This window comes from Choloepus didactylus, chromosome X, assembly GCF_015220235.1.
Source record: "Choloepus didactylus isolate mChoDid1 chromosome X, mChoDid1.pri, whole genome shotgun sequence".
NCBI classification, from domain to species: Eukaryota; Metazoa; Chordata; class Mammalia; order Pilosa; family Megalonychidae; genus Choloepus; species Choloepus didactylus.
In genome coordinates this window covers 18,979,061-19,051,149 of record NC_051334.1, presented here as the reverse complement: position 1 = coordinate 19,051,149, position 72,089 = coordinate 18,979,061, and the positions used below count along the sequence as shown (strand labels likewise).

The window sequence follows — 72,089 nt, the reverse complement described above, 5'->3', positions numbered from 1 at the left end:
CTTAAAAAATGCAACACAACCAGGTTAGGTGTAACTCAGGAATGAAAGTGTAACTAGTAAATAGAATAAGTAGGACTCATGTGGTGCATTCAGAAAACAACTTTGATTCTCCTATTGTCAGTTTAAATCCACTCTGTGGGATTAGATCTTCCCTTTCCCTTGGATCAAAATTTAGACAGTTTCCATGCTCTTGTGGATTTTCATCATGTTTTGTCACAGAAGAGTCACATTTTAATTAAAGTATCAGTAATAATTAAGATGGAATATTTCTTTCCAAGTTAAATCTTCTCCCTTCTCTCATCTTGGGCCTACTGTAGGCTAGCTAATGGAAGTGAGAAAGGAGATATAGTCAGTATCTTTGGGCTTTCTTCACGTAGCACCTCTAATCCTTTTCTGCCACATTGGTTATGAGGGTTTCTAATCTCTCCAGGATTGCACCAGAGGAGGGGATGTGTGAGAGGAGGACAGAGAGTAGCTTCTTTCAAGATTAATACTGCCATGAACCAGCATCAACGTTGTCTGGGTCTAGCAGATGTTTAAAGCCAATTTGTTTTCTTATGGGGTACTGTTGTGGGTTTTTTCAAGATCATCCTGTTCTGCATATATCTCAAGCTGAGTCAACAACCAGTCCATAGTGTCTTCTTAAACTCTTTGTGACACCTATCAAGCTTTCAAATTGTTCCACTAAAGCTCCTTTCCCTAGGCTTAAGGTGAATGTGAGCCCCATCCCCAATTCCTTTCACCAGGAAAGTTTCAGACTCACAGAACACCTACAGCTTTCTTCCAAACCCTTTTCCTAAATTCCAAACCTTTTCTAGGCCTCTCCAACTTCTTTTATGGGTGGGGATTGGTGGTCAGCTAAGGGTCACATAACTAGTTTGCAAGTATTTCCTTCACAAGACCAGCACGGTGGTCTCACACCTAACTTTGGAATGTGTTGTTTATTGTCTTGGGGCCTCAGCCAAAACCAAGACTGAAATAGTTCCATTTTAAAATCCTGTTTGACAAGATTGGCTTACCATTAGAAAAATCCATTAATGTAATTCAACAGTTAAAAAAAAAAAAGAAGAAAAAATATTACTCTCTTAATAGAAGCAGAGCAATCATTTGACAGAATTCAATATTTATTTATGACAAAAAAGTCACAACTTAGCAATAGAAAGGAACTTTCTTATTTTGATTAAGAGCATCTATCAACAACTTTCATAGTAGACATCATACTTATCGGTGAAAAGCTAACAGCCTTACTTTTAAAATAAAGAACAAGGCAAAGATACTAATATCTCTATCATTTCAAAATTTTACTGGAGGTTCTATTCAGCATAAGAGAAGAATAAAAAAAATTTTTTTAATATTAAAATATATTAGAATAGGAAAAGAAAGAATAATGCTTCTATTTGTTATAGAAATGCAATTGTCTAGACAGAAGACCCAAGGGAATAATATATAGAGAATAATACAGAAAAATTATTAGAATTGATTAAAAAGTTTGGCAAATTCACAAAGATAAGATCAATATGTGAAAATCTACTGTATTTCTATACATCAGTAATAATGTTAGAAAATGCAATTTTTAAAAGGTGCTATTGTCAATAAAAATTTAAAACCAGATACCTTGTAATTTATCTAACAAAAGATGTACACAACCTTTATGCAAAAAATTATAAAATGTTATTTCAAGCCTTAAAAGAAAACCTAAAGAAATGGTGAGACATACCATATTGATGGAGAGGAAGACTCAGTTGAACATTCATATGTTAATTGCCCCCAAATCAATCTAAGAATTCAAAAGGCATTCATGGGAATAATAAACCCAAATTCAAAATAGATATTACTTCTGGGATGGAGGAAATGTAAGAAGAGATGCATAAGACATTCATGGGAATAAGTAAACCTAAATTCAGAATAGGTGCTACTTCTAGGGTAGAGGAAATGTGAGAAGAGACACATAAGGATTTCCACTGTTTTGTAATATTTTGTTTTTTAATCTAGGTAGTTGATACATGGGTGTTCATTATATTCTTTTCTCATTTTGTATTTCTGAAATATTTTTAGAAAAAGAGTACTGAGTACGTGACTTTAACATTGTACTGGTGTCTGCACATGCCAGACTCAAGAAGTAACAGCTAATTTGATATAGATTCATATCTATAAGCATCTGTATCCTGGGTTCTCTATCTCTTATTCCTCTATAACTTGAAGTAGGCAACTTATTCTCCTAAAGCCTCATTTTCCACATCTATGAAATGTGGTTGTTGTAAGGAATATTTTTAAAAATTTATAAAAAGATTAATAGAACAAAGTATACTTTCAGCAAATTTAAGTTTATTTCTCTGTGAGGGGAAATTGTTAATGTAGTTCAGATGGTGAAGCAGCTGGGAATCATGGTGCTCTTTGAGAAACACCATGAAATTGACATACTTAACTCAATCTTGTGAACTAGGAACAGTTTTATTCACAGTAAATATGGCATATGTATGCAATATACAGCCACAACATCAACCACACATGTGCATAAAAGAGTTTCTAAATTACTCCACTAGTCTGCATTTGCTACCTCTTCAATCATTTTGTCATCTGCTTGTACTCCCAGCAGCCAGTATGAGAAAAATTTATGGATGAAATTATAAGATTGAAAACTTCCCATCTATTAGCCTTACTTTTACCTCTGTGAGTTGAGAAAAGAGTGCTGATATTTGAGTTTAGTTGGAAAATCCCTCAATGAGTCTAGTAGGGTAAAAAAAAAAAAAATCCCTGGGTGGCAAAGCAAACAGAACACTGAGGAGGAAGTCCTAAGGGCTCCTCCCAGCAGAATGAAAATGTCTTCAAACACTCCTATCAGACAGTGGATATAAGACTGGAATTTGTGGAAGGTTGATGCTGAAGACATTTGAGAGATGTTAGCATGTAGACCGAATTTAAAGCAAAGAAATCATGTAGGGAGAGAATGTAGATAGAGAAGAGGTGTCTGAGAATTGACCCTGGGGCCTTAAAACATGTAGAAATCTGGAACAAGAAAATAGTAAAGGAGACTCAGAAAGGGTAGCCAGCAAGGGAAGGAAAAGCAGTCCTTGAAGGCAAACGAAAGAAGTGTTTCATGAAGGAGAGAACGATCAGCTTTGACAAATGACATTCAGAACTCAATCAATATGAAAACTGATGATTGACATTGGATTTGGCAATATGGAGGGGTCTTAAAGAGGCAGAATTTCATGAAATTTTGATGATAAAAGCCATATTTTACTGGATTCAAGGTACAGTTGAAAGAAAAGAAACAAAAGCTGTATGGGCAATATTTTCAGACTTTATAAAGTGGAGTAATAAAATGGTTTGGAAATGTTGGGACAAGGGAAATTTTTATGACTAGCTATTACCTCATATTTGTAGGCTGAGAATGCTAGCAAAGAAATGTAGAATATGCAGGAGAAAAAGGGGACAATTACAGAAGCATTGCTCTTGAGGTGGAGAGAAAGGTATGGGTGACAATGCACAACTGGGGGGAGGTTGGCCTTAAGATAGGAGACAGACCAGGTGGTTTATCTATTGTAACTGGGGAGAAGGCAGAGTATATGGGTGCAGATGCAAGTAGATTAAAAAGTGTGGTGGTGAAGGATGTGTAAGCTACAACTCTTTCTGATTCCTTTCTCAATGAAACAAGTTCATCAACTAAAGTGAAGTGTAGGAAAAAGATGTTGGGGTTTTGAGGCAGGAGGCAATGAAGTGATATAGTCATCTTATATAATGGGCAAATGATTTAACACCTGGGAAGTGTAGGAGGACTGCCAGGCAGCACTGAAAGTTCACATGTAGCTTATGATCATAAATCTAAAGTAAGCCTACCTGCATACCTGTTTTTCAGTCATGTTCAGAAACTGAAGTGCAGGCATGCAATAGATGGCAAGTTGGAATTAATCAAGGTTGTGATTTTGCCTTTGACTACAGCTGTTCTTGGTTGATTCACGACATTTCTCTTGAGGTCATATAAGAAGTAATAAAGTGCAATGCAGTCAGTGTACTAGAAATTCAGTGAAGCTGAAGCAGGGATTTGGGGGAGAAGGAGTGGCTAGAGACATAGCTGGGGAGGTAAACAAGGGTACCTCCACAGAAGACAAAACACTTCATTTATTCCTCAATTTTTCATATGAATCAGTCTTTTGATAACCTCTGAGTTTTGCAATGGCTCTTGATTACTGAACAAAAAGAGAAGCAAATTTGAGAGATTCACATAATGATATTTATTTCCATCTCCCCTATCATTCAAGAAGCCACCCCCCACCCATAGCTCCAAGAGCAACAAGTGGTATAGAGTAATTATACATCTGAATATGGACTTACCTTTGTGAAAAGAGAAACAAATGGTGGAAGAAGGCAGTATCACTCAACAATCCATGAGGTCTTTGGTTGTTCTCCAGGGCCTCTCTATTCCTTTTTCAGGTGGGACATAATTTTAAACAATAAGAAAAGGAAAATCCAGCAAGGGAAAAGTAATCATCCAAATTGATGCTAAAAATGTTTTATAGGAGTGGAGAGTGGCAGTTGTAGAACTTTTATCTTGTGATCTATTTCTCAAGAAGTTAGTTTGGCAACATTTCTAAGGAAATCTTTAAATAAAACCAGTTCAATAGAAAGCCTCTCTCTATGGAACCATAAAGAAAGTTTTTTTTTTCTCTCTCTATCTCTCTCTGTTTCTCTCTCTGTTTTATGGCAGGCATGGGTTCTTGCTAAGACAGCTGTTGGCAGTAGCTTATGGCATGTAATTCTGCAAATAGCCCTACTTACCCAAGCAGAGTTCTCTGTGAATTCTCCACTCAAAAAAGCTCTGTGTGCAATAGGTCTTTTTCAGAATCTGCACATTGGCAGCTGTTTTGCACACTGGCAGCTGTTTTGCACACTGGCAGCTGTTTTATTGAGTTTTGTAAGTAAACAAATGATGACGTCAGCCTAAACGGCTTCCCATGTTTTCCAATTCTTCCTTACGGAAAATGGGCAAGCATTTGCAATGGTCATACATAGAATACAGGATCTAAGTGATTTTCAGGGTCCATATTATAAGGAACCATGTTATGATGGGCCTTGGAAACCATATGAATGAGCCTGGACCTTATGTTTAAAGCAACAGCAAGATGGCAAATAGTGGAAATCTTTTTTGTATTTTATTTTTAGCTTTAAACAACATTGATCTATTATTTCTCATGATTCTGTGGGTTGATTACATGACTCTTCTGTTGGTTTAACTTGGACTCACTCCAGGAATGGCATTCAACAAGAAGGTAGGCTATGCAGGAGTTGCCTACATGACTTCAATCATATGTCTGGCAGTTAGTGGTGTCCTCTCACCCTTCATGTGAGCTCCCATCTTCCAGTAAGTTAAACTGACTTCCTTATGTGGTGGCCTCAGGGCAGTCTTCTAAGAGGGGGAAGGCATAGGCTGCAGGGTCCCTTGAGACTTAGACTTTGGAACTAATGCAATATCACTTCTGCCCCTTGATATTGGTCAGAGCAACACCCAAGCCCAGCCCAGATTCAAGGGGGTAGAGAAATAGACTTTCTGGATAGAAGTAATGTCAAAGTCGCATAGCCAAGAGTCAGACATACTACAATGGGAGGAATTTGGGGCTATTAAAAAATCTACCACACCAGGAACAATTGTGGCATAAGATGCTACAAGGTGTCATTCTTTCACAGAATCTTTGAACAATTAGCAAAAACTGGCAGAGCCATCTTCCTCAAAACTCCAGAAAACAATTAAAGGGTTAAAGGGTGGTAGTAACTGGATGAGTGCCAAATCCAGAAAATGCAGCTTTAAAAATAATAGGAGAGAGAAACTAAGATGGCGGCTAGGTGAGACAGGGCTAAGGGACACCTCCGTGGAAAACACTAGATAAGGACCAGAGAGTGACCCAGAATACCGATTACAGCGATGTGCCAGCTGGATGAGATCTGCTAGTTCCCAGGGGCTATATACTTGGTGAAACTGGGAGTCTGCATTCTGAAACAAGTGAATAAGCTGGCTGGAAGTCCTGCAGTCGTGCAGCGATGTGGGGAAGCCAGGGTTTGGCGCCTGGAGACCAACGGGCTCTTTTAATAAAAAAAAAGGGGGGGGGGAACCCAGGAGTGGCTGCAGGTGCAATTGTGGGAACCACGCAGTAAAACACAGCAAGAGGGAGCTGGGCCGGCCTCTTGGTGTCTGGCCTGGAAGATAGCCTGCTGCAGATATCCCTGGGGCTGAGGGAATGGAGGGAAGAGCCAGAAGCCGAATGAAACCATGCGGCTAGCAGCTCGCTCCTGGGAGGGCTGGATAAACTCCTGCCCAGGGCCGTGCCCACAGCCCAGAGCCCCGCCAGTTGTCCCGGAGCCGGGAAGGAGGAACTGTGCAAGGAGTGGGGTGTGGAGACGCCCTGTTTGCCCATTTTTGCATCAGGCTGAAAGCGAGCTGGCTCGGCCCGACGGCCCGGGGCTTCCCTTGAGGGACGGCGCGCACTGGTGATGTAGCACGGCACTCCCTCGGCAGAGGTCCTAGAGGATCATGGCTGGGAGGGGAGACCCGCTTGGAGATCCCAGGGACACTGCGCCAAGTCCGGTGGTTTGTGGGACAGTGAGAGAGAGGGGCTGGGGCTGAAATGAAATGAAGGCTTTGACTCTTGTGGTGGCCTTGAATCTCCAGGGGGATTTGAATATTGAGGCTGTCCTTCCTCCCTGGCCACCTGTACAAGTGCCCCGCATTCAGGGCAGAAGGCTCCAGCAAAACACCCAGGCTGAGTTCCCCAGCTGGACCTCACAAAAATCATTTCCCCACACACCGCGAGGACAAGGTGGAGAACTGACTTGAGAGGTATAGGTGACTCACAGACGCCATCTGCTGGTTAGTTAGAGAAAGTGTATGTCACCAAACAGTGTTTCTAAAAAATTAGATAGGTTTTTTTTTTACAAATTGAAAGAACCCTGTCGAGCAGAGCAAATGCCAAGAGGCCAAAAACAACAGAAAATCTCAATGCATATGATAAAACCAGATGATATGGAGAATCCAACTCCAAACACACAAACCAAGTTATCAGAAGAAACAAAGTTCCTTGCAGAATTAATCAAAGAAATACAATCGAGGAACAAAAACATGGCAAAGGATTTAAAGGACATCAAGAAGACCATGGCCCAGGATATAAGCGACATAAAGAAGACCCTAGAAGAGCATAAAGAAGACATTGCAAGAGTAAATAAAAAAATAGAAGATCTTATGGAAATAAAAGAAACTGTTGGCCAAATTAAAAAGACTCTGGATATTCACAATACAAGACTAAAGGAAGCTGAACAACGTCTCAGTGTCCTAGAAGTCCACAGAACAGAAAATGAAAGAATGGAGAAAAAAATTGAAAAAATCGAAATGGATCTCAGGGAAACGATAGGTAAAATAAAACATCCAAACTTAAGACTCATTGGTGTCCCAGAAGGGGAAGAGAAGGGTAAAGGTCTAGAAAGAGTATTCAAAGAAATTGTTGGGGAAAACTTCCCCAACCTTCTACACAATATAAATACACAAAGCATAAGTGCCCAGCGAACTCCAAATAGAATAAATCCAAATAAACCCACTCCGAGACATATTCTGATCAGACTCTCAAATACTGAAGAGAAGGAGCAAGTTCTGAAAGCAGCAAGAGAAAAGCAATTCACCACATACAAAGGAAACAACATAAGACTAAGTTGTGACTACTCAGCGGCCACCATGGAGGCAAGAAAGCAGTGGCATGACATATTTAAAATTCTGAGAGAGAAAAATTTCCAACCAAGAATACTTTATCCAGCAAAACTCTCCTTCAAATTTGAGGGAGAGCTTAAATTTTTCACAGACAAACAAATCCTGAGAGACTTTTCCAATAAAAGACCTGCCCTACTTCAGATTCTAAAGGGAACCCTACCAACAGAGAAACAACAGAAAGGAGAAAGAGATATAGAGAATTTTAACAGAAATATATAGTACCTTACATCCCAAAGCACCAGGACACTCATTTTTCTCTAGTGATCACGGATCTTTCTCCAGAAGGGACCATAAGCTGGGACATAAAACAAGCCTCAAGAAATTAAAAAAAAGAATTGAATATACTCAAAGCACATTCTCCAACCACAATGGAATACAAATAGAAGTCAATAATTTTTGAACTGTAACTCCACTATTTACTTCCTACATGATATAAATTACACAAACTCTAATGACAAATCAGTGGTTTTGAACTCAATGTAAAATATGTAATTTTAGACAACTGTATAAAGGTAGGGGAATGGAAGAGTATAGGAACATAGTTTATGTGTCCTATTGAAGTGAAGGTGGTATCAAAGAAAAACAAGATTGATATGGATTTAAGTGGTTAATTTTAACCCCCACAGCAAACACAAAGAAATTATCAGAGAATATAACCATAGAGATGAAATGCAGAGTTTGGGTTAAGAGAAATGGGGGAAGGGACAATGGGGAGTTAAGAAATGAGGGTGGAGTTGCTGTTTGAGGTGAAGGGAAATTTCTAGTAATGGATGGTGGGAAAGAGCATTACAACATTCTAAAGGTGATTAATCCCACTAATGGAAGGCTAGGGAGGGGGTGGAATGGGAAGATTTAGGCTGTATATATGTTTCCACAACTGAAAAAAAAAAAGTCTAAATAGATGATGATTGAATGCCAAGGATGAACTTGGATGGAATTGGAGGATAGAGGACAGGTGGCTCAAAGGGACACAGTTGAGACATAAGGTGAAGGAAATATAGAATGTAAGCTTTGTATCATTGTTGAATCTCTTGTACTTCTTAGCTGCGCTTAATGGGATTGCATAAAAGAATGTTCTTGTTCATGGGAAGTGTATACATGAATTATAGTGTTCAAGGATGTGTTCAGCTAGCTCTCATATGTTCAGAAGACAGAGCAATAGATGATGGATGATAGATAGGGAGGGAGGGAAAGAAATAGTGATGTGACAGCATGTTAAAGTTGGTGGATTGAGCTATCGGGGGAGGGGGGTCAGGGTATGATGGAATTCTTTGTATGGGGTTAGTGTTGTTTTTGCAACTGTTCCTATAACTTTGAATTTATTTCAAAATAAAAAATATATATATATAGTGTAAGAAGACCAGAAGAAATCGGAAGCAAATATGGCAGAGTATTAATATTTGTTAAATTTGGGTATTGGGAGCATAGATGGACATTGCATTAATCTGTGTATTTGATTATATATTTGAATGACCCAGAATTGTAAAATAAATCAATATATATTTGTTTTTATAAAAAAAAATGATAGGAGAGAGGCAGGGCAAGACGGCAGCATAGGGAGGTGTGGAATTTAGTTAGTGCCCTAGAACAACTAGCAAAGAGCCAGGAACAACTAGTAAATAATCTGAAACAAATGTTAGGGGTACTTCTGTGACTGGACAACATCATACACCAGTCTTGAGTGGGTGAAATGGCTGAGATCACAGCATAGAACTGTAAGTAAATTTTCCCAAACTATGGAGCTGGCACCCCTTACCCGCTGGCAAGGCAGGCTGAGCTGCAACAATTCCCTGTGGGAAAAAGAAGCAGTCCATGCTGGGAACAAGGGAAAGTAGCTCAACCAAGCTCCAATTGTGGTTTTAATTAACAGATGACACAGATAAACCTGGAACAAGTAGGAAAGGAACCTGCAGGTTTCTCCTGGCAGAGAGGACATGGGGCTGATGGAAAAAAAATACATAAATAAATAAAAACAGAAGCTTTTGGAGTCCACTGAGCTCAGAATACTGGAAAAGGGCTGTGTCCCAAGAAAAGGGATCCAATTCCAGTTCTTGACTGGGGAACTGGTAGACTGGGGACTGGCTCTGAAAAGGGGACTTCTATCTTTTTTCCTTTTTTTTCCTCTCATTCTAAGTAGCTCATTAGAGAAAGCCTCAGACATTTTCAGTTGTCAGCACTGAACCTGGCAAGGGTGGAGTTAAGATAGAGAGTCAAAGGAAAAACTGAAGTGTAGGAGCTATTTCCCTAAAGGCTTATCTTCCCTAAGAGAAGGAGGGGGCAGGGCCCAGCTCAAGTGGCTGCCCTCTCTCAGAGAACTCAGACCCCAGGGCCTACAGAAAAAAAAACACACACAACAAAACAGCTTAAGCTTGGCTTCTCATACCCTCAGCCCCTGGCCTGAACAGGCTTCACTGAGATTTAAAGGCACTGCACCTCTTTATGATGGTGGAGAGCTGTGAGCTGACAAGTGACACCTGCTGGGCAGGATAGGAAAAACAAAAATATGCTGGGTCTCACCCTCAGGGAAATCTGATATGGATTACAACCTCCTCCTGAGACCTGGGCCTGTCTGGTCTGGGAAAATTTGATTGGGGTAATCAAGGAAACCAGATGCCTAGACAACAAAAAACTATGAAGCACCCTAGGAAAAACAAAGATATGGCCCAAAGGAACAAAGTTACACTTCAAATGAGATGCAAGAGTTGAAACAACTAATTAAAGGTCTTCAAACAAGTATTCTAAATTAATTCAAAAATCAAATCAAAGAGTTGAGGGAAGATATGGCAAAAGAGATGAAGGATATAAAGAAGACATTGGGTGAACATAGGGAAGAATTCAAAAGTTTGAAAAAATAAATGGCAGAACTTAGGGGAATGAAAGGCACAATAGAACTGATGAAAAACACATGGAGACATACAATAGTAGATTTGAAGAGGCAGAAGAAAGGATTCAGGAACTAGAGAACAGGATATCTGAAATTCTACATACAAAAGAACAGATAGGGAAAAGAAAGGAAATATATGAGCAAGGTCTCAGGGAATTGAATGACAACATGAAGCACACAAATATGTGTGTCATGGGTGTCCCAGAAGGAGAAGAGAAGGGAAAGGTGGCAGAAAGAATAAGTGTGCTGGTTTGAGTGTATTGTGTCCCCCAAATGCCATTATCTTTGTGGTCTTGTGTGGGGCAGAAGTTTTGGTGCTGGTTGGATTTGCTTGGAGTGTGCCCCACCCAGCTGTCGGTGATAATTTTGATGAGATGTTCCCAAGGAGGCGTGGCCCCACCCATTCGGGGTGGGCCTTGATCGGTGGAGCTATATAAATGAGCTGACTCAAAGAGGAAACAGAGTGTAGCTGGGAGTGATGTTTTGAAGAGAAGCAAGCTTGCTAGAAAGGAACGTCCTGGGAGAAAGCCGTTTTGAGGCCGGAGCTTTGGAGCAGATGCCGGCTGCCTTCCCAGCTAGCAGAGGTTTTCCGGACGCCATTGGCCGTCCTCAGGTGAAGGTGCCCGGTTGCTGATGTGTTACCTTGGACGCTTTGTGGCCTTAAGACTGTAACTGTGTAGTGAAATAAACCCCCGTTTTATAACTAGGACAGATTTTGGTACCGAGAGAAGTGGGGTGCTTTTGCTGCTGAGTTTGCAAATACCAAACATGTTGGAATGGCTTTTTAAATGGATAAGGGGGAGTTTCTGGAAGAGTTGTGAGGAGCTTGATAGAAAAGGCCAAAACTGCTTTAAAGAGACTGTGGAAATATGGACTCTAAAGATACTTCTGATGAGGACTTGAGCAGAAATGATGAATGTGTTATTGCAAACTGGAAGAAAGGTGATCCTTGTTTTAAAGTGGCACAAAATTTGGCAAAATTGAGTCCTGGTGTCAGATGGAAGGAAGAATCTGGAAGCAACAACCTGGAATACTTAGCTGAGGAGATCTCCAGACTACGTGTGGAGGACGTATCCTGGCTTCTCCTTGCAGCTTATAGTAAAATGCGAGCAGAGAGAGATAAACTTAGAACTGAACTCTTGGGTTCAAAGAAACCAGAAGTTGATGGCTTGGAAAATTACAGGCTTCCAGGGGGTGGAATCCCAGAAGCTACAGCCCAACGTGAGGATAGAACCAAACATGGAACCCAGCCGCCATTTCAGTACAAACCAAGATTGGAAAAGGAGTTAAGCAGAAAGGATTTATGGAAAGTCCTATTGTCTGATGGCTTTGACCCCTGTGTGCTTCATGCAAAGCCAACAGAATTTTTGCGAGATCTTTATAGACAGAGCCATTGCCGGTCTGGACTGGAGGAGACAGACAAGGGAAAAATTAAAGGAAAAATTTCTTCAAAGACAGAGCCATGGAGGTTGAGGTCTGGAGTCAGGAGGTCTCGGGCTGGGAGAGCGGAGCAGCCCACATGCATGGAAAGGGTGAGTTTGCCCTGGAGGTCGAGAGCGGGCTTTCCGCCTCGTTGCTCAGGAAATGTCCTCCCACCCCAAGCCCCAAAGAGGGTGGAGCATATTCCCAGGGAACTGGGGAGAGCCTGGCTGCCACCACACTGTTCTGAAGGGGTTGAGCATGTGCCCCGGAGATGGAAGGGAAACTGGGAGCTGCCCCGAGGTTTGAGGAGGGTGGGGCCGAGAAGGTGGTCTCCCCAATGTGTGGAAATGTTGGAGCACTCACCCAAGCATTTGGAGAGGAAACAGCTGCCAAAAAGGCCCTTGGGAAGGGTTAGGCTCCCGCTCTCTCAAGCCCCAAGGATGCAACGTTGTTCTGTAAATGACTCTCAGACTTTGAAATCTAATGGACTTTGTCCTGTGGGTTTTAGGAACTGTTTTGCTCCTGTTAACCCTGTTTTCCTTACTGTTTCTCCTTATGGCAATGGAAATGTTTATCCTATGAATGTCTGTCCTTTGTATATTGGGAGCACATAACTTGTTCTAAGTTCACAGATCCACAGCTAAAGAAAAATTATGCCTTAGGACTGGCCATGCCTATAATTGATTTTGATGGGATCTTGTACTTTTGTTACTGAAATGATTTAAGTTTCTGTGATGTTGCTGTGGAATGAATATATCTTTTGTATTTGGAAAGATAATGTCATTTTGGGTTCCAGGGGGTGGAATGTGCCGGTTTGAGTGTATTGTGTCCCCCAAATGCCATTATCTTTGTGGTCTTGTGTGGTGCAGAAGTTTTGGTGCTGGTTGGATTTGCTTGGAGTGTGCCCCACCCAGCTGTCGGTGATAATTTTGATGAGATGTTCCCAAGGAGGCGTGGCCCCACCCATTCGGGGTGGGCCTTGATCGGTGGAGCTATATAAATGAGCTGACTCAAAGAGGAAACAGAGTGTAGCTGGGAATGATGTTTTGAAGAGAAGCAAGCTTGCTAGAAAGGAACGTCCTGGGAGAAAGCCGTTTTGAGGCCGGAGCTTTGGAGCAGACGCCGGCTGCCTTCCCAGCTAGCAGAGGTTTTCCGGACGCCATTGGCCGTCCTCAGGTGAAGGTGCCCGGTTGCTGATGTGTTACCTTGGACGCTTTGTGGCCTTAAGACTGTAACTGTGTAGTGAAATAACCCCCCGTTTTATAACTAGGACAATAAGGGAGTAAATAATCACTGAAAATTTCCCATCTCTTATGAAAGACATAAAATTACAGATCCAAGAAGCCCAGCATACCCCAAACAGAATAGATCCGAGTAGACTGACTCTAAGACACTTAATAATCAGATTATCAAATCTGAAAGCAGCAAGAGAAAAGTGATCCATCACATACAAGGGAAGCTTGATAAGACTATGTGCAAATTTCTCAGTAGAAACCATGGAGGTGAGAAGACAGTGGTATGATATATTTAAGATACTGAAAGAGAAAAACTGCCAACCAAGAATTCTATATCCAGCAAACTGTCCTTCAAAAATGAGGGAGAAATTAAAATATTTTCAGACAGACACTGAGAGAGGTTGTGAACAAGATACCTGCTCTACAAGAAATACTAAAGGGAGCACTACAGGGAGATAGGAAAAAAACAGGAGAGAGAGGTTTGTAGAAGAGTGTAGAAATGAAGACTATCAGTAAGGGTAAAAAGAGAGAGAGAGGAAAAAATAAAAATAAATTAAAAGATGACATATAAAATTCAAAAGACAAAATAGTAGACAATAGATATCATGTTGAATGAAATTAGCTACAAACAAAAGGAGAGATACTGTATGGTCTCACTAATATGAACTAACATTGATGAGTGAAATTTGAGAGTTGATAACAGGTTATCAAGAGCTAGAAAGAGGTAGAAATCAGGCAATTGATGCTGAAGGATTTCAGAAGGTTGAAAAGGATTGATTGTATAGATCCAGAAATGGAATGGATAGCTTAATACTGTGTGATGGTAGCACAATATTGTAGGTACTCTGAACAAAGATGAGTGTGAGTCCTGCTGAAAGAGGAAGGCTAGGGCCATGCATGACATCAAAAGGAAAGATAGAAGATAAAGACTGGGATTGTATAACTTAGCGAAACCTAGAGTGGTCAATGATGGTGATTAGATGTACAAATATAAGAATGTTTTTAAATGAGGGAGAACAAGTAAATGTCAACATTGCAAGATGTTGAAAATTGGATGGTACAAGGGAAAAATACAAACAATGCAAAAGAATCTATAGTTAATGGTAATATTATGAGAGGCTTCCATTAATTGTAAAAAGGCAATATACCAAGTTAAATGTCTATAAGAGGGGGATATAAGGGAGTGGTATGGGATTCTTAGTGTTGTTGCTGTTGTCTGACCTTTTCATTGTATTTTATTTTATTTTATTTTTATTCTTCTATCTCATATTTTTATTCTTCATTTTTTTTCCTCCATTTCCTCTTTCTTTGTGGAAGAAATGGAAATCTCCTCATATAGATTGTGGAGTTGAATGCATAATTATGTGATTATACCAGGAATCATTGTTTACTGAGGATGGATTGTATGATGTGTGAATAAAACTGTTTAAAAAATAAACAGAGGGATACAACTGCTGGAGAAAATGTGGACAGAGGTATGTGCCTATTCCCTGTTGGTAGGGGAGTAGAATGGTGCAGCCCAGCTGGAGGGCAGTGTGGTGGTTCCACAGGAAGCTAAGTATGGGGTTGTCATATGGTCCTGCAACCCTGTTATTGGATATATACTTGGAAGAACTGATAGCAGGGACATGACTGGACATTGCACACTGGTGTTTATGGCAGCAGTATTCATGATTTGCAATGGATGGAGGTAGCCTAAGGATATGTCAACTGATAAATGGAATAGTGAACTGTGGTGTATACATACAATGGAATACTTAGCAGCGGCAAGTAGAAATGAAGTTGTGAGGTATGCATCTAGGTGAATGGACCTTGAGGACTGTATGTTGAGTGAAATAAGCCAGGCAGAATTGAAAATACAAACATTATAATGCCTCACTAATACTGACTAACTATAATGTGCAAACTCTGAGAATTCAATCTGAGAGCATAGGTTATCAGGGGAAGGCTTATTGTAAAGGTTCCTAGATTGTAAGCTCTTACAGCAGTCATATCTATTCATGAGTTGTAATGGTTATCTCTAAATTCTGAGGTGCTGAGCTGTTAGTGTATAACCTGGTCAGTCCCTGGCACTTCAGGTATCTGTGTGACACCTAAGACTCAGAGCCAGAGTTTTGCAGCTATGATTGTCAGCATTGCCCCGTACAACAAATGTTAAAGAAGCTGAAAAAGATCAGACTCCAATTAGAGATATGAATGAAATGGACTTGATTAGGACTAAAGTAAACCAGACTAATGGGAAAAAGATGATATTGACTGTGTTTTAAAATCTCAACTTCTGTGTGAGATAAAAGGAAGAGATGTTTATCTGGTGCGAAATCTATATTTTCTGTAGTAGGCTATATAACTTAACTTGTATAGTCAGTTTATTCAAACACCATAATTACATGAAACCTTGAATTGGGGGTGAGATCTGGGTTGTTTGTACAGGTTAGCATGAAACCCTGATACGTCCAGAGTAATTTAGGCAGAGAATAAAAAGTATTTGCAAAGCCCCCTTGAGGGCCTGGAAAAAATGTGGAAATATTAAACTTCCCCACCTGGGGAATTCTTGATATTCTCACAAGCATTGGAGAGTACCTTTGTAGTAGGCCAAGCCCTCAATCTTGGGGCTTGCCCTTGCGAAGCTTGTCACTGCAAAGGAGAGGCTAAGCCTACTTAAAATTGTGCCTTAGAGTCACCTCTAGAGAACCTCTTTTGTTGCTCAGATATGGCCTCTCTCTCTCTAAGCCCATTCGGCAGGTAAACTCACCCCACCCCCCCAGGTGGAACATGACTCCCAGTGGTGTAAATCTCCCTGGCAATGCAGGACATAACTCCTGGGGATGAGCCTGGACCTGGCATCGTGGGATTGAGAAAGCCTTCTTGATCAAAAAGGGGAAAAGAAATGAGATAAAATAAGTTTCAGTGGCTGAGAAATTTCAAATGGAGTTGAGAGTTCATTCTGGAGGTTATTCTTATGCTTTATATACATATTCCTTTTTAGTTTTTAGTGTATTAGAATAGCTAGAAGGAAATACCTGAAACTGTTGAACTGTAATCAGTATCCTTGATTCTTGAAGATGAATGCATAACTATGTAGCTTACATGGTGTGACTGTGTGATTGTGAAACCCTTGTGGCTCACACTCCCTTTATCTGGTGTATGGACAGATGAGTAGAAAAAAGTGGGGCAAAAAGTAAATGAATAATAGGGGAGGAAAGGGAATGTGAGATGTTTTAGGTGTTCTTTTTTACTTTTTATTTTTATTTTTATTCTTATTTTTATTTTTATTTTTTGGAGTAATGAAAATATTTAAAAAATTGATTATGGTGATCAATGAACAACTATATGACAACAATGTGAACAATTGCTTGTACACTTTGGATGATTGTATGGTATGTGAGTATATCTCAATGAAATTGTATCAAAAAAAAAAAAAAAAAGAAAGAAAGAACAGTGAGAAAGCCTGAGGCTAAAGCTGCTTAGGAAAAACAATAAAAGGAGTATATGCACAGTTAGCTTAAAAACAACAACAACAAATAAGCACACACACACACACACACACACACACCCCAAATGATGAGACAATCTAATAGCAGCACCCCACACACACTGCTTGGCACAGTGTGGAGCCAGCCTTTGCTCCCATCTTGGGTGCCTGGCCCTGGTCTGGAGGGAGCCGAGTAACCCCTATGTTCCTACTAGGGTGAATGTATGTCAATGCCAGTTTATCAGGTGGCAGCCTAAAGACTGAACCAGGACATGCATCTCTTGTTTGCCATCTGAGAACTTGACTGGAAGACAGAAATGGCTTTCAGACAGCTAAAGCATTGTTAAGAAACAGTTAAGTCAAAGAGGCCTGGGGCAAAGGATTACTGGCTTTAAGACATACAATAAAGCACCCTGAAGGGAGAGGGGCAGTATTTCAGAGAGCATAGAGGGGAGATTTGATTCCTGTAAGTGGGAGAATTCCTAAGGCCACCAGCCAGTACAAGCCCAGGACAAGATACAGACTCAAGAAAGATGGAGAGGACCCTGCACTTCACTTTCATCTCAGGCTGATCTTCTTGATAGAAGGGCTAAATTCTGAAGGAGAGCACTAGCCAACTGGAGCCAATTTATAAAGACTGTGGAAGGTCTTTTTGTATTGATTTATTTGTTTTTGTTAGCTCCTGATACACAAGGAAATCTCTGTCATTTCATGAACTGGATATAAACATAAGGAACAGACAGCTCAGGGACTAAATCCCAGAGTTAACACACTAAAATATTAAATATACAGTGCCAATAAAAGATTACAAGTCAAACAAAGAAACAGGAAATGGACCATCCAAAGGAACAAGATAAAAATCCAGAAACCATTAATGAAGAAGAGCAGACTTTGGACATACTAAACAAAGACTTAAAAAAATGATCTTCAATATGCTCAAGGAGATAAAGGAAAACATGGAGAAAGAAATAAAGGATATCAAGAAAATGATGAATGAACAACATGAGAGCCTCAATAAAGAGAAATTTTAAAAAGGAAACAAACAAATACTGGAGTTGAAGACCACAATAACTGAAATGAAAGATTCCCTAGAGGTTTTCAAGAGCAGATTGGAAAATGGCAGAAAAAAGAATTAGTGAAATCACAGATAAGACAAATGAAATGATTCAGGCTGAGGAGCAAAAAGGAAAAAGAATGAAAAAAAAAAAAAATGAACAGGGCCTAAGAGACCTGTGGGATACCATCAAGCAAACCAATACACACAACATGGGAGTCCTAGAAGACAAGAAAGAAAGAAAGGGACAGAAGGAACATTCAAAGAATTAATGGTGAAAGTCTTCCTAAATTTAATGAAGATATTGAAAGACACCTGTTCTAGTTTGCTAATCCTGCTGGAATGCAAAACACCAGAAATGGATTGGCTTTTATGAAAGAAGGTTTATTTGGTTACACAGTTAAAGTCTTAAGGCCATAAAGTGTCCAAGGTAATGCATCAACAATTGGGTACCTTCACTGGAGATTGGCCAATGGCATCTGGAAAACCTCTGTTAGCTGGGAAGGCATGTGGCCGGTGTCTGCTCCAAGCTCTGGTATCAAAATGGCTTTCTTCCAGGTTGTTCCTCTCTAGGCTTTAGCTCCTCAAAAATGTCACTCTTAGTTGCTCTTGGGGTGTTTTGTCCTCTCTTAGCTTCTCTGGAGTAAAAGTCTGCTTTCAACAGCTGTCTTCAAACTATCTCTCATCTGCAGCTACTCTCTCAGCTTCTGTGTGTTCTTCAAAGTGTCCCTCTTGGCATAGCTCCTCTTCAAAATGTCACTCACAGCTACACTGAGTTCCTTCTGTTTGTCAGCTCATTTATATGGCTCCAGTGATTTTAATTTAGACCCACCCTGAATGGGTGGGGTAACACCTCCATGGAAATTATCCAATTAGAGTCATCACCCACAGTTGGGTGGGGCGCATTTCCATGCACACACCCTAATCCAAATGTTCCAACTTAATCTCCATTAATATGTCTGCCCCACAAGATTGCATCAAAGAATATGGCTTTTTCTGGGGGACATAATACATTCAAACCAGCACAACACCCAAACCCTGTGCTAGAAATGTTATGAAGTAAGTTACCAAAAGGGCAGAGTTACACCAGATTTAGAACCAGATCACTGGAGGGAGAAATGATCTCTGGCCAAAAACTTCAGCCCTTACAATATAAAGAGCCCCCTGTGCCTCCTGCCAAGGAGGCTTGGCAAGCCCCTTTTCCCCTCACACAGGGGACAGATCAAGATCCCCAAATAAAAGCTATATATTGGGACACTGGGGATTGGAGGCTGCATATTGAGTTAACTATTTTCTAGTCTCCCACTAAAATGAACATAAAATTTCATCACTCGTGAATACTGGAGCAAAATGCACTGCAATATATAGAAAATGGTCACAGCCCAGAGGGCCTACGTTAGCCATCGCTGGGTATGGAGGTCAAAGTATTAAAGCAATACAACAATTACTAATGCAGATTTGCCAGTTACCACCTCAAAAGTACACAGTGTACATAGCTCCTATTCCAAAATATATATTAGAAATTGATATTTTGCAGAATATCTCTGCAAATTACTGTAGATGAACTCTCTCTCTGGTACCAAGTGGTCAAAACCATTGAAAGAGGACATGCTAACTGGTGAATGGTAAAGGTTCCCTCCCCCAGATGCACAGTAACAGTGCACCAATATAAGTTGCCAGAGGAAAATCAAGAACTGACTGCTACCATCAAGGAATTGGAGAGAGTGGGCATTATAATCCCCACTCACAGCACATTTAGTAGTTCAGTCTGGCCAGTATGAAAAACTGGTGGAATCTGACAAATGACTATTGATTATAGAGAGCTTAACAAAGTAACTCCTCCTTTGTTTGCAGCTGTACCAGTATAACTACTTTGTTACAGGACATAAGTATGCAATTAGGCCAGTTTCTTTTTGTGTTAGACCTTGCTAATGCTTTTTTTAGTATCTCCTTAGACCCCTCCAGCCAGCCTGCATTCACCCTCATGGGAAAGACAACAATGGACATTTGCCATACTACCACAAGGATATCTTCATGGTCCCAAAAAGATGCCCAACATTATTAGCCTTTAGGGAAATGCAAGTCAAAACCACAATGAAATACATTTTACACCTACAAGAATGACTCCTATTAAAAAAATAAACAGACAATAAGGGTTGGAGAGGATGTTGAGAACTAGGAACACTCATTAATTTTTGGTGGGAATATAAAATGGTGAAACCAATGTGGAAAACAGTTTGGCAGTTCCTCAGAAATTTAAGTATAGAATCTGCTTATGACCTGGCACTCTAGATATATAGTCAAAAGAATTGAAAGCAGGGACTCGAACAGATATTTGCACATCAGTGCTCATAGCAGCAAATTGTTTACAAATGCTAAAATGTGGGCACAACTCAATTGTCCATCAATAGATGAATGGATAAACAAAATGTAGTATATATATACAATGAGATATTACTCAGGTGTAAAAAGGAATGAAATTCTTTTACATGTGACAACATTGTGAACTTTGAAGACATCATGTTGAGTGAAATAAGGCAGACACCAAAGGACAAATATTGTATGATCTCATGGATTTGAAATAATTAGCCTAAGGTAATTCATAGAGTCAGAAACTAGGATACAGATTACTAGGGACTGGGGTGGAGGTAGGGAATGGGGAGTTAATGTTTAATTGGCACAGAGTTTCTGTTTGGGGGGGATGGAAAATTCTTGGTTATGGATGGTGGTGATAGTAGCACAACTTGATGAATGTATTTAACACCACTGAATTATATAATTGAATGTGGTTAAAAGGGGAAATTTAAAGTTGTATATATGTTACTGGTATAATCTTTTTAAAAAACTGCATAAGACTGCACGACAAACAGTGAACCCTAATGGCAACCTTGGACTAAAGTAAATATTATAATTATAATACAGGTAATATTGTTTCATTAATTGTAAGATATGTACCACACTAATACAATATGTTAATTATAGGGAAAACTATGTATGGGGGTGGGTTGTATATGGGAATTGTATTTTCTGCATGTTTTTTCCTATGAATCTACAACTTCAGTAATAAAAAAATATTAAATAAAAAATTACCATACCAAAAAACCCTATTGGATTCCCAGGGAATCCACCTTGGGATATGTCCTTCCTAGGCTGAGTTCCTCCTTAGTTTTTCCTCCAACAGAGTACATATATGTGTGATTGTTTAACTTAATTTACAATCATATTGCAGACCTAGTTCAACTTCACTGGAGTTATGAGTGTTCTTTAATTTAGGTATAACCTTACATCACTAATTGCCAAAGTTTTTCTGGGATAACCCCACTAATTCCTTGGTTATTTCTTGTGTCCTGAGAACAAAAAACTCAAACTTTTTTATTATTTTCTTTGTCAATGTTTTAGCTGCAAAGAAGGAACTATGCTGGTCACACACAGCATCACTGGGGGAAATACCTTCAGGCAAAGTGGTTAATGATTCTGTCTCCTATACTGCACTGACTCACTTCATTGTATAAGGAACATTCTACCCATTAGCCCAGATCCAGGCCCTCAACCTGTCCTTCTGCTAGTGGGTATGCTAGGGTCTTTTTTCATTAAATTCAGTTTTATTGAGATATATTCACATACCATAAAATCATCCATGGTGTACAATCAACTGTTCACAGAACCATCATATAGTTGTTCATTCATCACCCCAATCTATTTTTGAACATTTTCCTTATACCAGAAAGAATCAGAAGAAGAATAAAAAAATAAAAGTAAAAAAGAACACCCAAATCATCCCCCCCATCCCACCCTATTTTTCATTTAGTTTTTGTCCCCATTTTTCTACTCCTCTATCCATACACTGGATAAAGGGAGTGCAATCCACAAGGTTTTCACAATCACACTGTCACCCCTTGTAAACTACATTGTTATACAATTGTCTTCAAGAGTCAAGGCTACTGGGTTGGAGTTTGGTAGTTTCAGGTATTTACTTCTAGCCATTCCAATACATTAAAACCTAAAAAGTGTTATCTATATAGTGTGTAAGAATGTCCACCAGAGTGACCTCTTGTCTCCACTTGAAATCTCGCAGCCACTGAAGCTTTATTTTGTCTCATTTTGCATCCCCCTTTTGGTCAAGAAGATGTTCTCAATCCCATGATGCCAGGTCCAGATTCCTCCCCAGGAGTCATATCCTGTGTTGCCAGGGAGATTTACACCCCTGGGAGTCAGGTCCCATGTAGGGGGGAGGGCAGTGAGATCACCTGCCAAGGTGGCTTAGTTAGAGAGAGGGGGCCACATCTGAGCAACAAAGAGGACTCAGGGGGAGACTATTAGGCACAATTATAAGCACGTTTATATGCTAGGGTCTTTTACTGGAGGATCCTTTCCAGCCTCAGACATGGAAGCAGACACTCAACCACTTTCCTTCAGTTTATGGTGTCATCCATTAATTATAAGCCTCAATCTGCAGTTGTTCTTCTCCTAGTCTTTTCAGATGCCAAGGAAAGGCCACCACCAACTGCCTGAACCTGCTCCTCTTACTCAGCTTAGGAAGGCTCCTCATGGAATTATTTTAATCAGAGTGGCCAACTGATAAAATTTGTGTTTTGTGGAGCTCACAATGGTGGCATACTGTAGCAGATACTGAGGAATGGCTCACTCTTCTATTCTAATCTTTTTATCATGTGCCTTTCTGTGCTTCAAAGATTGAGAAACTTCTTGCAGCTAGGATTCTGAATACAATTCATGCTCCACCAATCAGGTTTTCTTGTCTGAAACTTGCACTGGGAACTGAGTTAATTGGGAAGAGAGGCAGCCTACAAGGCATTCTGGTTGTTGCTGTGGATTGTGACATGGGCCATAGGGTTCTGGAATTGATAGTTGTGACTTCCTGTTTCAGCAGCAGCAAACTTGGTAGCCCATTTCTTAAGGGGTTTGGGGGATTTGTTCCTTGAAGCTCAGTCTAAAATTTGTTTCTTCATGCTGATGTCATACAGTAGATTTATGGGCTCCAATACATGAGAAGACCAAAGACAATAGAAGAAGTAAGAATGACCTCAACCCATGAGGTATTTTGCTATTCTCCAGGGCATCTTTTTAGTTCCTGTTCTCTTGGGGCACAGAGATGGGTAGAGAAGGGTGGAGAGGGGATTTAGAGAGGCAAATAGAAGATACCTAGCATAAAAATTAGCTCTAATGATCTAACCAATCCTTGTTGTCTTCATTGGTCTTAAACCTGCTCTCACTGGCATTCATTGCAGGACGTTTGCTCTTAAATATTCATTTGTAAAACATGCTGACACTATACTATAACATTTACATACCTTATTTCAGTTAATTAAATCTTTAAGATAACTTTAGAAAGTGGGTATTATTACAACCTTACAAATGAGCAATCCAATACCCTGCAAGGCAAAGAACCTTGTCATGGCTCACACAGCTGGGAATTGGAATTGCTTAGATTTGAACTCAGGTTTTGTGGTTCTAAAGCCTAAGTGCTTTCTAGAAAGTCCTGCTACTTTAGAGAGTGCAAGACAGAAAGACAAAGCTGGAGCTTGAGGCTGAAGCAGTTCATTGAAAATTGTTTACTGCATAATTTACTGGAAAGATTTAGCAGTGATTAATTATAATAGTGGAGGCTTCTGAAGGTCTTTAAAGATAGACTTAGATTTCTTCTTGAAGTGATAGGGTGAAATGGCAATGATTTAGAGTGAAAATGCAGAAATGGAGCAAGAAATTAAACACTAAATCCTGTAGAAGGGGCACAGTTTTGGCATTGGGGGACAAAACTGTAGAAAGAGCAGTTCCCAAATCTGAGTTCATTGCTTGGCGCAGCCAATAGAAGTCACATCAAACTGGGCTGAGAAGGAAAAGAGAGTTTATTTACACCAGCAGGAGACAGGGGAAGCTTTCCCAAATCTGTCTGTCCAAAGTGTTTCTTCAATTGGTTCTTATACCCAGAGACAAAAACAGTTAATCATTTAATTGACATGCAACCAGAGTGAAAGACAAAAGACTTATCTATATCTAGGAGGTTTGGGGCAATCTCTCTGAAATGATTCTTTAATTGGCTAAACCCATTAGAGACAAAGGGAGTTAATCATTTTAGTTAACATGTAACAGAGTTTTGGAGAACCTCAGTAATTTAATTATTTGCTGTTTTCTTCAGGAACTAGGTGACACCTCTGAAAGATGCAAACTTTACAGTTACATATTGTTGCAGACTTTACATCTTGCTTTTTTGTGAGACCAAAGGTCCTCACCCCCCCCACCCACTTCCCATTCCAAGACTACATTCAAAAGCTGCTTTAGGTTACAGTCCAAGGTTAATTTACAATTTCCTGCTTGCTTACAGTTCTAAGTTATAGTTTAAAAGTCACTGTTACAACCCCTTTGACTAAGGTTAAACATGATTCTAAACATGCCCATTTTCATTCTTCCCCTGCCAATGCCCTTTATCTCCTTCATCAATTGTCAGTTTTCTAACAGGAGAAATAGGGAGGACACAATGGCACTCAAGGTGTGGTTTTGAGGATCAATATTTTCAAGGGTTGTAAAATATTTTACAAACTGTAATTATTAGTTTTAAATAATATTGTGATAGAGGAACTTAGGCAAGTGAGAATATTTTTACCAATGAAATAGACTAGGTCATTTCTGTGAATAGATCTTTTTGGTTATGTTATGCTCACCATAATAGATGCAAGACTTTAAAATATGCTAATCATTTTATTTCTAAAACATACATTTGTAGTTTAACCAAATGTAACCCTTGTTTTTTCAATTGTTGTTAATAATTAAGAGCCTTAATATAGTAAAATAGAATTTTAACTTTTGGATGATAAAAGTGGTTTCTTATATTAATGTCAGTAGTATATGCATATTTCTTGTCAATAATTCATGTAAAGGCATGAAATGGAATTTTTCCTTTACCAGGAGAATTTCTTGTTTTCAGTTCTAGTCACATGGGCACCTTTATAAGGGACAATCTTCTATAGTTTCTTTCATTGGAATTTAAAAATTATAAACTGTCCTTTTTGTGTCCCCCTTGTAGCTTGCTCTGTGATCATGAGTTTTAGCGATAGGTTTCTTAGAACAATGTTAAAAGCAGTTAACTGATGCTGATGGGCTAAAACAACATCATCAAGGATATACAAGAACTCAACAGCAAAATCAACCAACAGGATCCAGTTGACATATTTGAAACACCCTGCACAACAATAGCAGAATACACATTTTTTTCCCCAATCATCCATGGGATATTCACCAAGATAGACCATGACCTGGGTCATAAAACAACCCTCAAAAAATTTAAAAGAATTAAAATCATACAGAGTATATTCTCTGAACATAATGGAATCAAACTAGAAATCAGTAACAGGAAGACAACAGGAAACTCTCCAAATACTTGGAAATTAAGCAACTTACTACTATATAATTCCTGGATCAAAAAGGAAGTCTCAAAGAAAATTAAAAAAAAATATATAGAACTCAATGAAAGTGAAAAAATAACATATCAAGATATACAAGACACAGCTAACACAGTCCTAAGGGGGATTTATACCACTAAATGCTTACATTAGAAAAGAGGAGAAGTTTCAAATCAATAATTTCATGCCTTAAGAAACCATACACACACACACACACAAGAGCAAAACAAGTAGAAAAAAAAGAAAATTAAAGAGAAAAACAGAAATCAATGATATTGAAAACAGAAAAACAAGAGAGAAAATTAATGAAACAAAACCTGCTTCTTGGGAAAAATCAATAAAATTGATAAGCCCCTAGCAAGACCAATAATGATTAAGAGAGAGAAAACACAAATCACTAATACCAGGAGTAAGAAATGAGATATCACTATAGATCCAGTAGGGAATGCTACAAAGATGTTTACTCTCATAAATTCTAAAACATGGAAGAAATGGACCAGTTCCTCAAAACCCACAAACAACAAAAACTAAACCAAGTAGTGCTATAATCATTAAAGAAATTGAATTCATAATTTAAAATATCCCACAAAAAAGAAATCTCTAGGCCCAGATGGTTTTACTGAAGAATTCTACTAAACAATTACCAAAGAATTAATACCAATTTACACAATCCCTTCTAAAGAATGGAACTCATTTTATGAGGCTTATATTGCCCTGACATTAAAAGATTGCACAAAAAAAGGCAATCTTAAAAGTTGCACCACATTTCTTAACGATTTTCTGGTCTTCAAGAGTTCTATAATGGTGATGTCATCAAGATGACAATAGAAGCCATCCCTGGAAAAGTTTCATCTTATAAACAACTAATAATAGGACAAATCCCAGTTGCTTGGACTCTGGAAGATGATAGAGACCAGAGAAAGGCTCCACAAATGCTGAATCAAAGTAAAAAAAACACCAAAAAAAGGGGGGGGAGGAGATCTGTAACTCAAACCTGCCAGTCTGGACCCCTCCCCCTCACTCCACATGTGGCTTAAGAGTCACAGAGCTATAGCACTCCAGCCTGGGAACCTCCTGCCATGGTTATGGACAACAGAGCCACTCAAAGCAGCAAGTTAGAACCCCATACACATCCAGGCACAGGGAACCAAGGCCACATAGACCCAGGGTAGAGCCCAAGAGGTTGGCAGTGCATGCGTACAAAAGGGCCCTAGGAAACAAAAGAGACCCCCGTTCAATCTGTTGACAAGTGGTGCAAACACCCGACCCACTCTATAATTGTTGGAGCACCTAAACAAAAGAAATGAGTGTTTTTGAACACTGACCCCATCTGGCTCCCTGGGGTGGGATACTCTAATGTGGAAATTTCCAGAGGTAGAAAATCCTCACAGAAAAAAGGAAAACTGACTTTCTGTTAGGCAGGATAAGCCCCAGGTCTGAAAATTGTAACCTAAAGGTGGCACTGATATGAGAGAGCAGTTAGGCAAATCATAGCTGCTAGGAGGACAATCTGCACCAAAATAACCAGAAGAGCCCAGGACTCCCAGAGAAGGAACAGAGGAAAGGAAATCTTCTCCTGGAGGTGAAACAATTGCACAAAAAAAGGCAATCTTAAAAGTTGCACCACATTTCTAGGGCAAGAAATAGATGCAGAGGGTCTGAGAAAATCTAAACAGTTAAACATGGGCTGCTCTAAAAGTTCCATATAAGCTGGACCAAGCATTGAAGGAGAGTCTTAACATGCAGCCAAACTACAGTAAAACAATAGATAAAAGGAAGAAACTGACTTTCAGAATTAGCACATTAAAATAATCAGATGCTCAGACAAAATAATCACAAGCCATACTAAGAAACAGGAAGATATGACTCATTCAAGGGAAAAAATTAAAACTTCAGAAAAAACATAGACTTTAGAACAACTAATTAAAGAAGTTGAAACAAATCTCCTATATCAATTCAAGGAATTGAAGGAAAACATGGACAGAAATAAACTAAATATGGATATAGAGCTAAAGGATATTAAGAAGACAATGTGTGATTGCATGGAACTTTGAATAGGAAGTGAGATACGGTAGGTTAGTATAGGCTGGAGTGAAATAGTGACACATCCTAGAGTAATTTGGGCAGACAATAAAAAATATATTTACAGCCTCCCCCTCCCCAGCCCCGAGGATCTAGGGGAAGGTGCGGATGTGTTGGACATCCTCACCTGGACGGGTGTTGATGTTGTCACAAACATTGGGACTGGCGGTTTGATGTGCTGAGCCCTCGAGCATGGGACTTGCCCTTATGAAGCTCATTACCACAAAGGAGAGTCTAAACTTGTATGTAATGGTGCCTAAGAGTCTCCCCCTGAGTACCTCTTTGTTGCTCAGATGTGGCCCCCTCTCTCTCTAACTGAGCCATCTCGACAGGTGAACTCGCTGCCCTCCCCCCTACGTGGGACCCGACCCCCAGGGGTGTAAATCTCCCTGGCAACGCAGAGTATGACTCCCGGGGATGAATGTGGACCCGGCATCGTGGGACTGAGAGTATCTTCTTGACCAAAAGGGGGATGCAAAATGAGACGAAATAGTTTCAGTGGCTGAGAGATTCCAAATGGAGTCGAGAGGTCACTCTGGTGGACATTCTTATGCACTATATAGATAACACCTCTTAGGCTTTAATGTATTGGAATAGCTAGAAGTAAATACCTGAAGCTACCGAACTCCAACCCAGCAGTCTGGACTCCTGAAGACAATTATATAATAATGTAGATTACAAGGGGTGACAGTGTGATTGTGAAGACCTTGTGGATCACACCCCCTTTATCTAGTGTATGGATGAGTGGAGGAATGGGGATAAAAACTAAAGGACAAATGGGGTGGGATGGGGGGATGATTTGGGTGTTCTTTTTTCACTTTTATTTTTTATTCTTGTTCTGGTTCTTTCTGATGTAAGGAAAATGTTCAGAGATAGATTGTGGTGATGAACGCATAACTATGTTATCATACTGTGGACAGTGGATTGTATATCATGGATGATTGTATGGTGTGTGAATGTATTTCAATAAAACTGAATTTAATAAAAAAAAAAAACAGAGGGGGATTACTATTTAAAATATTCACCTGGGAGAGTTCATATCAACTTTTTTTACATGCTTTATTTTCTTTTCAATTTTAAATATTGTTATGAACATATGAACCTTAACAAACTAAAGATATTTTAATAAACCATAAAAAAAAGACAATGTGTGAACAAAATGAAGAAATACAAAATTTAAAAAGAATTTTAACAGAACTTAAGGGGATGAAAAACACAATAATGGAGATTAAAAACACATTAGAGGTATACAATGGCAGATATGAAAAGAAGAAGAAAAAAATCAGCAAACTAGAAAATAGGACCATTGAAATCATACACTCAGAAGAACAAATAAAGAAAAGAATAAAAAAAACTGAGCAGAGTCTCAGGGACCTTTGTAACAGCATGAAGCTTATCAACATATGCATCATGGGAGTCCCAGAAGGAGAAGAGGAGGAAAAAGGAGCAGAAAGAATATTTGAGGAAATTGGCCAAAAATTTCCCAACTCTTAAGAAAGGCATGAATATACATGTGCAAGAAGCACAACATACTCCAAACAGGATAAACCTCAATAAACCTTCTCCAAGAAACATACTAATCAAAATGTCAAATGCCAAAGACAGAGAATTCTGGAAGCAGCAAAAGAAAAGGGATTCATCACACACGAGGGATCCTCAATAAGATCAAGTGCCATTTCTCATCAGAATCCATGGAGGTGAGAAGGCAGTGGTATAATATATATAAGGCCCTGAAAGAAAAAAATTGCCAGCCCAAAATTCTTTATCTGTCAAAAACTGTACTTCAAAAATGAGGGAGAGTTTAAACCATTCATGGATAAACAAAAACAGAGAGTTCCTCACCAAAAGATCTGTCCTACAAAAATTGCTAAAGGATGAAAGGAAAAGACAGGAGAGAGTGGCTTGGAGCAGTACAAAGAAGTGAAGATCTTCAGTAAAGGCCATTAAATGGGCAAATGCAAAATCCAATAATACTGTACCTTCAGTATATAACTCTGCTCTTTATTTCCTATAAGGATTAGAATACAATTGAATAAGAAATAATCATGTTTTCTTATAATGGACACGCAAAGTATAAAGAGGTAATGGGGTGACAAAAACAACCTATAGAGGAGAAATGGAGGGATACGGGAGCAGAGAATGTGTATGTTAATGAAGTTAGGATGGTGTCTTTTAAAACTAGTAAGTTATAGACTTAGGTTCTTTAATACAAACCCCAGAATAACCACAAAGAAAGTATTTTAAAAATATACAAAAATGGAAATGAGAAAGTGATCGATCAGTTACATCACAAAAGATCAACTTTACAGAAAATGAGGCTGCAATAAAGGAAAAGAGAGACAAAAAGATATGACATGTGAAAAACAAAGAAGAAAATGGCTGAAGTAAGTCCTGCCTTAGTCATAACACTGAATGTTAAAGGGTTAAGCTCCCCAATCAAATGATGGAGATTGGCAGAATGGATAAAAAAGCATGATCCGACTATATGTTATTTATAAGAGACTCACCCCATACCCAAAGACACAAATAGGTTAAAAATGAAAGGACGGGAAAAGATATTCCATGCAAACACTAAGCAAAAGAGAGCTGGGGCAGCTATAATAATATCAGATAAAATATACTTTCAGTCAAAATCTGTTACAAGAGACAAAGAAGGACACTATATACTAATACAAGGAAAAGTTTTGATAACAGAAAATGGCGATGGTAGCACAATATTGTAAATGTAATTAACACCACTAAATTATATATTTGAATGTGGTTAAACATTGTAAAAAGAGCTCCTTTTTGAAATGCTGCATCTTAAGTCTTTTTCTAAAGTCAGCAGACTATAAATTATAAAGAAAGAAAGAAAGGAGGAAAAGTTGACGTGAACACCCCTAGAACTCAGAGCATCCTAGCACTTTAGCCTTGATTTTGCTGAGTGCAAGGCCCTGAGAATTCTGCATCCGCTAGAACTGAGTCTGGGGCCTTAAAGAAACTGAAAGAAGAGATAGGAGGGGCCAGTCTGCTACCTTCTAGTATTAGCTGGAGCAGCAGGAGAGGCTGCTGTTGCTGCTTACTGTCCCAGTTCTTCCCATCTGGCCACTGTCAAGGTAAATAAGCTAATTGCAGCAAGCAGGAGACTTTATGACTCTTATTAGCTCCAGTGGAAGGAAAGGAAAGCTCTAGCCTTTTCTACCAAGGACCACCTGTTTCTACTTCCCGTTTATCCTCAAATGAAGTAAAACTAATTGAAGGCAGAGCCTCTTTGTTAGATAAAACCTGAATAAACAAGATTGAAGCTCGGTTTCTTATTTATATGTGTATATATACATATATATATATTTGATTTAATCAAATAGACTTTTTGTTAATTAAAATTATATTATTAAAAATTATAATAATGAATATCTTATGAAAATAATATGTATTCAATAGAAAAAATTATGAAATGAAAAGAAATGGAACAGAAAGGAAAGGAAAAGAAAAAATGAAAACAGTTTAAAAAATGTCTTTTTTAATAAAAAAGCACCCTAAATTTTACCATTTTAAATAGAAAGTGACTTTGATTTTAATCAAATATAAGCAGAAGAAAATAAAAGTGAAAAGAAAGGAATTAAACAAGTGATATCTTTTCTTAAACGATTTCTGCAAAGTTATAATAAATATTGTTAGCAATAAGAAGTTGGGTTATTATTGGATTTTGAGAAAAAACATGCATCTTCATAGGCATGAGTTTATGTTTACAGGAAGTAAAAAGCCAACTGTCTTATAAAAATCAAAATCACCAGTGATAAAAAATATCAGGATCATACCAAACCAAACCAATCAATACTTATTAATTTTTTAAGGACCATAATTACCAAAAGCTACTTTTAGGATGATCTTTTTAGGAGATGATTTTGGGGAAGAGCTGATTTATAAGCAAAACATACCATAAAATAATGATGATAAATAACTTTCAGGGGAAAACAAGCACATCATGCATAAATAGCTAGAGCTATAATTTATTGTAAACCAAAAGATGTGATAAAGAACTCAGAGACTCAACTGGGCCTCCTCTCCCTCCTGCATTATCTGACAAGTGAAGGTGTAGATTGGTTGTATCTTATTTATTATCTCCTTTTTTTCTAAATCATGTTACATTTTGGTGTGTTATATATTTAAATCTTGACTTTCTTGTTAAGTTTCTGTTTTCCCCACAAATCCTATTGCCACTCTGTTTTCTGATTTGAATAGTCAGATATCTTCTAATTAGCAATGGGCCATAGGTGTACTTCCATGTTCCTAATCATACAATTAATATAACTTGTAAATGGTAGTCACATTCTTCTTTAAGAAGTCTATTCCATACATTCTTTCTTATCCCACTCAGGTGGTAATGTCAGAGTCTCTAGTGATACCCAAACTCACAGCTTTATGCGCTCTTCTCCCTCCACCCCCATTTAGGCTTCAGAGAAGACTCGGCTTAGGAGAAAGGGGTGGGGATGTGAGACCTTAGGCAAGCTGCTTCATCTCTCTCATTCTCAGTTTCCGTCTGAAGTAACATGAGAGTATTAGACCAGAACAATGTATTTCAAAGCTTATCATTATTACTATTAAAATTACTTATGTAACAAACTTATTTTTACAAATGGGATTTTATACACAACTCAATATGTGAAACATAATAATGGAGATAGATGGGTCAATGGGGGGCTGGTAAGCACAGGACATTGCCCACTTGATCTCCTTCTACCCATGTTCTATTTATATATTCATTGAACAATTTTTATTGAGCACATACTATGTGTCAGGCACTTTTCTCAGTGCTAGGGATACATCAGGGAACAAAACAGACATAAATCCTGACCATCATAGGGCTTCCATTCACGGGAAGATAAAAAGAAAAATAAATAAAATATTTAATTTTCAGATGATTATAATTGCTAAGGAGAAGAATAAAGCAAAGGAGAAAGGAAGTGGTGTGTGTGTGTGTGGGGGTGTGTGTGTGTTAAGGGCCATGGATTGCAATTTTAGATAGGGTCTCCAGGAAAGGCTGCAATAGGTAAATGCCAAAAGAAATGAGGTATAGGTGGAAGGAGAGTGTACAGTTTAGGGGTGGGGGAATGCAAAGGCCCCAAGGCATAAATATGCCTGGCGCTGAGAAACAGCCAGGAGGCCAGTGTGACTGAAATGGAGTAAATGAGGGGAAGAGTAGGAGGAGACGAGGTCAGCGAAGTGATATGGGACCAGATCATGGAGAGTATTGTAGGTATCTTAAGGACTTTGATTTATACTCTTGAGTGACATGGGAGACTATTGAAGAGTTTGAATAGAGCAGATATATGCTCTGACTTCCATTTTAACAAAGTCACTCTGGTCACCATGTATAGAATATTCTATTAGGAGGCAAGTGCAGAATCAGATATACCAGTTGGGATGTTATACATTAATCCAGATGAAAGTTTATGTGACATCAACAGACCAGGGTGGTATCTGTGGAGGTGGTCGGAAATGGTCAGATCTGGATATATTTTAAAAGCAGAGCCAACAGAATATGTGATGGTTCAGATGAGATATATATGCAGTATTATGCTGGTACGCGTTTAACAATCAGCTCTGGGGGAAAGGGAACCCTGATTTGTAGCATTTCTTGCTTTCCGTGGTGTAGATACTCCTACCATGGCTGATTTCGAGCTGCCTAGGTAACATCACTGAACACAGGGTTGGGAAGAGATGTGCACAATTAGGCTCTTGTGTGCTGGTTCGAGTTGGCTCCAGGACACCATTGGGATAAGAATAAAAGAGGAATTCCATTTTTTTTTTTTTTTGTCCTAAGCAACTGGAGGGATTTCTTATTTCACTTGCATAGAAAAAGATGATGCCTAGATACCACAAAGAAACTTTACATGCTCTGATTGCACAAAAAAACAAATGTTTTTTTCTTTTCTGCCCATAATTCCAAATATTCATCAATAAATAACATGGACCCATGAATTTTGTCATTTCTTTTTAATCAAAAATTTTATATAGGCAAGGGCCTTGGTAGGTGTAGAGTATTTTTAAATAAAAATTAATAAACAGACAAACAAAAAAACATTTGCCTGAGGCCCCACATACCCTAGGGAAGACCCTGTGTCAGTCCCCAGCATTTGTAACCCCACCCCCATCCCCAGGGCATATCATCTCTCCAGCCCCTACACCTGCAACTGAGTTTGGAACATTTGCTATGACAGTCTATTTTAAATTGGAAAATGTTATGACTCCAAATGTTATGACTCCATTGTGGATTTACAGTTTGGGGCCCATTCAGTTTTCTGGGGGTTTAAGGTTGGAAAATCTAATCTGCTTTCTCATCTCTTTCTAAGGTTATCATCTATTAAGGCAGCTCTAGCTCTTACAAGGAATTTATTTTGATTAAAATCCAGTTATGTTAGACTTTTCAAAATCAAAGCACCCTTACTAAGTGTCTATATGTGTAACACAAATTCTTTTTTAGAGACTAGGTGGTGGAATGCAATAACATAATTACTTTCAGAAGACCTGCTAAATAAAATGTTAATCACAGTCTAAGACTGGAAAAACCTTAAAGTGTAACAGTAGGTGAAATGGTTAAGCTTGTTATATTCACTTGATAGAATATTATGCCATCATTTTTTGAAATATCAGCAAATTCTTTCATACTCCTCCCATAAAAAGGTGGGGTCTAAATTCCTTCTCCTTGGCTTTAGTGACTTGCTTCTAATGCATAAAAAGTGGCAGGAGGGATACTGTGTGACTTTGGAGGCTAGGTCATATAAAAAACTATACAGCTTCCACCTGGTTCAATCTCTTGTGACGCACACCCTTAGAACCCAGCTACCATGTTTTGTGGAAGCCCAGGAAACATGGAGAGGTCACATGTAGGTATTTGTGCTAACAGCCCAAATTAAGGTTTTGGTCAACAGCCAGCATCAACTGAGAGACGTGGGAGTGAGAAAATCATCAGATGATTGCAGACCCCAGCCTTCAAATGCCCCAGTTAATGTTGAGAGGATCATAGTCAAGCTGTCCCTGCCAAGCCCTGCCCAAATTGTAGATTCTTAAGCCAAATGAATCTTGTTGTTTTAAGCCACTGTTTTGGGGTGGCTTAAAACAGCAATAGATAACTGGAACAGACTATGTAAAAACAGGGAAAATAAAGCTTAGGATATATCAGGTGAAAATATTCAGGAATCAACATATAATTATACCTATCTAAATGATTCTATGCGTAGTTCAAAGACTGGAAGAGAATACCTAAATACTAACAGGATTTGTGTTAGAATGGAAATATCTACAGATGGTTTTTTCCCTTTTCTGTTTTCCAAATTTTCACATATATATATGGAAAAAAGAACTGCTAAGCTAATAGGTTGTCTTTTTCTGAGTTTTTCTGGTTTTATATAAGTATTTAAGGAACCATTAAAAGAGGAAGCCTTCTTACTTTGGGCTAAGTAAGTCTCTCATAGTGTGCCAAAACATTCCCAGCAGCTTCCATTGTTGATCAACCAAGCATACACTGAATGCAAGGCAGACATGATTGAAATGTATTCATTTATCATAAATTAAAGATCTTAATTGGAAACAGACACCCAATGCAGACATCTCCCATCTGCTGTTGGTAATGTTAACATTAAAAATGTCAGTACAGTGAAACTCATTAATTATATATTCTGGGGACCACAAAACCATTAACTTCCATCTGAAAGGGTTCAGACAATCAGCTCTCACATTGTGACTGCAGGACAAGAGGGCTCTGCCCACACCTACAGACAATATTCAGAATGTTCCAAGAAAGAAATGGTGAGCATCCAAGATCTGTTTTTATATACTTATTCACCTCTTCTTGTTAACAAATCCCCAAAAGCACTCATTGAAGACTGACCAAATTTGGAGCCAGGAACAATTTCAGAGCTCTCCTGACTAAGTCCTCTGTACTACTTCTGAACCTGTATGCCTTGCCACAAAAACAGAAAATTCTTCTACAGTAATCAAGTATGAAAGTCCATCCCTGCTTTGGAATCCCACTAGGGTTTTAAATGAGGGCAACTCAAAGAGGAGTCCCTTGACTAACATCATCCAGAAGCTTACTAGAAATGCAAAATCTTGGCCCTATTCCAGACCTACTGAAACAGGATCTCTGTGGTGGGGCCCAGGTATCTGCATATTTACTAGTTCATCAGGTGATCCTGATGCTCATTAAAGTTTGAGAAACACTGATCTAGGTCACCTTTACACCAACATATATCCCTAAAATTCTCATCTCAAGACACCACCAAAAGTTTCATTCCCATATTTGAGAACCTTTCCCCTCCTCCACAGCCTCATCAAAACACACACCCCAAAGTGGCAGCCCTGGGAATGGCCAAGCAGGGCGATGATACAGAAATAGTATTGTTTATCTGCAGGTAAAATTCTGTAGTGAGTCAAATTTGCTTTTGTTTTCCTCTACTCCTTCCTTCTTCCCTTCTCCCTTTACTCATCCCCCTTCTACCTCTACTTCTAGACCTATTCCTTCAGGCAATATGATGCTCAATTCTGTCTGTACCCTCAGCAAAATACAACTACCCTAACTCTTTTTTTCTCAGGGCCCCACTTACTAAATGAGAAGGGTTGGTTTGTTAGTCAAACGAAGTTTATTTAGGATGTTTACTTAGGATCGATTGTTTACTTAGGATGGAATGTATGGCATGTGAACAAAACCATCTTAAAAAAAAAGAAAATGGGTTGATGACGAAACTTCGAGGGCAATATACTGAGTGAAATAAGCCAGACACATAAGGACAAATATTGCAGGGTCTCACTGATAGGAACTAATTATAATATGTAAACTCATAGACATGAAATATAAGGTTCCAAGATATAGGACAAGGCTAAAGAATGGGGAGCGGTTGCTTAGTATGAGCAGAATGTTCAACTAGGATGAACTTAAATGTTTGGAAATGAGTAGAGGTGTCGGTAGCAAGGTGTGAGAATAACTAACAGTGCCGAATGGTGCGTGAATGAGGTGGAAAGGGGAAGCTCAAAGTCATATATATCACCAGAAGGAAAGTTGGAGGTCAAAAGATGGGAATATATAAAACTGAATCCTATGGTGGGCAATGTCCATGATTAACTGTACAAATATTAGAAGTCTCTTCCATGAACCAGAACAAATGTATGACACTACAACTAGAAGTTAATAATAGAGGGGCATATAGGGAAAAAATATATATCTATTGCAAACTATATACTACAGTTAGTAGTATTTCAACATTCTTTCATAAACAGTAACAAATGTACTATACCAACACTATGAGTCAACAATTGAGGGAGGTTGGTTAGGAATATGGGAGGATTCGAGTTTCCTTTTCTTTCTTTTTTAGTCTTTTGCTTTATTTCTTGTCTGAAGTAATGAAAAGTTTCTAAAAATTCAACAAAAATTAATTGTGGTGATGGATGCACAGCTGTATGAGGGTATCCGGGGCAACTGATTGTACACTTTGGATCTTTGGATAATTGTATGGTATGTGAACAATCTCAATAAAAATTGAAAAAAAAATCAACTTATTGAGGATTAGTTTTCATACTCTAAAATGAACCAATTTAAGTGTACAATTCAATGAGTTTTGACATATTTTTACATCCATGTAACCATCATCATAATCAAGATATACAACATTTTCATCACCTCAAAACATTCCCTCATGCCCCTTTGCAGTCAATCTTTCCCTGGCTCTAGGCAACAACTGACCTGCTTTCTATTACAGATTAGATTCCCCTTTTCTAGAATTTCATATAAATGGAACATGCAGCATTTTTGTGTCTGGCTTCTTTCATTTAACATAATGTTTTTGAGATTCATCCATGTTGTTTTGTGTATCAGTAGTTTACGCCTTTTTTATTGCTGATTAATAGTCTGTTGTATGTATATACTATAATGTGTTTATCCATTAACCTGTTGATGGACATTTGGTTTGCCACCGTACTATGAACATTCATGTACAGAATGTCTGGGATTTTCAGGTGTGAATTAAAATATACTTGTGTGGACATCTGGATAATACATGTTTTCCAGTGATAGATGCTACAAAACAATGATAAAAATTATAAAATTCAGATTCAAACATGGGAAATTAAATGTTGAATTTGGCACATAAAAGATCAATGCTCTTTCTGACAACACATCTCATTTATCTCTGTATTGTCTATCTATAAAGGATACAGATATATCTAGGCCCCTCAGCATTATCATGCTGATTTATTCAGCTAGAGTTGAAGATAGTTCTTCTACCTTGTCTCTCCACTGTCTTGATGCACTTGCATTTTGCTAGTGTGATGTTCAAATGTTAATGCAGCCCCAGTGGCAAGTATATAGAAGTCCAAATGAAATGCCAAAGGTTACTAATGAATTTTGAACAAACTCTGTTCAAGTGGGCCTTTTCATTTGTTAAAAAAAAAAAAAAAAAATTCCCACAAGCTGTTCAATAGTTTATTTTGTGAATGCACACAGGTGGCTTGCAGAGTATCCTTTTCATTTATCAACACTGAGCCATAAAAGCTGTCATTATGTAAAGGCTTTGAGAACATTAGTTCAAAATTATTCATTTTTTTTATTATGTACCTAATTTTTTTACATCAAGAATGTACACTCCTAGCCATGAGAGCTTGCTTTTAAACATTATGCATTCAGGAAAGAGAGGAAGAAGGTCTATAAAATGAGATATTTCTCATTTTTAATATTTGTTTGTAAAAGACATTAGAGGTTGAAGCATCTAGAGGTCCTAGGAAAGCTGCATCAAACTGAAGGACTTGGGTAAAATGGAGGGATCAATCTGAATTGTTAGATTCATATCTTTCGTTTTTCCATTGATTTATTCTGGGAAGATTATCTTAGTTTGGGATACCTCCAAAAGCAGACCCTGTATCACAGGTTCAAGTGCAAGTTTGTTTGGGAGTTGATCCTTGGAAATACCGGTAGAAGAGTGGGAATTGAGACAGGGAAGGGAAGGAAACCAGTATGGGGAGCTTTACCAAACAGGTTGACACTGTGAGCAACTGTAGCTCAATTCCACCAGGGAACTCTGGAGACAGTATAGAACAAGCTTCAGAGCTGACTAACCATTTCTCCCCCAAAGGGCAAGGAAGCTGGGGTATTCTCCAATTCCTATTTGTAATTGTCCCTGCCTTGGATGCCCTCAATATGCTGTGGAACAGTGAGTGCCAAAGGGATATGGCCTGGGCACCAACAGCATCTGCTACAGAGCTCATTTTCTGCTGTCCAAGTTCTTTTTCACTTCAATCCATTTTAAGGTGTGTACGCAAAAGAGTCAGTTACCCTATACAATTTATCACACATATTTATTCTCAGGATCACCTAGCACTCACCTTGTATTGATCTTGGTAAATTATAATTTTTGGTTTTGAGTGATAACTTAATTCTAAAGGATTTCATTCGAGATCTGATTTTCATGATACAAAACAAGAATCCCAAAATTAACAGATTATTTCATATACTGTGTTTCCCCCTGTGGAGAGGCTATATAACACCATTTAAGGAAAATATTCAAACATTAATTCTAAACTGCTTCAGAGATGGCTAATCATCTCTTTATTTGAGATTTTATTTGTAAACAAGAGTATAAATCACTATTTTTTGGTATAAGGATTCTTTGTAAGGTCTAGGGTCTACATCAGAAATGCAACCTTAAAATATGCATTTCTATAAAGTTAGGAGGATGAAGAAAACACTGCAATGACATCAATAACATTGGGATAATAATAAATATATGACTGCATGCCCAATTTAAGACAAAGCTTTTAGAAAAAACTACCACAAAGAAACAACTTTCAGTCTCAACCTTTTCAATTTTACCACTCATAGTGTGAATTATTTAAGGACAAGGTTTCATTAAAGAAGTATTTGGGAGGGTGAATGAGAAAAGGAGTGAGGTAAGCAATTTGCAACATATACCTTTAGCCATCCTCTCAGCACACTCCATATTCAGGGCACCTAAATATCTAGGGACAAACAAAATGGTAAATAATATCAAAATGCATTGCCACATGATGTTACAACATATCTTTCCATCAACCATAATGCAAGATCCCATGGAACCAAGCATGAATATCAGATTTTCTGCCACAGATCCTTTGCTGGAGGTTATTTCTCTGTAGTGTCTGACCTCCGAGTTTTCTTTTTAATAATCACCTTTTTGTTTGTATGAACAATTTTTCCCCTCAATATTTTTACTTTTGCTTTCTCTATATTAACAACATATGAATGTTAACACATCTTCAACACAGTGAAACTATTTACTGCTTTGTCAATGGTTCCCAAACAGATCTGAAAATCCTTGTGTCTCAACATCATAACAGAACATACATGGCATTATTCTGATAATAGAAAAAAATTTCATGCGATTTAGGATCTCACAGCTTTATTGTGTGATTCATGAATCAGGCAGCGTACCATTCAGAAAGTATAAGGGAGCTCCGAGGAGGGTGTGGAAAGGGGAGCTTATATATGGCTAACATACAAGCAAGTGAGAATGTGTTTTGATTGGCTGATATTAAGTTTCCATTTTACGTAGGGGGATCTTACCAAGCGGGAGCAGATATACATTGATTAGTATGGTATGCTTGTCCATTCCAATAAGCTCTCTCTACTGGACCTAAACTGGTTGTATCACCAGGTATTGCTTATCAGCAACCATGTAGGGTGTGCTACATTTTCTCAGAAAACTCCTGCATCTGTTTCTATCCTCTGGAAAAGCCCTTCTGGAAAAGGATCCTTCCTGGCAATGCCTAACTCAGGTGGCCATTTTACTTTACTTAGTTCAAATGCCCATGAAGATTTACCATTGGATTTAAAATATTTTGTCTGTTCTTTTTCTTGTAATTCAGTTAATAACAGTGCTGGATTGCCATTAATGAATAGAAAGGTTTACAGCAAGATTTTTTAAAATGTCACCCTGGCAGCCAACCCTCAAAAGTAATATGCAGGCAATGGTTTTATGCTCCAAATGATTCAACTAAGATTGTTTCATGAGATACCACCAAGTCAGGGCAGAACTAGAGTGAGGTAACTGAGGTTACCTAGAGTGCAAAATTTATGGGAGCACCAAAAAAACTCAGTAATCAAAATAAATAATATTTATTGCAATACCTTAAAAATTTTTAAATGCCAAAAATTCTTGATGAGCAAAATATCAACATTTTTAGCAAAGGCAGGATTATGATTACTGACTCTTCCTTTTGCCTCAGGCTCCAATATGGCTCAGCAAGATACTGTTTCTGATCTTGTCTTTATTTAAAATTTTGGTATTTTGTTTCACAATAACTCAAGTGTTTGCTTATATTACTTAGATTGTATTGAATCTTTGCTCCTCTGATCCAGGCATTCTCTTTTATCCTCTAGTTAATCCAGTTAGACCATACACACTTATGTCTTAATAGTTCTTTTCATCAAGTTACTGACCAACAAAGCACAGACACTGGCCAACCAGAACAGATGCTGGCCTTTTGACCATATGAGTGCATGGCAGATGAATGTCAGCCCTGATCCCATTGCCAAGTGCATTCCAGGTATCAGAAAAATGTAATGGACAGCCAAGATATGAATTCAGTAAATTTTCACAGGCTTTCATAGCTGAGATTTTAGGTTTCATTTATCATTTTCACTTTGTTAATGCATTGAATAGTTTGTTTTCATAATGCATGAAGCATAAACATTGCTAAAAATAATCGAATGAAAGAACAAAGAATAAAATAAAACTCAGTGAAATCTCACAACCCAGACTCCAACTCTATTCATATTTGGGAGAAGATCCTTCCAAACATCTTTCTAAGCATATATGCAGATATAAATATGTATACAATTTTATATAAATGGGATCATGCTGTTTGGTAACATGCTTTTAATATTCCACTCTATATTATAGGCACTTTCTGTGTTCATAAATCTAAATCTACAACATTTTAGATTATTGCACAGCATTCCATTATATAAAGTGCAGTTTTAACAGGTTCTGTGTGCCTATACCCCTGCTTCCATGTTCTTTGCTTCCTCCCATCTTTGCTTGCATCTGTGACCTTCTTTAGTTGCTTCTCTTGGGCTACTGGAGCTGCATCAGCAATGCATTGGAGAGCCAGATATCTTGTAAGGGTTTTCAGGCCCCCAGGGCAGCCCCACAGCCAAGGACTATGAAAGCCCAGCCCCCATGCTTCAAGGTGGGACAAACTCTGAGGTGTAATTTATAATCCAGAGCTCCTTGTAGGATCAGGCTGAGACTTCATCTGAATCACACTCTTGCTCAGCTTCCTCTGATTCCCTATCCTGCCTTTTCTATTCTTTCACCAGTTTCTCATAGAAGCATTTCCTTAATAAAGTACTTGCATATAAATCCTTGTCTCATGATTGGCTTCTAGAGCTTTATTATCCCTAGAAATATAATGCAAGCCACAAATGAAAGCCATACATACAATTAAAAATCTTCTAGTAGACGCATTAAGTAAAAAGAAACAGATTACATTAATTTTAATAATATGTATTATTTACCCTAATACATAAAAAATTATTATTTCAATATAGAATTAATATAAAAATTATTAAGGAGATATTTTACATTCTTTTTTCATACTACATCTTTGAATCAGATGTGTACCTAGCCTTATTTCAAGTATTCATTAACCATATATGGCTAGTGACTACCATCTTAGACAGCACAGATCTGGAGAATCCAAACTGAGACATAAATTACCATGTTTTGCTTAACCGGTAACCTACTGATGCAATTTGACTTTGTTTCCATTCTCTTTTCATTGTTTAATACTCTGATGAATACCCTTGGGCATACATCTTTTTATATCTATGTTATTGTTTCCTTAAGATAAATTCCTAAAAATTGGTTTGATGTATCTAACTGCCCTCTGGAAAGATAAATGTCTATTTCCCCTCACCCATGGTAAAACAGGTCTTGTTAGTCTTTTTCATATTTGTGAATCTGATAATGAGAGTTTAGACTTTAAATGTGTCCTTACCTTTTGTCAAACCTAGAGAAGTTTTCCCTTTGTTTTTCCCTTCTCATTAACATTGATGACAGTAGAGTAATAGAGAATTCCTACTGCTGTTTTCATCCCAGACATGGAAGAGTCCTGCATGCATATAAATATGTAATATTGCAACACACAAAATGAATTCTACACTTTACCTTCAGACTCTATTAAATTAATTTAGAAAAAAAACCAAAATAGGTCTTATGTGACTTTTTCTGTGATTTCCCCAACTCAGTATACCTGTGAATGTCTGACTACCAAAAAGGGAAATAAGGAAACTAGACACAGTTACAATTTAGTAAAATCTACTGTGTATACCTTACCTAGCAGGTGAGACACCATGATCATGAAGGTGATTTTCCCAGGGCGAGGCTTATCCATTGCACTCTGGAGGTGCTGACCCCTGCAATTCCCCCAAATGTGGGAAACTTGACTGCATAATTTGTGGTAGTGGGGGACTGTGTTCTCACTCTCCCGTGTAGAAAAAAACAAATCTATGTAATACCAAGGTATCTTACAAACATTCTCAATTTCATGGGTTGCTTGCTGATATTACCTGTTCTGTAAGGAAATTTATCTAAAGGTCCAGATGGATATTGATTTTTAAATAAGGAAGATAGCCAAATAAATTTAATATAGCTTGCAAAATAATCTCCTGGGCTCTACATTTTTAATGAGTCATTTTGCAGTATGAGTTAAGCCATTTATTATGACTCAGAATTGATGGATTCTAAGGCCCAATTCTAAGATGAGTAGAAACTCCCCATTCCTGATATAAAGGATGTCATTTTCCCAGATTCTCAAGAAAACCTACTTTGGGGATGTCCAAATATTTAACAGTTCCATCTCAAAAAATTATAGCCACTGGATCAATTCATCTTATTATTTGGGGGACATTTAGAAATTATCTTACCTTTCCAAGTCCATGTAAATATAGTTCTTAAAAGTAGTTGTTTTATGGCACTCAGATTGAGAATTTTCTTTTCACCTTGTACTTCCTGTCCTAAAAAAAAAAAATGTGTAGGTTAAAGAGATTTCTTCAATACAATATGATTCATAAATCACGGGGTTTCAAACAAGAGCTTTCATGATTCTGTAGCACGTGTTGCTTCCTCTCCTATGTGCCTCTGCAGCCCATGCCTATGATTTAGGGGCCTGGTCTTCTGTTAGAGTGGGAATAGAGACAAGCCCTTAAAGACAGGCCCTTAAATGTTCTTAAGAGAAGAACAACTTTTCTCTCCCCATGCCATCATCTATTATTTAAAGCATTTGACAGTGACCTTACAAAAAAAGCAAGTAGCCATGAATTGCTTTAATGCAGCATGAACTAAAAGCTCATTTGAAACATCTAATGCAATATTTGTATTTATACCTATATTAATTTTTATTGTCATAAACATGCCTTAACTATATCACGTCAACTGGCAACACATTTCCCTTCATTCAAGCTATAGATGATGTCATGGATTACTAGGATTATAGTTTGTTCTAGTTTGTTAATGCTGCCAGGATGCAAAACACCAGAAATGGATCAGCTTTTATAAAGGGGGTTTATTTGGTTACAAAGTTACAGTCTTAAGGCCATAAAGTGTCCAAGGTAAGTGATGAACAATTGGGTACCTTCACTGCAGGATGGCCAGTGGTGTCCAGAAAACCTCTGTTAGTTGGGAAGGCATGTGGCTGGCATCTGCTCCAAAGTTCAGGTTTCAAAATGGCTTTCTCCCAGGACATTCCTCTCTAGGCTGCAGTTCCTCAAAAATGTCACTCTTAGTTGCCCTTGGGGGTTTGCCCTCTCTTAGCTTCTCTGGAGCAAAAGTCTGCTTCAATGGCTGTCTTCAAACTGTCTCTCATCTGCAGCTCCTGTGCATTCTTCAAAGTTTCCCTCTTGGCTGTAGCAAGCTTGCTCCTTCTGTCTGAGCTTATATAGTGCTCCAGTAATTTAATTTAGACCCACCCTGAATGAGTGGGGCAACACCTCCATGGAAATTAGTCAACCAAAGGTCTTGTCCACAGTTCATTGAATCACATCTCCATGGAAACACCCAAAGGATTCCAAAATCTAATCAACACTAATATGTCTGCCCACACAAGACTGCATCAAAGATAATGGCATTTTGGGAAACATAATACATCAAACTGGCACACAGTTCATCTCATTTTTAACCCACAGCAAGGTCATAATTCTGTTTTTGTTTGGTGGGGTCACCTCTTACCGAGAACTCTGTCAAACAGAGTCAGAAAATGTAAACCATACTAGGTATTTCAAGCAGGAGGAATTTGTTACAGGAAACTTGTCACACAGGCAACCAAAGAGCAAAGGAGCCACATAGGGAAGAGGGAGCTAACCTAGAGATTAGCAACAGTATCATACCACTACCAACCCTAGAGTTGGAGGGAGAACAGAAGAGGTGATAGTATTAGAGCCCAAGAGTCAGAGCAACCCAGTGGAAATAGTAACCATAGCATGCCTGACCAGGGAAGCTGGGACCAGAGAGGGAGAGGCTATCTCCTGTGAGTTGGAGCCATAGAAGAGATACAGATACAGCTGCTTCCAGAGAACCTGACTGGAACAGAGAAAGAATGGAAGATATTCTCTTGCTGCTCCCATACTTCTGCTGCCTTGTTCTCCACCAGTGCCTCAAATTGCCCTAATATACTTGCCCTAATCCAGGCAAGATTAGGTTGCCCTAATCCAGGCAAGCGATAACAGTATCTTGGAGTAGGTTGGTTGCAGTATAAATGGGGAGAAGTGGAAATATTCAAGGGAGACAAAAATTCAAATTGATAGGATACGAGAGCAAGGAACAGGTGAAGTCAGGAAACAGATGTCTTGAATAATGCCTAATTTTGAGGATTTCAAAAGAGCCTACCCTGCTATGTCCCTGTTGGAATTCATGACCCCCAGAATCCATGAGCACTCTAAAATCATTGCTTTTTAAACTGCTAAATTTTGAGTAGAAGTATACTGATGTCACTCACCAAGATAAGAGGCTACTGGGTTGTGCAAGATCAAGAACTCTTGGTGTTGGGCGTGTTGAGTTTGAGAAGGCTTTGGAACATTCAGTTGGAGATGTTGAGTAGGCATTTGGATATTCAGAAAAGGCATATGATCTGATGATATAGATTTAGGCGTTATCTGCTTGCAGAGGATTACTGAAGTCATGGGCATGGAGGACATCAGACCCATAATATGGTTGAAGCATGTGTTAGAAACCTGAAATTTTTGACTACTTGAAACATGAAAGGGAAACTTGCCTCCTCCTTCTTTCTTCTCCTGCCCTAAGTGAATCTCAGAGGATATGTGGAACTCTGTAGGCCCGGAAGAACCCGGTTAGAAAGGCTGATATAACTCAAGCTGCTCATTTCTCAGATGAACAAACAAATATATAGACAGGAGTAACTGAGATGAAACTATAGCCTACAACTTGTGACTGCTACCTCATGCAGTCAGTGCTCAACACACCCAGAGTTACTGAAAACTAGTATCTTTTGTTATCCAGTAGTGGGAAAAAAACTTAGCTACCTTGTCTATCTAAATCTCCAAAGAAGGAAATAGATCTTTGATATCTTACTGAAATAATTGTAGAATCTATATATACAAGATAAGCCTAGAAAGCTAACAAATCTTTTACAATACTTTGATGCAGAACAATGGTTGAACAAAATTCTCTTTAATTTTCAGAGATGTTGAGACACTGAAAGAAGCCATTTGCTTCTTTGGTAATATCAAGGACTTCCCTTCCCATGCATTCTCTGCATTGGAGACAGCTACAGCTGTGAATGCACTTCTGAATGTTTTAATATCATTTACAACCCCACCAGTAATGTCAGTCTGAGACATCAATGGCTCCTTCTTAATCACTTTAGAAAATCCTAATGCTGACTGGATATAATAGGCTTTCCATGTTCCAACTTCATCAACACTGGTTTGAAACATTCTGATGGGGAATGGAGTTTTACTAAACAGATTTGCATTTTACAAAACAGGATATAGTTGAATTCATGATGAAGTTATCTTCAGCCTTAGAATGCATTCTGACAATGCATCAAAGAGTGGATTATTCTTGGTGGTTCCCAAAGTTTGATATGGAGATCATTGGTTGTTGGGGATTGAATCATGTCCCTCACAAAAGGCATTGAGTTCAGGTCCTGGATGCTGGTCCTGTGGGGGTGAACCCATTTGTAAATAGGACCTTTGAAGATGTTATTAGTTAAGATGTGCCCAAACTGAATGAGGGTGGGCCTTAATCCAGTGTGACTGAAGTCATTTAAGCAAAGGAAATTGGACAGAGAGAGAAGTCAAGGGGAGCAGCCAGAAGCTGGAAGTCAACGAAACCTGGAAGAGAAAAGGAGAAGATGCTGCCACATGCATTGCTATGTGATGGAAAAGCCAAGCACCAAGTATCTCCAGTCAGCCAGAAGATACTGACCCTGGGGGGAAGCAAGCCTTCTAGCCTCTGCAACCATGAGCCAATAAATTCCTGTTATTAAGCCAACCCATTGTAATGTATTTGTTTTAGCAGCTAGGAAACTAAAAAACTGACTAAACTAAACTAAAAAACACTTTTTGGTGCCAGGAGTGTGGTGCTGCTATTATAAATACCTAAAAATGTGGAAATGATCTTGGAATTGGGTAATGGGTAGAGGATGGAAAAATTGTGAGATGCTTGATAGAAAAAGCCTAGATTGCTTTGAAGAGACTATTGGTATACAAATGGAATTTAAAGGTACTTATGATGGGGCCTTAGAAGGAAATGATGAATGTGTTACTGGATGTTGTATGAAAGGTGATCCTTGTTATACAGTGGCAGAGAACTTGGGGAAATTATGTTCTGATATTGGATGGAAGGCAAAACTTGAAAGCTATTGGACTTGGATATTTAGCTAAGGGGATTTCCCAGCTAAGTATGGAAGGTGCAGCCTGGTTTTTCCTTGCAGCTTATAGTGAAATGACAGAGGAAATGGATAAACTGAGAACTAAAGTCTTAAGCACAAAGAAGCCAGAAATTGATGATATGGAAAATTCTGAGCCTATCCAGATAGTGTGTTCTGAGACTAGGGCCAGAAGTGACTCTATTAGGGATCTCCATGAGCTTTCAGGAAATGAGTCCCCAGCGCACAAGGCTCCACATGAGGGTTTACCTGAAAACCCTTTGCTAAAGAGGGTGTGGCTGGATATGGATCCAGTCAGCCATTTCAGTGGAAGTCAGGATTGGAAATGCAATTATCCAGGAAGGACCCATGGAGTTCTATTGTCTGATCGTTTGGATTCCCTTGAACTGCACACAAAGCCAACAAGGCTTTTGCAAAATTTGTATGAGCAGAGCCACTGCCAGCCTGAACTGAAAGGGACAGAGATGGGATGAATTGAAGGAAGAATGACTTCAAGGGCAGAACTATGGAAGCTGAGGTCTGGACCGAAGAGATCTCAGGCCAAGAGCAGGCCAGTCATGTGTGTGGAAAGGGCAGGTCCACCTCTGCACTTGGAGGGGGCAGGCCAGCTGCCCCTGCACTTGGAGAGGGTAGGCCTTGTGCCCTGTTATTCACGGAGAGTGCCTCCACTCCAATACTTGGAAATGGTGAAGCCTATACCCTAGTGTTCAGGGAGAATGTGGCCACTGTGCTTGGAAGGGGTGAGGCTTCCACTCCATCAGGCCTGGATGCCAAAATATTGATCCGTAGATGACTCTCAGACCTTGAAATTTAATGGAGTTTGCCCTTCTGGGTTTCAGACTTGTTCGAGACCCATAGCCCCTGTTTTCCTTCCAATTTCTCCCTCTGAATGGGAATTTTTATCCTATGCCTATCCCATCATTATACATTGGAAACAGATAACTTGTTTTCTAGGCTTCACAGGTCCATCAGACAGAAGAATTTTTCCCCAGGATGGACCACACCCATAACTGATTTTGATGAAACTTTGTATTTAGCATTATCCTAAAATGGTTTAAAGCTTTTGGGATGTTGTGATGGAATGCACGCATTTTGCATGTGGAAAGAACATGTGTTTTGGGGGTCCAGAGGGCAGACTGTTGAGGTTTGAATCATATCCCCCACAAAAGGCATGTTTTAGGTCCCAGACCCTGGTCCTGTGGGTGTGGACCCATTTGTAAATAGGAACAATGAAGATGTTATTAGTTAAGGTGTGCCCAAACTGAATGAGGGTGGACCTTAATACAATACTGCTGAAGTCCTTGTAAGCAAAGGAAATTGGAAACAGAGAAAGAAGCCACTGGGAGTAGCCAGAAGCTGGAAGTCCACAGAACCTAGAAGAGAAAGGAGAAGATGGCATCATGTGCTTTGCCATGTGATGAAAAAGCCAAGGACCAGACTGCCAGTCAACCAGAAGATACCCGACCTCAGAAGGAAGCAAGCCATTTAGCCTCTGAAACTATGCGCCAATAAGCCAATAAATTCCTGTTATTAAGCCAACCCATTTTATGGTATTTGCTTTTTTTTATTAGAGAAGTTGTAGGTTTACAGAAAAATCATGCAGAAAGTACAGATGCTATCTCCCTCTCCTCATTAACACCATGAATTAGTGCAGAACATTTGTTATACTTGAAAGAATGTTGTTATATTTGTACTAATAACAGTAGTCCATGGTTTACATTAGGGCTTGTGGTTTGTACTGTACAGTCCTATGGTTTTGTTTTTTGTTTTTTAATTTTTATTCTAGCAGCTAGGAAACTAAAACATTGGTGATCTATGAGGGTCCTTATAGTCCTCTAGTATGAATGTTTTATAACTTCAGAATGACCAGTTTCATTTCCTTAGAAACCATTGGTGTCTTCAATGGACACATGGCACTAATTAATTTATACATGGCTTATTCGCCAATCAATGATAAACTGACCTTAGGGAAGCCAGTATAAATTAATTAGTGCCATATGCCTAGGTCACCATACATCCCAATTTTCCCAGAATAGTCCTGGTTTTTACCTATTGTCCTGATTTAATTATTAATAGTTCCTCTTTCACTCTCATATAAGTGTCCTGATTTAGATGATGACTAACTATGTATCATTAATCTGTTGTAATCAGCTCTGCTCAAAGATTGGGTATATTAGATTTTCACTCTCCACCATTTGAAATGAAAAGTGGAATTAGACTCCTATGATTAATAGTGAAAACTGGAACTGAAAATTCATGATGTAGAGACAAGTGGGAGGGTCATGATAGGCCATAAATGAGTCAACACTCTGAGTAATTCAAATTCATGAATAAGAAGGAGCTCCAAACTTGAAAAAACTATCTGCAGACTAGAGGGTGAGGAATTAGTTTGTATTGGAGAGGAGTAGTGGAAAGACTGACAAAGAAAACCAGCATGTTTCATGTAATGGTGGCACCTCATGGTGACTATTCATGAGTTCCTGATAACAAACCTATTTTCAACAAGGCTGAGTCTCATTTGAGTGCAAGTTCTTGGGTTTTAATGAGATCCTTTCTCCTTTACTGATTATCCAAGTTTGATTTCCCCCAGAAGCAGACCCTAGGACAAGGATTTGAGTGCAAGTGATCCCACTTCTCAAGTGACTCTTTCTGATCTCCATTATTTGGAGATGATCCCAGGAAACACTGGTAGGGAAGTGGGGAATTGAGACAGGGAATGGAATGCAGTCAATTTAGGTATGTTATTGAGCCCCAGTTACCTACTGCAGTAATATGCTAGGGGACAGCGCAGAGGCCAATTCAGAGTCAACCACCCAAGAGGAAAGGAAGCTGAGATATTTATCCACTTCTCCCAATTATCATTGGTGGAGGGCTTCTCCTAGGAGTGTTAACTCCTTGGCACTTCTGGCCTGCCCTTTGCCTAGGATGGTCATGCTCATGTGGCCTGAGAAAGCCCTCAGGCAAAGAATCACAAAGTACCAAAAGAATATGGACAGGTACATACAGAATCTGCTACACTGATAATGTTTCTGGTAGTCTGAATGTGTTTTTCTTTATTTCTACAGAAAATGTCTAAGACAGTCCCATTCATTTACTTATTTCAGCATCAGTCAGGCTATTAGATTTTATGAGTTTACTTGGGGTAATGGAAATAAGGAGGACAGGTCACTTGAGTAGGGTATTTGGCCCCAAATAGTGACCTCTGAATTTATAGAATATGTGAGAAATATTGATTTATTAGGATGAACCATAGTGTTGTTGAAGTTTCCTTAAAATGCATATCTATTTCATTTCAGTGTTAATGAAAGTAATTTTCAAAGATTCAACATATAACATAATCATGAAGTTAAAAAAGCCCTTAGAAATTACTTAATGCAGCCTCTTCATAGTGCAAAACTTTGCTCTACATCATCCTCAATAGATGGGCATCTCATTCAGCTTTAAGTAGCTAAAAATATTTCAGTGGAGTATTCTTTTCTGAGCAGGAGATAAGATGAAACTTATTTATAGTGACATACTTTGATCAGGGATGAGATTTATGAAACTCCCAGTCAAGCAATTAAAATACATTAATATGTTCACTCAATTTTGATAATTTTTTGCCCGAACACATTTTATTATTTTCACCGAATTCAGAAAATGATGTAAATGTAGACATAAATAAGAATATACATGTAGCCACTCATCTTGTCTTCTGAAATAAGATGGTTGTAGTCTCTATTACTAAAATAATGGAATTTTATTTAGGAATCATTAACCATATTAACTCAAAACTCTTTTTAGAATTAATTTTTCTATACAATCATTTAAAATCCTCAAAGTACTTTATAAATATTATACAATGAAATATGCCTGCAATAGGTTATTTATAAGCTAAAGAAGTTCCAGTGGGTGATTGAGACTTTCCTAGTTAAAAACAAAAAATACATATACATTTTTTAAAACCCTAGCTATTGAGTCTTTTTTCCCATAGGTATTCTCTGAAAATGTACTTCTAAATTCTTACTTCCCATCTCACTAAAATTGGCACATGATGTCAGATGTTGCCACTTTCCATTGAACTCAAGCTCTGTTGAAAATGCATGTATACCTGAGGTGGTTTGGAGCTATAAGTACCCCAGAAAAACATGTTCTTAAACTTAATCCATTCCTGTGAGTGTGAGCCCATGTAAGTAAGACCTTCTAATGAGGTTACTTCAGTTAAGGTGTGGCCCATACTCAATCAGGATGGGTCTTAATCCTATTACTTGGAGTCCCTTATAAGCAGAATGAACTTCAGTGAGAGAAAAAGCAAGAAGCTGAAGGCCAGTGGAACCTGGAGAGGCCAGGAGAGGCTGCCATGTGCATTGCCATGTGACAAAAGAGCCCAGGACCAAGGTTCGCCAGCAGTCAGTCCCAGAACACCAGTCTTTGGGAAGAAAGCATCATCTTTATGACACCTTGATTTGGACTTTTTCCTAGTCTCAAAACTGTGAGCTAGTAAATCCCCATTGTTTAAGCCAACCCATTGCATGGTATTTGCTTGAGCAGTCAGGGAAACTCAAATAATAGCCAATACATAGTATGCTCACTTATGGTTAAAACACACACATACACACACACACATCTTCCCCTCTGGCAAAAAAAAAAAAAAAAAAAAAAGTCATTTCATTGTCCTTGTAAGAAGATCCACAGAAGCCCCACTCAGGTGCTTTATATAAAAATAACAGTTCCCTCCAGCTACCTAACCTAGATTTTAAGTTATGTAAAATGAGTTACTTGGAAGGAAAATGCAAAATAGACACATCCTGGGGTTGTGGCAGTGTAGTAACCATGGGTTTTTTTAAAGGGATATATCCATCCCCAAGAGACTCGGGAGTAAATTCTGATTGGTCTCTGCAAATCATGGCGATCCCATTCCCTGGCCAGTGATTAGTTTGGGTGGGAGGCATGAGACCCAGTTCTGGCCAGTAAGTGATGGAGAGGGCTGCTAGAGGGCTTCTGAGAAAGGTTGCCTTGCTCTTAAAAAAAAAAGATTCACTTGGGAAGTACCAGTTCTTTCTCTTTTGATGGACGTTTCCATGCCTGTATGTGATGACATCTTATGACTAGAAGGAATGATAGGCCAAACTGCAAAGCCACCATGCTGAGAATGGCTGAGTAGAAAGGGAGAAACCTTGGGGACTTGATGGTTTTAGTGAATCACTGGATTAACCAACCCTAGAATGACCCCACCTGATCTTCAGGTAATGTTAGGTAACAATATTTCCTTACAGTTTAAGCCAGTTGAGGTGGAGGTGTCTGCTGCTTGCAGACACTTAACTGATAAAGGTAGGTTGCATGATGCCATGGGGTGATTTCCCTGAGAAGCAGATTCTGAGACGGAGTTTGGTACACAGGAGGTTTATTAAGGAGTGTGCTGTGGAAGGGAGGGGAAAGAAGCAGAACTGGGCAGAGAGAGAAGTGAAGTTATGATGTAGGCCAATGACAGCCATGGTCAACCTCGTGGGGAGCTGTGAAGCTAAAATGGCCCTTCAGAGTTGTTCCAAGTTGGGCCATGATACCCAGGCCTTTATACCCCTATCTCCATCAGTCATTGGGTATTGGCTGCCCTGGGAAGGGCATGACCTTTAGGCCAGGCAGCTATCAGTAGCTAAGGCAATCCCTGAAGAAGCTGACAATGGAAGATTGTCTGCAGATAGCACTTCCAGCAACTAACTCAAGAAGTTCTTTATTGAAGTGGGATCTGGATGGTGTTTAAGAGTATCCACCATCCAGAATTATTGGGACCATCTGAAGAACAGATGCCTAACCCAGGCCCAGAGGAAAATATATCCCTGATACACATTAGACCTGCTTAACTTCAGGTAGGCTGTGGCTTCTGCTACTGATAGGTGTCATGTGTTTTTACTATATTTGCCTGCATTAAACTTCTTTTTGCTTGATCGCCAAAGGCTATTATTAATGGATATATGCATAGCCATAAATATCCATATAATACAATTAACTTATTGTCCATTTGGGTCTAATGCAATCGAATTTGGTTTATTTTTTAGTGAATGACCAATTCACATTCTTTGACTTCCTGGCCAGCCAATCCTCTTCTTGAAATTCCTCTCTTGGCTCCCTACACACCTCTAACTCTTTTGTCTGAGCCAACTATGTCTCCTCCTTCCTCTTGAACTCTGGTCACATGTGCCCTCTGAGGCATCATCCTTGGCACCTACTCGATTCTCTCACCACTGCTTCCCTTATTGAACACACCCTGTCATGTCTCCGCTGTCCTCCAAGCCTACTGAATTCTCAGATAGTTTCCAGCCCTGGTCTTTAAACCAAACATCAGCACTTATCTTCAAAGACCTACCTGACATCTTTACAAATCCTAACCATTTCCAACTTAATATGATCTAGAAATAATTCATTATCATTCACCATAAAATAAACTCACCTTCCCAACTTCCTGGTTCTATTGATTCTATCATTTCTCAATCACCCTCATTCAAAATTGTGCATTCATATTTAGATGCCTGATGTGAAAGACAGGGGAAAGTCATTTATTTTCCTAATTTGATTAGTCTTTAAAACCTCTTTTACTTCTGGTTTTTGTTCTTTTTTCCTGGGTACTTTCTCTGATAATATTCTAAATTATACCTTTGTGATAATGCTTAGCACACTATATTCTAAGTACAATTTTTATTTATTAGTTTTCCCCCTACCGGACTGGAGTTTCCTTGAAAGCAGGAACTTTATCATTCTTTTCTGCATTCCCAGTATTTAAAACATGCTTACTATATAGTAGGTGCTCAATAACTGTTTTTGGAACAAATGAATAACTTATCTAGTCCAAACTGTCATCACTTCTGAACAGCATCAGTGGCCTCTTTGTGGTCTTTGGCTGCTCTGCATCACATCTCCACATTGCAGCTGTGGTGGACCGTCACCATGGGATTAGACTACATCCACAGATCCTGAGCTTCTCCAAGCCTCACTATCTCAGGGCCTTCTCTGAAGCATTTGGAGACTGCTCAACCCATGAGGGTGTGTAGCCCAGATGTGTGGGGGTGTTAGCACCCTAAGGGGCAACCCTCAATCAAAAAGGGTATGGGAGCTGGTAGATAAAAGCCTTAGCCTCCCTCCTTACATTATCCTTCTGTGGAGACATTATGTAGGCTTTTCAGTGATCCTATTGGTATCCAGCCCCCAAGGCCCACAGGAGTGATCTATGTAATTTCCCCTTATATTGGCTTTACTTCCTTCCCTGTCTCAATTTCTGCCTTTCCTTACTATGTTTCCTGGCCTCAACTCCTAAATTACTGCCCTTAAATGCTTTCTTAGACTATGTTTTTAGAGCCTAAATTAGAAGTTTTCTTGTTTCCACTCCTTCCTAATCCCCATGCACCTACAGTAGTGATTGGTGAACATTACTGAACCACTGGTTTCATATGACACTTGCTTGGCTGGGCATTCTGTATTTGATTTGGCAATCCTACCAATTGCTCCTCCATCTTTAAAAGGCCATCTAAACTCACATCTTGCCATATATGAGTCTCCATGAGTTGGCCCTCATACTACCAATATATCCTCTTCCACTTCTTCCAAATGGAAACTCTCCTTTCCAGCTAGCATTATCATTATCACTATCATTATTACCCTCACCATTATTGTAATTCCTTTGCTCCTCTGAAGTGCCTCACAGTTTTCAAAGTACTTTATCTTATTAGTTTCTATCAGCATCGCTGTGATATAACTTGGATAGAAATTTTAATTTAAAATTTGGGAAAACTGAGATAAGAGGGTGGAGACTTGCCTGAGGTCAGTGGGTAGGTAGGTATTGAAGAAGGGTACTCAAACCCAAGCCTTCAATCTCCAAGTCAAGTGTTCTTTCCACAGTATCATGTTGCTTCCTATTCACATTCCTTCATTTTACAAAGGAGGAAATTGAGGCACTGAGAAGTGAGTGAAGCATGGGACCGTCCTTGTTCTCCACTATTTGTATGGCAGTTGGAAACGCATTTACTATGGATGAGACTTCATTTACTTATCTATAACATGAAGCTCTCAGGGTAGAAAACCTCTATGCTTTCTTCAAATTCTAACTCGACAACTTGACCCGATTCATGCACATAAATAGCTCAGACCTGAGAGTAGAATGCAGCCCCACTGAAAGCTTGTCAGATACAGTATTCCTTAAACAGCTCTGCTCTTCTTCCAATATTTATCCTACCACATCTTGTACTTGTCTAATCTTCATAAGGAACTAAAGTATTTAGTATTATCTGTTCTTATGAATACAATGTTCTGTTCTCTGAATTTAAATTGAAAAGTATGCAACTTAGGTGTTTTATACTCTAATGCAAATCACACTAAATCTAGTTCCTGTTGGCATGTGGCTCTTGACTGATTTTGTTTTTTTCCCCCTTTCCCTGGGGGGGAAAAGGATTCTCTATCCAGGGTTAAGCAAAGAAAAACTATCTGAAAATCAAATATTCATTATAAGTTGTGCTTATTGATCTTATTTTTAATAAATTAATACTTTTTATAGACTAAAGAACATGACCTATTTTCCCTTCCCCGCGCTAAATGAGTAAACACTTTCTTAGAACATTAAAAAATTCCTTGAAATATTGGGGTAAAGAAATCCTGTAACATAGTTTTGTTTCTGCCACAAATTTGGCCACCACCATAAATTGTCCTATATCTTCCTACCTTCCTATTTGAGGGGTGGAAAGAAAAAGTATAAAGAGTATTTTGTTTGGATCCAGATGGATGTGGGTGATGTAGCACCACCACCTAGCTGTGAGACCTTGAACAAGTTACTGAACCCTTTGGAACCTTAGTTTCCTCTTCCTCAGGAGGTTGTTTGGAAGGCCCAATGAGAGTGCATGAACAGTCCATAGAGAAAGGAGAGAGCTTTGTATATTGTACCCACTCCATCCCTCCATTACTATGCACTCATTCATTGGTAACTAATGTTATTCCACTTACTTAGTAAGCCTTCTATTGAAGAGCCAAACGACAGAAAGGGCTTTCCCTGGTTATCTGGGGGGAATGTTGTACTTCACTTGGTATTGAATGTCTTCTTCCACTGTCCATGGGAAAGTGCAGCCATCAGTGGGCCTGCTGCTCCACACTTGCAACCAGATTTAACAAATCTTAGAAAATCTAAGTTATAAAGAAGTACAATTCACAAAAGATAATATCTTTTCCCTTCTCTATGGCCTCTCAGTTCTCTGGTGTCACCCCCTTCTGGGTGCTGTGCTCACAATTCCCTTGGGCCTAGGCAGGCTCTCTACTCATTGATCACCACCCAGCAGTACTGCTGGGCTGCCGCTTAATGGGATCCCTGTTATAATTCTCCTAGATGTTAGGGTACCCTTCCTCAAGGAACCTTCCTTTCCTCTCCAGGGTATCACCATTTCCCTTTCCTTTTCTCCCTGAAGATCACTGAAAATGTCCAAACAAAACAAAACAATCCACTCCACTCCAAACAAACATGGCATTTCTCCCAGGAACATAAAATCATATCCCTGTCTCCCCTAGAGTGTATTTTCTCAGTTTCATTTTATGACCAAGTGTCTCACAGTCCCCCTCCCCCTTATGGCAATGTCCTGCTCTAGATGAAGGTCAATTCCTCCGTACAAGGACCAGAGTCATTCTTGGCAAACAGACATATCTAACAATCACCATGAGCTAAATCTTCATCTTCCCTCTGGATCTCAAGGTCCTAGAGGGTAGAATACAAATTTTATGATCACAAGCACAGAATTCCAAGGTGGAAGAGACACCCTAAATTTCTAATTTCGTAATCCATGCTGAAATTTGTTTTACGATATCTTTGCCATACAGTCACTCAATCCCTCTATGAACTCTCTGATTGCCTTCTCCGGTTGCCCATAAGACACATTTGATTAATATTGTTGATTGCTGTTTGGCAAATGGATTGAACAAATAGATTGCCCAGGACAGCTTCTTCTAGGGCACAACACCAAGACCTACAGTGATCATTTTTCCAAGGTATTAGAGTCCAAAGATACCTGGAGAATATTGTCACCCTGTGACCCTATTATACACAGATGCCTCTTGGCTTGTGTGTAAGTATGCCTTCACACACAAACACACATATTTAAAGGCAAACCTCAAAGAATACCATGAGCAAAACAAGAAATCTTTTGGGGAATGTCCTCACACATTTTTTTTTTAAAAGAACACATGTAGGAAGTAAAAAACAATAGAAACTTATCTCTGTTCAGGCTTCCAAGCAGTTATACCTAATAGAAAAAATATGAGGCTATAAATCCTCTAGATGGTTAATAAATGGGAAAAAGTGAGAATAAACCCTTCTTTGAAAGTCAATCCCATTTCCTCTGATTGAGAAAATGATCCTTTTGGAAGAAAGTGAAAGTAAATATATTTTGTTCAGCCTAGGCCATCACACATCAAACGATCATCTTGTCTAAACCTAATTTATTTTTTGGGAAAGCAAGCAGCAGTGGCCCAAACACCTTCTTTTCCTTTCTGATGAATCAGTATCACATGCTTCTGAATAATTAATTTCTACCAGAGCATTTGCTAATCTCTAACTAAGTCAACATAGTTAAAGATGTACAATGATTTTTTTTATTTTTTTATTTTGAGATAAATTCAAAGTTATAGGAACAGTTGCAAAAACAATACTAACCCCATACACAGAATTCCATCATACCCTGACCCCCCTCCCCCGATAGCTCAATCCACCAACTTTAACATGCTGTCACATCACTATTTCTTTCCCTCCCTCCCTCTCTCCCTCCCTATCATCCATCATCTATTGCTCTGTCTTCTGAACATATGAGAGCTAGCTGCACACATACAATGATTTTTTAAAAATTAATTGTTCTTCAATTGTAGGATAAAGTAACATATGTAAACGTCAGTTAGTCATAAACGGACAAAAGCTATTGCTGGGAGGGTGTCAAGAGTCCTTGGAGAAAGCAGACCCTAGTACAGTGACTTCTGAGCATTTTTAAAACTGGGAAATATGTGTAATCCCAGTATATAAAACAGTTAAAAGAGTGGCTGCTGGGGTTAAAGAGGGGAGAGTGAGAGGGATAGACAAGACAGGGACAGAGGATAGCGATGACCTTGTAGCCTCTCTCTCTTCTCTCTCATCTTTCCCCGGAATCTGTCTGATTGCTTCCTTTAGCCTTGAAGGGGCAAAAAGTGGCTAGACTTCCTCAAAGCCACACTTCTGTTATCTCCAGAAGCGGGAGGTTCTGGGGACTTGGTGGTTAAAAGAGGATAAAGAAGTTTAAAGTTAAGCAAGGTTCAAAAGGTTGGGATATTCCTTCAAAATGCTGTTCAGATGGTCTAAGTCCTGGCCCCTTCCTCTCTCATGCTTGTCCATGCACCAGATTCCCAAAAAGGGCAGGGGTGAGGTGGGGCAGAAGCATGTGACACTCCCGGGGAGTAGGAATCCAGCTTCTGTCTACCAGGCCCCTACTTAGCAGCTGAGTTACTCCAGAAAGCCTCCATTCATCCCCTGACAGATTAAGCTTGTGTCAGCGTTGACACCTGCCTAAAGAAGCGAGGATTTTCCCAGTTAGGAAGCCCCCAACAAAATCGGAAAATCAGTGGAGGTCCAAACCAGCCTTTCAGTGCTGTCCAACAGAATTTTCTGGAATGATAGAAAGGTTTTAGTTACTAGTCACACATGTGGCTATTGAGCACTTGAAATGTGACTGGTAGGACTGGGGGAAATGAATGTCATTTTATTCACTTTTAATGAATTTGAATTAAAAAATAGCCTCATGTGACTAATAAGCTATTTTGTTGGACAGCACAGATTTGGCATTCTCTCTCTCATCTTGTGTCTTCAATGATCACTGCCCAAGGTTTTATCTATCAAGACAATATGATTGATTTCACTGATGTCATTTTATTGCATTCTTGAAAATTTCTTTTCCAGGAAGTTAAAATTGCTAAGAAAAAGTTTATTCATGTTACAGATAGATGGTATTCCAGACCTATCACTTATGGCTCATTCAAAAATGCAAAGTTCAAAACTAGTAAGATGCTAATGTGCTGAGTTCAGGGGCAAGATATTTAACCTCTGGACCTTTGGATTCCTCAACTGTAAAATAAGGAGTTTATACTCAATGAACCCGAAGGTCTTTACCAGCTCTAAAAGGATGTGATTTGAAATGGCTGCTATGATGGTGAAAAAATTATATATATTCAAATAAATAAAGTTGTGGAGGCTGCTGACATTTCCAATAAGGCTGTTACAAATTTAATAATAAACAATTGAATATAATTACAGGGAGCAATAATAAGATAAAAGCAAAGTATAAGATAAGTCTAAAGGGTCTAACTTTGAGGCAGAATGTCTGAGACTGATGATTTCTTTAGACTGCTCACTGTTCTCACTACAAAATGACCATTTTGAATTATCAATTCAAATGAGGCCTTTAAGTTTATCTTTCAGTTTGCTGTATCTACCAAAAGATCTAGTAACTTGTATTTGTTTACAGGACCTTCCACCCACTTTTCGAAACCCTCTGAAAAGCCAGAGTTGACAGTAAAATAAGTCATTTCCCAGCTTTCATGAGTAAGTTACTTTGACCTCAGCACAGGTGAAAAGGCCCACAGCCTGCATTATCAACAGCACAGTTTTCACATCAACTAACATCTCCAAACATCAGCTCAGAAACCTTATGAGCCCAAATCATATGATCACCAGAGCTGAACCTCTTGGGGGGAAAAGTTTCTTTTACAGAGGGACCCCAAAAGTGATAAAATAAAACATTACTAGTTGCAAGAATCCAAGTGCACTAAAAAAAAACTGCAAACTTTGGCTATACCAGACCTAGGAAAGGGCAAATTCTGACAGCCTGTGGCTTATGTGTTGTTTATAAAGAGAATTCTGTGGTCTGGATGACAGCATTCTGAGAAAACCCTGCCCATAGCCTGAACCAGGGTTTGTTTTATGTTTATTATTAACTCATTTAACACTCCCATCAACCCTGTGAAGTATGTGCTATGACTATTACTCGTTGCAGAGAAGGAAATTGAGGCAGTTTCCAACAATTGGGCATATTAGCTCTCTGTGATTTGCCAAACGATATGAATTATTATTAACATATGAATAAGTTTGAATCTATGGAAGGGGTAACCAATAAAGTATGAGTGTATTCCTTTCCTTCCCTACCCTTGTATTTAATTTGGAGCTTTCATTTTAATGAAAAGAGCAATTCTTTGCATCTGCTTTAGAGGGGTTGGGATTCTAAGCAGAAAAGCACCATTCCTCTGATACAAAGTAAACCCAAGTCTTCATGAAAGGAATGAAAGCTTGGCCCATTTGCACTCAGCACAGAGTACTTAGCAACTCTCTGGTGAAGCAACATCTAATTAAAATGCTAAAAACGTCTGAATAGATGGATTGCTATAGCAACAAAATTTGTATCTGTATTATTTGATGAACTATGGATGGAAATTACCCAAAGATCAAAAAGTTATCAGCATGAATGTAGAGTTTTTCCTTCTCTTATCTGTAGAAAATAGGCTCCAACAATTGGGGAAAAGTGTGGTGCTGTCTGTCCTGGTCTACAGGGATCCTAAAGCAGAAAATACAGGAGACAACATTCCTTGAAGCGTTTCACAGACTGGTAAGCCCCTCCCATGGAGATTTCACACCTCAATACCCTTCGGTGATGTGATGTCTAAGAATATTTGGCTTGTTCACTGTTTTGACTTCTCCTTTTTCAATTACTAGTTCCTTCTGACTAACCTTAGAGAACGTCATGAAACAGAAACCCATTACCAATGACCTGCATCTTTCCTCTCAACAGGCCCTCTGCTTGAAAACATTCCTTTAAAATTCTCATCTTGCTTTCTCCTTTTACTTTTAGCTTTGCCTACTGACTTTTTTTTTTTTTTAATTCAGTTTTATTGAAATATATTCACAAACCATACAGTCATCGCCTACTGACTTTTCATCTACAATCATACTTCTTGGATTCTATAAAAGTTATGTTCTTAAAACCCATTGTATAAGCATCCTTGGAATTAAGGAGTGTGGGCTTACAGTTTGGCAAACAGGGATTTGAACTTATTAGCATATAACCTTGGCAAGTTACTTAACCTGTTAAATATTAGTATTTTCAGTGAAATTGGGTAGTAAAATCAACCTCACATACAGAGATGCCCTTGGTTCATAAAAGCTGTTTGTTAAATGTTCAGGAATTTTGTGAACCAGTTGTCAAATACAGCCATAATAAAAAAATAAATTATAGAAATTTACACTTAATTAAATTATATTTAAACAAAATTAATAAACACTAAAAACTCATCACTTCCTAATTATTTTATTGCATTTTACTGATAATTGTGCTTTTTAGATTATTTGTATCTACTGTATCAGTATGGTGGGAATACTACATAATGGTGTGCTACAGTGCCACGGTGGGAATATTTACACAATGGAAATCAGCAAACACTACAAAGCGTGGCTTGATGTCTCCTGGGATAGTTGGTTGTTAAGTATTTACCAGCACACCGCTCCTCACGTACACAGTATAAAGATTAAATGAAGTAATGTGTAAAAAATACTTAAATGTGTGGCTCATAGTATGTAATCAATCAATTGTAATTGTTCTCATTGGTATTATTATCAATGATACAGACAATACAGATATAAATTTTGTTGCTATAGCAATCCATCTATTCAGACGTTTTTAGCATTTTAATTAGATGTTGCTTCACCAGAAAGTTGCTAAGTACTCTGTGCTGAGTGCAAATGGGCCAAGCTTTCATGCCTTTCATGAAGACTTGGGTTTACTTTGTATCAGAGGAATGGTGCTTTTCTGCTTAGAATCCCAACTCTCATTGATATCATCCTATCAATCAGTGAATCAGTTCTTATTGTTTGCTTAGATGTACTTAAGGGCTTCTTAGAGTATATAAACTATGCAGTACTATGATCTGCTTTCATAATTACATAAATTTCAACTTGCTTAAAATGATAACCTTGTTATCTACAGTTTGTCTTAATTTTTATTTGTGATATGATTTTTATGGCAATTAAAAAAAAATTAGTTCTAGATCGCCCAATCATTTGTCAGAGAAGAAAACAGAGGGTCCTAAAAGCTTAGTCTTTGCCCAAAGTCCCATACACAGTTAGCAGTAAAACTGGTAGTAAAGTATGTTGTCTATTAACTTAAAATGCCTTTGATACCTTTTATAAATGGATGAATTGTTTATTAACAGTGTGAATCAACCATGTTTTTTTCATTTTTGGTATTTATGATGTCCTTGTGAAAACTTGGGGCAACATATATAGTAGAGGTTGACTCATGTAAGTAAAAAATGGTCAAATGTTGGCAATACCATATGATTCAACCTAATATCATATTTAAACTAAAAAAAGTCAATATTCAAATTGATATGATTTTTACTCTCGCCATCCTTTCCTTGCACACACAAATTAATATAAATTCAATCACATGCATATGAGCTATAGACATTTAAACGAGGGTCTATAGGTCTATTTGGCTAGAAGAATTTTATGGTTTCTGTGCTAAGTACAGTGCTACCACTGTACTTAAAAGTCAGTGAAGCAAATGAATTTTCCTCAGGCTTTAAGATGAAGAGGAAGGACAGAACAATAGTTGATATTTGTTTGTGTGAAATTTGTGTCATTTTCTGGTTTGAGTTTAAGGCCAAAGAATGGTTAAATTATATGTATTACCCTAGGCTTTAAAAAACACTCACCACATAAGCATTAGCTTAGAAAACCCCAAATTGCTTTAAAAAAATGGTCAAGCCAAAATAGAAGAAAATCCGTGGTTTTGTGCCCAATATACAATTGCACAATTACAGAATTTATATGCTTGCAGTTGGATTTACAAAACCTCCTTAATGTACTAAAGTGTGGTCTAATTGCTTACTAATAAAAGAGGGGAAACACTTATCTCTAATTAGATAAATACCTTTTATAGCAGTCTTAGTAAACACACTCTGTTTGCCAGAGGATAGCTAAGAGTTGGGTATGTGTGATCAATGCCTCTTTTCACCCTGTTGTTCCCATTGGGGCGGGGTCTGCCTGGAATTCACGGTCCTTGCCCAGAGCTGCTCAGCATTCCCAACTAACAGCTCTAATCAGCTCCTCCTTTAGTCAACAGCATTCAATAGATGAAAGGAGGGAATGGTTTCAAATTTATTCCCAGATAATTAGAGTTAAAAGGTAATTGACTCTTGCTTGTTTTTCCAACATGCCCTCTTTTTTTTGAGTAACCTCAGGGTCAAAGTAGTTCTCAGAGTCCCTAAATCTGACTCCAAAACAGAAACTAGTGTTTCGGTTTCCATTAGTGTTGGCATATCCTATAATTTTATTTTGTTTTGTATTTTTATTTTTTTACTTTGGGTTAAGGGCTCTTTTTCTGAAAAGCTTGAGAAAAAAGCTCTCCTCCTTTTAGTAAACTGGAGTTGCAGAACATTAGAAAGTGTGGTCCTGGGAGCCATCAGGCCTAAATTCTGGTCCTGGATCTGTTACTAATTCATTGTGAGACCATTACCATGACACTTGAACTCAGAATGCCTCCATGTTCCCATTTGTAAAATAAGATGTTGGGCTGGAGAGTGCTATCTTAAATTCTTAGTAGCTCTAGATTACCTGCAAAACTGTGATTCTGAGGGAGAAAATCTTATCCCAGAGGCATCCTGCATCCGTTTATACAGAGAAGTCTTCCTGATAACCTCAGAAAGCGTTAATCTCTTCCTTCTTCCTACTTTGGACACATGCTTCTTGCTCTGGTTATCACACTGTGTGGGGATGTAGTTGTTTACATGCATGGCTCACTTAACAGGGCTATGAGACCCTCAAAGGCAAGAGCTATAACTTACTCATCTCTGTTGGGGAAATAGAAATAACATAAAACCACGGGCATGTTTTTGGAAGAAAGGATGAGGCTGGACCACTCAATTATCATGAGGCAAGAATGACAGAGGCAAGATGACAAAGGCATGAGCAAGAAAAGAAGAGGGGCCCTGATCAAGATGGCAAAGTGAGATGCCTCAATGCTCTGTCCCTCTACAGAAGCTTTGAACAACCAGTAAGAACTGGTAGATACATCTTTCTCAAAGTACCAGAAGACAGTAAAAGAATTGCAGTACAGGGTATAGGCTGAATCAAGAGAAAGGTCACTTAAAAGTGTTAGGATCTCTTGGTGCCCTGGCGGGCCCCTTCCCCTGCCCCACACATACTGGCTTGGTTTGGAGCCTGCACTTCCAGTGTGGATCCCTGGCCCCAATTCTAGTAGGAACAGAGTAACCTTCATGTATATATTGGATGCATGCATGTCTGGCCCAATCTCTCAGGTGGTGGCTTAAGGGACTTGATGTCTCAGAACTTGCCCTGCAGTAGAAGGGGACTCACAGACCTCTACTACAGAATGCTGTGGGAAAGCAGTCAAGTCATGTTGCCTGGGGCAACGGATTGCTGGCAGTAGAATATACAGTGTAGTACCCAGGGACTATGAGGAAACTGTTTCCTAAGGAAGAGGGGACATTCTTACATGCATAAATGGGAGAATTCCTAGGGCCAAACGCACATGGACAAGACAAGACACATGCACAGAAAGGACCAGGGAAGCCTCCATACTTTGGCCTGGAGCTATTCTCAAAACTCTTGGAATGGATAAGCTCTGAAGGAGAGCACTTCACAGGTCAATCTGCAAAGACTGGGAAAAGTGGTTTCTTTTTTTGTTGTTAGCTCCTGGCATTCAAGGAAAGCTCTGTCACAACACTAGCTGGATACAAACTTAAGGAACAGACATCTCAAAGTCTAGATCCCAGCTATAGTATATTGAAATATCAAAATGTTCAGGTTTCAGCAAAAGATTGCAAAACATACAAGGTAACAGGAAGTGTTTCCAGGCAAAGGAGAAGATTAAAGCATTAGAAACCATAAATGAGGAGAATCAGACCTGGGACATTCCAGGCAAAGACCTTAAAAACATGGTTCTAAATATGTTTAAAGAGCTAAAGGAAAATGTGGTCAAAGAACTAAAGGAAATCAGGAAAATAATATATGAACACAAAACAATATCAATATAGAGATGGAAATTATGAAAAGGAACCAAGCAGAGCTGGAAACCACAGTAACAGAAATTAAAAATTCCCTATAGGGGTTCAACAACAGAAGGTAGCTGGCAGAAGAAAGAATCAGAGAACTTGAAGATAAGACAATTGAAATCATCCAGTCTGAGAAGTAGAATGAAGACAAGTGAACAGAGCCTGAGGAACTTGTGGGACCCAACAGGCGTACTGTTCCAACCCAGCTCAGCCCCAGGACTGAAGGAGATGCCAAGTACAGTTAGACATGAGTTTAATAGGACTTACTTATGGACAAGAGATGACTCCACCTTGGCAGTTGGTCAGGAAAGATGAAGTTTGCACTCCACAAAAAGTAGAGGTGCCAGGGAGCAGTTTATAAGGGTTAGGACATAGACATTCCATAGGGTGTGAAAACAGTTATGGCAGGGTCTTGTGACACAGAGGTGGGGAGAATTGTTATCAACAATGATCAGAAGAGGGGAGTTTCAATGCTTTGTTTACAATACCATTTGTAAACACCCCCTCCCCTCCACCCCTGGAGGTCTGATGACCTTTAACATCTGTCCTGGTCAAGTAGGCGGCTACATGCAACAACTCACTTTCACTATGGATGGGAGGGACCCAGGCCCTGGGTCCCCACACATACCAATATGCATTGTGGGAATTTCAGAAGGACAAGGAAGAGAGAAAGGAGCAGAGTGAATATTCAAAGAAATAATGGCTGAAAACTTCTCAAATTTACTGAAGACATGAATATACATCCAAGATGCTTAAGGAACTCCAAAAAGGATAAACCCAAATAGACTCATACTGCACCATGGTATAATCAAACTGTCAAATGCCAAAAATATAGAATTCTGAAAGCCTCAAGAGAGGCTAATAAGATTAAGTACCAATTTCTCATTGGAAACCATGAGGCAAGAAGGCAGTGGGAAGGCATATTTAAAGTGCTGAAAGCAGAAAATTTGCCAACTAAGAATTCTATATCCAGTAAAATGATCTTTAAAAAATGAAGGAGGGCAACCTGTTTCATAAAGTGCAATGGGGAAAACAGAATTGTTGAGCCATTTTGGTGTTGCAAGATGAATTTCAAGGTTTCTAAAACGTTGTCATGTATTGAGAAGAGCTAATGCCATTATAAATGTTATTAGTTTTCACATTTTCTAAACAGCCTAGAGTACAGGGTGAACATTTTTAGATCTTTTAATGAGGTATCGTGCTGTGGAAGTTTGTATCAAAGCAAAGCATATTGTTATAGATTTGGGATATTAAATTTAAGACCCATGGTAACTACAAAGAAAATATCAGAGAATTTGCAAACTCACTGAGACAGAAAATAGAGTACAGGTTACCAGGGGGGAGGGGCAGGGACACTGGGAAGTTAGTGCAAAATGAGTGTAGGGTTTCTGTTTGGGGAGAAGGGAAAGTTCTAGTAATGGATAGTGGTGAGGGTCCTGCAACATTGTGAATGTGACTAATCTCACTGAATGATGTGCTGGGGTGGGGTTGGGATGGGAGGATTTGTGTGGTGTATATGTTTCCATAATTTAAAAAAAAAGAAAGAAAAAGACACTAAAGAAATAATGACAATTAAGTGCAATACATGATACTGGATACGATCTAAGAATGGAGAAGAAAAGCTTCAAAGGGACATTTTGGGGACATAAGAAAAAATTGGAATATAGAATTAAGGTTTATATCAATGTTAAATTTCTTGAATTTGATAACTGTACTTAAGATGATTATATAAGTGAATATCCTTGCTCTTAGAAAATGTACATGGAAGTACTATGTGTTCAAGGAATATGTATGATGTGTGCAACCTGCTCTCAAATGTTCAGAAGATGATAGATGGATAGATAGATAGATAGACAGACAGATAATAGAATGATATAACAAAGGTGACAAAATATTAAAATTGGTTGATCTGGGTATCTAGGGGGGTGGGAGTATGTTGGAGCTCTCAGTATGGGGTTAGTATTATTTTTGCAACTGCCCTGTAAGTTTGAAATTATTTCAAAATAAAATACTGAAAAATAAATGTTGAAAAGGAAAACAAAAAAAAATTGAATAAGAGGTCTGGCAAGAGAAGAGAAAATCTATAGAACTGGCATTCCTGACTATATATTGTACTTGAATGACTGTATTACATGTAAATGGAAATGTGTGTATTCAGAATAGTGTTTATAGGCTTAACTCTGAGATAAGAGCCTCAAATGAATCTTGTTATCTCAGAAGATATTCCGATGGCAATTCAAATAAATGAGATTTTTAAAAAAAGGAAGAAGAAAGGAAACATTCATAAGTACTGCATTGGGCTTCAGAGATGAGCTGTGCTAGGTGTGCTGGGCTGTGCTTAAGAGATAAATTCTGGAAGTACAGTAGCAAAAGAAGGATGATAGCATAAGTCAGAGAATTCAGAGGGCAGAGATCTGCAGGCTAAAGTTAGAAATAAAGAACTATTCGAATGGAAACCAGTAAGGCTAAAGTTGGAGTGAATCTTACCTTCACCTCAAGGGTCAGGTGCTGGGAAAGTGAGGTTTTCTAATAAACCAGTTCCTAAGATTTGAGCTCATGTTCATCTGAGTATTTTCTACAATATCTAGGGGTCCTAGTAGAGGCCTCAGTAATTTTACCTATATCTGTAGCCTAGTCTTAGCTCTTGGTAAAAGCTCAGTTTATATTTGTTGAATCTAATCGACTCTGCCCGAAGTTAACTGAGTTTATCCTCCTTCTTGTTTCTTAAGAGAAGAGTAATAGTTCCTTAAAACAGCAATGACAACAAAACGCAAACCAAAAACCAAACCAAAACAAAAATGACAATTTCTCTTATTATAAAGATAATCTGTGCTTGTCGGAAATAAAGCGGTTCCTGTAAGGGAATAAACGCTCACTCGGTTTTGGAGGAGAAAAGAATTTATTTACAATCTTGCAAGATAGGGCGTCCAGTCAAACACATGGAAGACTGGCGCGCCAGAGGAAGAGAATGGCGATCTTTAAATCTCCTACTCCTAATTCGCAAGTCCCTCCCCTGTTTCCCCATTGACTGGGTACTACAGAGGTTACAGCCTATCCGAGAACACTAACTAATTCATCTTTTGAGATTTTAATTTGTACAGCCAATCCTAGAGAGCCAACTAGCTCATTATTGAGATTTTGAACTGATCAGCCTATCCCCCTCAAATTTTTATTTTTTTTTTTGCTGTGAGCTCCCGCCTCTGATATTACCTCATATCTCTTTACATTCCAGTAACTATGGTTACTTTTCCATATAAGGAGCAGGCAGATTCTCTCTTCTCTTTGTCTGGGGCTTGTTTAAACTGGTTTTGCCTCCATTTCCCTTATTCCATGCTGTCTCTATGTGAAAACTAAACTTATCCCTTTCTTACAGTGCTTAGTGTAGAAAATTTGAAAAATAAAATGAGAATATCAACCATAATAAACTTTGCATTTCTTTTCATGTTATTTTCCTAGACATTTTTTGTATAATTAAGATTGGATTGTGTAGACAATTTTATATATTAAATTTTTACTTAAAGTGACATAATTTAAATTTTATTTTATGAATGCACAATAATTCCCTTACAATTGCCCATTTCTAATTTTCCTCTGAGCATTTCCATCATGAACATTTTTATGTAATAAAGTCCCCCCCCATAATTTTAGTTAATTTTTTGAGAAGAGATTTCTAAAAGAGAAAGTGCTAAGAATAAGTATATAAACATTTAAGGTCCTTCATAGTGTTACTAAATTGCTTCCTAAGAAAATGATATTAATTTCCACTCTCAGCAGAAGGGACCATATGTGTTGAAATTAGGGCTGTCCAAGGTTGGAATGATCTACCACATTAAACTGTGAATTATCATGACCTCTATTGTACAGGGATCTCGTGAGAGGGGAGGGTGGACTGAATGACCCAAAAGGTCCTTCCCACCTACTAAGATCACTGATTTAAAATGACCAAACTGCTATCAGAGGACCAGCTATTTAATAATCAACTCCCCCAAGAAGCTGAGATCTCAGCTCACCTTAGGCACTGGATTAGCTCTTGTGGACAGGATTCCTGTTTTTACAGTGCTTACAATCTAGTGGGGAGACAGACATCTAAATAGATAATTTTAATATAATGTGGCAAGAGATAAAATGTGAGGCACTTATGGGGTATTATGAGATCTCCGAGGAGAGACCCTTAAGCAAAGAAACATTGTAGACAGAAGGAGCAGCATTATTAAAGACATAGGGTTGTGTAAAGCATGGGACATGTGTATTGTGTATATCTACAAACCATTTAATTTTATTAAAGGATAAGGAGCAAGGTAGGGAATGTTGGAAGCTGGCAAAGTAGGCAGAGGTTAGGTCATAGAGGGCTTTATATGCCATACTGAGAAACTTGAACTTTATTCTATAAGCAATGGAGAGATATTTAAGATTTTTAAGAAAGGGAGTGGTGCAGTCAGATATCATGATAGAAAACATTTCTGATTGGTGGAAGAATGGATAAATGTTTAATGAGGCAGGACTAGAAGCAAGGAGACCTGCTAGGAGGCTATTGCAATATTTAACTGAGAAATAGTAAAAGCTTAAATTAGGGCAATGGCAGTAGAGAGGAATGGAGAGGAAAGGAAAGACAAAAATTATGCACAATGTCAATTTAACAGGGGTTGATAATTAATCGAATGTGGAGGCTAATGGAGAAACAATAACTGCATAAAAATCAAAGGAATGTATTTGCAAGGAATCAGTGCTCAATAGGTCAGTTGCAGAAGATTCATCCAGAGGGATATAATGGAGGAATGTCTATTTGTTTGGGGAACATGTGTGTCACTGATGACTTTTGCATAGTTTCATAGGAGTAGTGACAAAGCAGTAGGTTGAGGAGTGAGTTGAAGGTGAGAAAATATAGACAGTGAGTGTATAGTAATCTTTCAATAAGCTTGGTTTAAAAGGTCAGAGAGAAATAATATGGTTGACCCTATGTTTGAAATTAGGAAAGACCCAAGCTTCTTTATAGATAGGAGAGAAAGAACCACTAGAGAAGAAGAAATTGAAGATATAGAACAGAAGAGATAATTGATGGAACAATATATTGAAATAGAAGAAAGTAAAATCAAGAGTAGATGTGGAGATGTTGACTTTGAAAAGAAAGGGGAGGCTCTCATTTCCTAAAACTGGATGGGAAGAGAGAAAGATGGATGCAGAAGAAAGTAGGTGTGTCACTGGGGTCAGGAAGATAACGTTGTTTATTCCTAAAGGAGGCATAGTGTTCCAGCGAAAGGGAACAGTATATACAAAGACATGGAGTGGAAAGTGTGATGGGTTTGAGTAACTGAAAAGAAATTTCAGTAGGATTGGAACATAAATTGAGGGAAGGAGGTAAGAGGAATGGTTAAAAATGGGGCCAAAGTGGTAGCCAGGACAAGGTCAGGATGCATCTTTGCACCTTGTAAACCATACTAATGGGTTTGGGCTTTATTTTCAGGGTGGAAGAACATTTTTAAGGGCCTGGGAGTGACATGGTCGGTATTGTATTTGAAAGCATCACTCTGGCTTCAGTGTGAAGAACAAACAGGATGAGCAAGCCCTAAGGCAGGGAGAATAATGTGGAAGCTGCTAGAGTAGTCCCAGTGATGGATGATAATGGCTGGACTAATGTATTGCCTATGAGGTGGAGAGAAGTGGATGGGTTTGAGAGACTTTTAGGAGGTAAGAATTGACAGGGCTTGGTGATGGATAGGGTGTGGAAGTGAGGAAGCGGAAGAACTCAAGGATAACTTCCCAAATTTCTAGCTTAAGCAACTGGAGGAGCATGATAGTAAAATTCATTGAGACAGGGAACTCCAGGGAAGGACTAGGTTTAGTCCATGATGAGTTCAATTTTAGCCATGTTGAGCTCAAAGTACCTGTAAGACATATAATTTACTAATTCATTTATTCATTCACTCAACAAATATATTTTAAAAATTTTTATAATAACATTTGTAGGTTTACAGAAACATTGTGTGGGAAATATGAAGTTCCCATATATCCCCCTCTCACACACACAGTTTTCCCTATTTATTGACATTTTGCATTAGTGTGGTACCTTTGTTACAATTCATGAAACAATATTATTATAATTATGCTATTAACTTTAGCTTGCTGTTTACATTTTGTTGTACAGTTCTGTGGGTTTTTTGGTGTGCGCATGTGTGGTAACTTATAAACAAACTAAAATTTCCCTTTTTTCCCCTTTGCAAATATATAATTCAGTGATGGCAATTACATACACAAGGTTGTGCCTCTATCCTCATGGTCCATTGCCAAAACTTTTCCATCACTCCAAACAGAAACTCCATATCAATTAAATATTAACTCCCCATTCCCCTTGTCCCTCTTGGTCTTGAGTGCCTACTATACACTGGGCACTATGCTATGTCCTGGGAATCTAGCAATAAATAAATTCTAAGACCCTTGGGGCTTAGTCTAGCTTAAATTCAAATATGCATATATCCCAAAGATATAGGATTGGGAATCACCAGTGCATGAAATCATACAGGGAGTCTCTGGAAAACATCAATATAAATGGGGCAATTTGAGGAAGAGATGCCTATAAAGAAAGCTGAGAATAAGTGGCCAGAGTTAGGAGGAAAATCAAGAGATGTGATCACAGAAGCCAAAAGATAAGAGTGATTCAAGGATGGTGAATGTTTCTGACATACCAGGTAAGAAAGCCACTGAAAAAAGTCACTGTTGGATTTAGTGGCAAGAAGGGCACTGGTGAGCTATGTGGGGGTATCAGTGGTGTGACATGGG

At 38.6% G+C, this 72,089-nt stretch overlaps 1 non-coding gene across 1 annotated transcript; it reads left to right on the top strand.

The window, feature by feature from the left end:
* The first annotated feature begins 42,649 nt into the window (after window positions 1-42,649).
* On the top strand, window positions 42,650-42,814 carry LOC119523950. Its single transcript, XR_005214750.1, has one exon. It is a non-coding gene; the product is annotated as a U1 spliceosomal RNA (small nuclear RNA).
* Window positions 42,815-72,089: the final 29,275 nt, after the last annotated feature.